The sequence below is a fragment of the Dendrobates tinctorius genome, unplaced genomic scaffold (assembly GCF_039654945.1).
Source record: "Dendrobates tinctorius isolate UK_male_01 unplaced genomic scaffold, ASM3965494v1 ptg000093l, whole genome shotgun sequence".
In the NCBI taxonomy this organism is placed as follows: Eukaryota; Metazoa; Chordata; class Amphibia; order Anura; family Dendrobatidae; genus Dendrobates; species Dendrobates tinctorius.
Window position 1 is genome coordinate 26,528,124 of NW_027361761.1, and position 72,089 is coordinate 26,600,212.

Below are 72,089 nucleotides of genomic sequence, written 5' to 3' on the forward strand. Positions count from 1 at the left end.
ATGGCTATCCATCCATCCTGGGACACCCACCCAACACCCACTAGCAGACACAGTGGTCACTACACCACAATATGTACAGCACTATCAGATTAATGCTTGAAGTGACATATGGGAGCAACACTGTCCCCATCAGGGCTCACAATCTAAGGTCCCTATCAGTAGGTATTTATAGTATATAAACACAGAATATATAAACTGCATATACTCTATACACTAGTGCTTTCACCTCTCCATATTATATGCACTATATATACACATGGATGCAATTGCCTTTCTGTACTATATACACTCACTTCTCTATTGTATACACACTACATGCACATATACAAATTACATACACACTGATGCTCTCACCTCTGCATTATACACTTTACATGCATTTATAATAATCATTAACAAGGGCAGCACAGACAATAATAAATCTCAGGTCACATGCACAACCAGGCTAGAGTTGGGAAAAGGAAAAATGTCAGCAACTATAAAAAAAAAAAGCCATCACTTATAAGAAATGAACAAAGTCCTCCTAACATGCCAACTTAAGCATGGGTCAACAGGCCTTTCTGAAGGTAGTCCTATTTCATTGGAGTCAAGCACTAGCAGATTTCTCAACGCTTCCCAGGATTGAGGTGGCCATGCCACACCGTACTCTGCTGCCGGACGGTCTTGGAAATGGATGAGGGATCACAGGGTCTACTCTTCCAAAGACATTCTCCACCGCCACCTACCTCCCAACACTCCCCATCCTGGTCACTGCTGGAGAAGGGGATGCAAAAATAGGGGACGGTCATCAGTGCTGCCATTAGGAATTTTGGGGTCCAATAGTGGCAAAGTTTTAGGGGCTCCCTTGAGACTCTGCTCAGGCTCCACCCCGGCCCTGCCTCCACCCCTCGAACTGTCAACAGTCCGACCACTCTTGGAAAAACTCCACTTCTCACCAATCACACATTAACAGTTCCCATCACCAGATCACACATATAGCCGGCAGCTTTTGTTTTGGCCGAAAGCTTTTTTAAGCCGCCAACATGGCAAAGTAGACTTTTGGCCGACCCTACTCTACCTTATAAACATTTGTTAAAATAGCCAATACAATTTAGGTTTAGTCTTTTTATTTTTAAAATAACCAATATCATTACATACAAGGAACAGATACCGCCGTGACATTGTACACAGGACCACTGTATATAGTATACAGTCTATAGTTTCAGTGTACAGGTAACACACTGACTCACCCAGTGACATCTCTAGGTGAAGACCTTAATCTTCGCTTTCATCTTCATTCAGTACAGACCACTGTCACTTCTTCCAGCCATGGTTTGTCTCTGCAGGAAATAACAGTTATCTAGAGCACATTACTTACTTTTATCACAAAATTCTAAACTACACCAGAGGATGCAAAAATAGGAAACAGTGTTGCTCTGCACAGTAACAGGACCACCACTCCAATTTAAAAACAGTAACCTCAGAAAAAAAAAAAAAAAATCACTAGTGATAATATCCCTTAACCCCCAAGGGTGGTTTGCACATTCATGACCGGGCCAATTTTTACAATTCTGACCACTGTCCCTTTATGAGGTAATAACTCTGGAATGCTTCCATGGATCCCGACATTGTTTTCTCGTGACATATTGTACTTCATGTTAGTGGTAAAATTTCATTCATATAACTTGCGATTATTTGTGAAAAAAACGGAAATTTGGCAAAAATGTTGAAAAATTCGCAATTTTCCAACTTTGAATTTTTATGCCCTTAAATCACAGAGATATGGCACACAAAAAACTTAAAGGGAAGGTGCCGCAATTTTATATAATTTGCAAAAAAAGTGTAAGTAACAAAACGTTGTTAAAGCAAATGTTGTACTAACTAGGATTTATGGTTTGTCTGTAATAATGTTTTAATGTAGCCACTGGGCGCTGACATCTTGATTTGCAGATCTGTGGAGGTCTCATACAGTCTGCAAATATGGCCGTCCCTGGACATAGGAGACTGCGGACGGTTCCCGACCCCACTATGCAGCCTCATTAGCAGAGAACTGGGCACGCCCCTGTGGGCTGCACCATTCACTGCTGTAGGTGTGGCTGGGCGCCATTTTACTGTAGCCCAGTGCTATCTGCTGAGCTCCACTTTCTGCACTGTCCTCCTGCTCTGTGTCCGCCTCCTCACTCACAGCCCCAGTGAGCTCTGGTAATCTGACACCTTTCCTTTTATAGTGACAGTGACATATACAGCCCATAGTCTAGTGCATGGGGGGGCAGTTACACCAGTGTGAGCATATCTGTAATACTGTCTCCTGTGATACTGACTGCTGAACCGTGTATCTAATCCTATCCTGTGTGATACTGTCTTCTGAGCCGTGTATCTAATCCTCTCCTGTGTGATACTGTCTTCTGAGCCGTGTATCTAATCCTCTCCTGTGTGATACTGTCTGCTGAGCCGTGTATCTAATCCTATCCTGTGTGATACTGTCTGCTGAGCCATGTATCTAATCCTATCCTGTGTGATACTGACTGCTGAGCCGTGTATCTAATCCTATCCTGTATGATACGGTCTGCTGAGACATGTATCTAATCCTCCCCTGTGTGATACTGACTGCTGAGCCGTGTATCTAATCCTATCCTGTGTGATACGGTCTACCGAGACATGTATCTAATCCTAACCTGTGTGATACTGACTGCTGAGCCATGTATCTAATCCTATCCTGTGTGATACGGTCTGCTGAGACATGTATCTAATCCTCCCCTGTGTGATACTGACTGCTGAGCCGTGTATCTAATCCTATACTGTGTGATACTGACTGCTGAACCGTGTATCTAATCGTCTCTTGTGTGATACTGTCTGCTGAAGCGTGTATCTCATCCTCTCCTGTGTGATACTGTCTGCTGAGCCGTGTATCTAATCCTCTCCTGTGTGATACTGTTTGCTGAGCCGTGTATCTAATTCTCTGCCGTGTGATTCTGCTCTCCTGAAATACTCTGTGCTGCTGTCACCCTGCTGGTTTTGTGTGTGATCTACATGGTGGTATTGTGTATGATCTATATGGCGGCATTGTGTGTGAAGTATATGGCAGTATTATTTGTGATCTGCTAAAAGGGGACCCATTCTAGGGTGGTTCTGGCTGAGCACCTGCACACGGGTCAGGGGTAATAGTTAGGTGTACTCAGGGGAGGGCTGGTGAGGCAGCTGAAGAGAGGGGTCTCATTTTTATCGTTACTGTATGGCTCCATTCCCCCCCAGCCTGCTTCCCAGCATCACCCCGGACTGCGCCTGTCGCCTCGCTTTCACACATCGCCAGGACAGAATCTGAGGAGGGGAATGGGGTCTTTGCATGCAAAGTCTGGATCAGAACAGGCCATCAATCAGCAGAAATGTTTCCTGGATTTCTGTGCTGCTGTCTCCCTGCTCCTCCCCCATATATCTCCCTCTGTGCCCCCCATAGACCAGCACACTGCTCTCCTGAAATACTGTGTGCTGCTGTCACCCTGCTCCTCCCCATATATCTCCCTCTGTGCCCCCCATAGACCAGCGCACTGCTCTCCTGAAAGACTCTGTGCTGCTGTCACCCTGCTCCCAGAATCCTTGGTGCCTGCCATCCTTGGTGACCGAAGACCCCATTCCTCTCCTCAGATCCTGTCCTGGCGATGTGTGAAAGCGAGGCGACAGGGGCCTGATGTATGGTGGAAGGAGCAGGGTGACAGCAGCACAGAGTATTTCAGGAGAGCAGTGTGCTTGTCTATGGGGGGCACCCTGTTCGGTGCCAGGGATTGTACATAGAGTGCTGTGTTTTATACACATGGATGGACCGTCGTCTTGTCTGCTCCATAGAAATCCAGGAAACATTTCTGCTGATTGATGACCTGTTCTGATCCAGACTTTACATGCAAAGACAGTCAGTAACTTTGCAGGCCCCATCAAAATGGCTGCTCACTGTGTTCCTAAATGTCATCCTCTCTTTTCCCTTAGCAAGCACCCAGTAGGGGAGGAGAGGAGTGACACCACACCCATGTCAGCAAATTCCACCCATACAGTGTCCATTTTAGGGCATGATGATATATCAAAAATCATGGACACTGTACGCCCATAATTACTGCAGGACAGTAATGTGAGCTAGTTGTACACTAGGTTTTTGTGCCAAACTTCAGTAGCTGTTCCCCCTAGTGTTAACAAGTGGAAATGCCAAACTTTTTAAAATTATTTTTCATATTTTACAAAATTAAAAACAAATGATAATTTTTTAAGAAAATGTAAACATTAATTCTTTACATTTTTTCAATTGCTGAAAATTTTTTTTGGGGATGGCACCTTCCCTTTAAGTAACATCTCCCACATGTTTACTTTACATCAGCACAATTTTGGAACCCAAATTTTTTTTTCTTAGAAACTTATAAGGGTTAAAATTTGACCAGCGATTTCTCATTTTTGCAACACCATTTTATTTTTACGGACCACATCACATTTGAAGGTACTTTGAGGGGTCTATATGATAGAAAATACCCAGAAAATACCCAAAAGTGACACCATTCAAAAAACTGCACCCCTTAAAGGTGCTCAAAACCACATTCAAGAAGTTTATTTACCCTTCAGGTGCCTCACAGGAATTTTTTGAATATTTAAAAAAAAAAAAATGAACATTTAAATTTTTTTTACAAAAAAAATAATTCAGGTTCAATTTTTTTTATTTTACCAAGGGTAACAGGAGAAGTTGGACTGCAAAAGTTATTGTGCAGTTTGTCCTGAGTATGCTGATACCTGATATGTGGGGGGAACCACTGTTTCGGTGCATGGCAGAGCTCAGAAGGGAAGGAGCGCCGTTTGACTTTTTCAATGCAAAATTGGCTAGAATTCAGATCGGACGCCATGTCACGTTTGGAGAGCCCCTGATGTACCTAAACAGTGGAAACCCCCCACAAGTGACCCCATTTTGGAAACTAGACCCCCCAAGGAACTTATATAGATATGTGGTGAGAACTTTGAACCCGCAAGGGCTTCACAGAAATTTATAACGCCCAGGCGTGAAAATAAAAAAATCATTTTTTTTCCACAAAAATGATATTTTTGCCCCCAATATTTTATTTTCCTAAGGGTAACAGGAGAAATTGGACCCCAAAAGTTGTTTTCCAATTTGTCCTGAGTACACTGATGCCCTATATGTGGGGATAAAACACTGTTTGGGAGCATGGCAGAGCTTGGAAGGAAAGGAGCACCATTTGACTTTTTCAACGCAGAATTGGCTGGATTTGAGATCAGACGCCATGTTGCATTTGGAGAGCACCTGATGTGCCCAAACAGTGGAAACCCCCCCAATTCTAACTCCAACCCTAACCTCAACACACCCCTAACCCGAATCTCAGCCCTAACCCTAATGGGAAAATGGAAATAAATACTTTTTTTTATTTTATTATTTTTCCCTAACTAAGGGGGTGATAACGGGGGGTTTGATTTACTATTTATGGCGGTTTTTATTTTTGGCAGCCCTCACGCGCTAAAAGACGCTTTTTATTGTAAAAATAGTTTTTGCATCACCACATATTGAGAGCTATAAATTTTCCAAATTTTGACCCACTGAGTCATGTGAGGTCTTATTTTTTGCGCGACAAGTTGACGCTTTTGTTGGTATCATGTTTGGGCACGTGACATCTTTGGATCGCTTTTTATTCTCATTTTTGGGACGCAGAATGAACAAAAGCCAGCGTTTCATGAATTTCTTTTGGGGGGTGCGTTTACACCGTTCCTCGTGCAGTAAAATTGTAAAGCAGTTTTATTCTTTGGGTCAGTACGGTTACAGCGATACCTCATTTAGGTCTTTTTTTATGTTTTGGCGCTTTTATGCAATGAAAACAATTTTATATAAAAAAAAATTATTTTTGCATCGCTTTATTCTGTGAGCTATAGCTTTTTTATTTTTTCACTGATGATGCTGTATGGTGGCTCGTTTTTTGCGGGACAAGATGACGTTTACAGTGATACCATGCATACTTATATGCGTCTTTTTGATCGCGCGTTATTGCACTTTTTGTTCGGCGGTATGTTAATAAATCATTTTTTGCTTCATTTTTTATTTTTATTTTTTAAGGGGTTCGCGAAAGGGGTTAACTAATGGGACAGTTTTATGGGGCGGGTTGTTACGGACGCAGCGATAAAAAAAAAAAAAAAACAATAGTACACGTATTTGGTATTTCCAAAAAATGAATTAGGGATTTTTTTTTTTTAATTTAGCGATTTTTAAAAAATTATTTTTAAACTTTATTACATTGTCCCAGGTGGGACATTACTGTCCTGTGACAGATCACTGATCTGTCACATCACAGATCAGCAATCTGTCACAGGCACGGCACAAGGCTTCCTCCTTGCCTGCGCTTTGCAGGCATGAGGAAGCCAGCTCCCTGCTTGCCCCCGAAGGTCCCCGTCATCATCTTAGATTAGGGGACCTGCAGGCATGGGGCCCCCCGCAGCAGCGCTGCACATTGCGCTGCTGTGGGGGGCTCAGGGAAGCACGGAGGGAGCCCCCTCGCTGCCGATGATTCCCTTTAACCCCCGGTACACCGCGATTGTGTTTGATCGTGGTGTGCAAGGGCTTAACATGTCGGTGGCGGTCCGTGACCACCCCTGACACATTGTGCCGGCCCCCGAAGGTCCCCGTCGCAATCTTGGATTCGGGGGCCTGCAGGGAAGGAGCCCCCCGCAGCAGCGCTGCACATTGCGCTGCCGTGGGGGGCTCAGGGAAGCACGGAGGGAGCCCCCTCCCTGCCGATGCTTCCCTTTAACCCCCGGTACAACGCGATCATGTTTGATCACTGTGTGCAAGGGGTTAACGTGTAGGGGCGGTCAGTGACCACCCCTGACACATTGTGCCGGGTGTCAGCTGTGATAATCAGCTGACACCCGGCCGCGATCAGCGGTGCTCACCACGTGGGCGCCGCTGATCGCTGTGACGTACTATCCCATCCCTGGGAATTAAGTCCCAGGGCACATGAACGGGATAGTACGTCACATGACAGAAAGGGATTAATTAGCACATAAGGTAATAATATACCCCATCCTGGCCCCCATGTGTCAATTGAACACTCAAAGAATCTCTTTGCAAGCTTCTCAATGACCAAGGAAATAACTGGGACCAGTTGATCCCTTTTGTTTTGTTTGCCTTTCACATGAGTGCATGTCTCAATGAAGTGTACTCCATTTGAGGTCATGTTTGGAATGAAAAAACATAGAAAACACAAGCCGCAGAGACACCATCACATGTTTCTTGACGCAAGCAATGACTAGCCAGGAATCACTGCGTTGAGAAACATGTGATGGTTTCTCCGCAGTGTTGGATGTTGATCTCCATGAGTTCATTCATCCTCATTTTTCACAGTCTTTTACTAGGCATTGCTCCTACTAGCCAGTTTCCTACTCCACACTGATGAGGGGCAATACCCCGAAACAGCTGTCTGTGGATGGATACCATGTTTTGGCATAGGTGGTTTCCTTCATTGGAGACGATCAATCCCGTTGTTGATCCTTCCCGGGGAAAGACCAGGCTAGTCATTGCTTGCATTGAGAAACATGTGATGGTGTCTCCGCGGCTTGTGTTTTGTATGTTTTTGCATATTTCCCATAAAGGATAGGGGCATTGCTCTAGAATCACTGCATTGAGAAACATGTGATGGTGTCTCCACAGTGTTGGATGTTGATCTCCATGAGTTCATTCATCCTCATTTTTCACATGTTTGGAATGAAGGCCAAGCTTCCCATCGACCTCAATCCCTCAGAAATTGACACCGTGGACCTCATGTTCCTTCCAGATGATGCTAATCCTGAAGTGCTAAATACATTGGATAATCATTTGTAAAAAGCTCCACTCAACCATCAGTACCAACATCCAGTCTGCTCAGGAACACCAGAAATGTGCATTTGATAGTCAACACAACAGCAGCAATGCAATAACTGAGGGCACCAACATTTATATGAAGAATCAATGCCGTATTCATTGCATGGTTTCAAAGATGGAACCACACTGGGTTGGACCCTGCCCAGTTGTGGAATTGTTGACCAAGGGACAAGTAAAACTTAAGAACAATAAGATTGGCAAGATACTGAGCAACACCTATCATGCCAGCAGCCTTAAGATTTACCTAGATGAAGTTACTGTACCACCCCAGTCCCCTAATGATTGTCCCAGTGACCGCCACACAGAACATTGTCGGTGACTCCATGGATTGCTTGACATAGCTATTGCTGTGCGGGCCCACACAGCAATAGAATAATAAACAGGTTCAGCTACTGCAGTGGGAGAAACCTGCTAATGGGGCCCAATGAGAAGACATGGGGCCGGATGCAGGCCCCATCTGCTGTTCGGTTCCCATACGCCAGTCAGGACAGTAATGCCTTGATGGTAGCCCAGATGGTCATGACCTATATACACTCACTGGCCACTTTATTAGGTACACCTGTCCAACTGTGTGTTAAGACTTAATTTCTAATCAGCCAATCACATGGCGGCAACTCAGTGCATTTAGGCATGTAGACATGGTCAAGACAATCTCCTGCAGTTCAAACCGAGCATCAGTATGGGGAAGAAAGGTGATTTGAGTGCCTTTGAACGTGGCATGATTGTTGGTGCCAGAAGGGCTGGTCTGAGTATTTCAGAAACTGCTGATCTACTGGGATTTTCACGCACAACCATCTCTAGGGTTTACAGAGAATGGTCCGAAAAAGAAAAAAAATCCAGTGAGCGGCAGTTCTGTGGCCGGAAATGCCTTGTTGATGCCAGAGGAGAATGGGCATACTGGTTCGAGCTGATAGAAAGGCAACAGTGACTCAAATTGCCACCCGTTACAACCAAGGTAGGCAGAAGAGCATCTCTGAACGCACAGTGCGTCGAACTTTGAGGCAGATGGGCTACAGCAGCAGAAGACCACACTGGGTACCACTCCTCTCAGCTAAGAACAGGAAACTGAGGCTACAATTTGCACAAGCTCATCGAAATTGGACAGTAGAAGATTGGAAAAACGTTGCCTGGTCTGATGAGTCTCGATTTCTGCTGCGACATTCGGATGGTAGGGTCAGAATTTGGCGTAAACATGAAAGCATGGATCCATCCTGCCTTGTATCAACTGTTCAGGCTGGTGGTGGTGGTGTCATGGTGTGGGGAATTTTTTCTTGGCACTCTTTGGGCCCCTTGGTACCAATTGAGCATCGTTGCAACGCCACAGCCTACCTGAGTATTGTTGCTGACCATGTCCATCCCTTTATGACCACAATGTACCCAACATCTGATGGCTACTTTCAGCAGGATAATGCGCCATGTCATAAAGCTCGAATCATCTCAGATTGGTTTCTTGAACATGACAATGAGTTCACTGTACTCAAATGGCCTCCTCAGTCACCAGATCTCAATCCAATAGAGCATCTTTGGGATGTGGTGGAACGGGAGATTCGCATCAGGGATGTGCAGCCGACAAATCTGCGCCAACTGTGTGATGCCATCATGTCAATATGGTCCAAAATCTCTGAGGAATGCTTCCAGCACCTTGTTGAATCTCTGCCACGAAGAATTGAGGCAGTTCTGAAGGCAAAAGGGGGTCCAACCCCTTACTAGCATGGTGTACCTAATAAAGTGGCCAGTGAGTGTATATGCTATTTTTATAAGAAAAGTTTTAACAATTGAAGACGATGACCATTTGCCTGTGGGCTTTCATGGAAAAAATGATTTAACATTAAAAATGGATGCTGTGGTGAATGGGAGCGTATCCACACGTACGTTTTGACCGCGCAAAAAAAAAAAAAAAAAAAAAAAAAAAAAAAAAAAACCACAATCTTGCTGCAAAGAACGTTTTTTACACCGCAAATTACCTAATAAGCGTAAAAACGGGCACTGCGGCAAACTGTAGTGTATACGCACATATGGTTATTTCAACCGCACAACAATATCGCTCAAAGTGATTCTCTACAACTGGCTAATAAGGCATCTTTTTGAAGAGTGCTAGCCAGGTGTAGACTCCAATGCACAGTTACATTCAAAGAGCTCCACCTTGTGGTGGATGTTTATCAACTTCTGAGTTTGCTTATGAAGCATTACTTTTAGATAGGCATCAGCCAGTTGTGGACTCCACTACACAACTACATGGAAAGAGCTCCACCTGGTGATGAATTTTCAGTGGTGCATACAACTCTTTATTTGGCTACAGATAGTCACATCTAAATGTCCATTAGCCATCTGAAGGAACCAAACATTTGCGCTGCCACACAGCCATTGAGAAAACATCACAAAATTGCTCACACGGACGTGCATCTGTAGGTTTTTATCCAGGATATCGCAAGCGTCCACCACGACCCCCTTTTAGGTATAGGAGTATAGAGTCATCCTACAGAATTACGTCTCTGAAAAAAAATCATAGAAAGGCCTTAACAATGTTAGCCTATGGGAATCTAGACCATGAATGTGAGAATGTCGCACCAAGTTCTCACTCCCATACATGGTCTCTATGGGAAAAATTAATTGAAATGTCTCAGAATAATCCTCTAGTAGCTTTTTTAAAAAATGTTTGGCTGAACCCGCCAGACATCCATGGGTTCGCCCATCATTATTACTGATATAACAAAGGGTAAAAGCCCTTCACATTACCTGGTTCATGCAAAGACTGCTCCCTGCAGTTCAGTTTCTGTGCAGGGCTAGCAGATACCAAAACCTGTCCACATCTCTCAATAGGATTTAAAACCAAACAGGCAAAGTGTATAATTATAGCCTTGTGAAACCAGCATGATGACAATTGCACTTAGGACCAGCTGTAATCTTTTAATACAGAAGTCAATACAAAATAATAAGTGACATGCAAGATTTGGAGCTCACCACATCTTTACCTCATAAGATGTAAATTATTTCAACTTCAAATCCCAAATCATGGTTGGCGTTGTCTGCCAAAAATCAGCAGTAGGTCACTGGAGCTAGAAATGGCTTCATCAGAGTCCATCATTGGCGATGTCTCAATGTCCCTTCAGCTTTCAACAATATATTCCGCTTCTCCTTTGATGATTATGAATTCGCTCTCCTAATGTTTCATGTCAATGTTATATGCAACAATATCTTGGGAGTGTTCAGGTACCTTGTGTTCCCCACATGAAAAAAAATCAAGATAGGAGTCCAGCGAATATAGTCATGAACTGACGGACTCTTCAGATAGCAGGCCATTAGATAATTCTTGAGCATAATTGGAAAATTTGGTACAGAGTCCTTGAGGTGCAGCGTGCTATTCAAAATGTTGCCAGTAGATACATTTTTTGGGCCACACATTAATGCTTTGTCTTAAGATTAGAACTTCATGGTGTGAGAATAGATAGAACTCTTGGGACATGAAGAGAATGATGGGTGACATTGATGGTACCAATAGTATGTGTCAACCTGAAATCACTCAGTTTAATGTTGAAGCAGTATTTGTCCATGAGCAGCACGTTGTCTGGTCAACTGTAATGCACGCTTCACCACCTCTTCTGGAATTCCAACCTGGAAAAGTAGAGAAAGCCATCAGATACAAGCTCACTTTACTAGAAAACATGTGTATTAGTTAAGGAAAAAGAAACAAGATTGGTATTATAGCTCCATCACTAAATTGATGTCGGTAATAAAGTATATGTTCCCTGTGTGTAGTAAAAATAGAATTAGTCTTACCGGTAATTCGGTTTTAGGGATGGGTGAATCCTGAAATATTCGGAATCGCTAGGCTGTAACGAGTCTGACTTGGAAACTCGCTATTCGTTGCAAGTCTAGCGAGTCCAATGTTAATGAATGGGGATGCGAGTTTTGCAGCGATTCCTGTGCTGGGGAGGTTTTTGCAGAGTTTCTTAGCGATTTGGTGTCAGCAGCTGGACACAAAATCGCTAAGAAACTAGGATTGCTTGTATGAAACTGTTAAAAAACTAGCTAGGAGTTCTCTCAGCGATTCCTGTGCTGGGGAGGAGGAGAAAGAGAGAGAAAGAGAGAGAAAGAGAGAGAAAGAGAGAGAAAGAGAGAGAAAGAGAGAGAAAGAGAGAGAAAGAGAGAGAAAGAGAGAGAAAGAGAGAGAAAGAGAGAGAAAGAGAGAGAAAGAGAGAGAAAGAGAGAGAAAGAGAGAGAAAGAGAGAGAAAGAGAGAGAAAGAGAGAGAAAGAGAGAGAAAGAGAGAGAGAAAGAGAGAAAGAGAAAGAAAGAGAAAAAGAGAGAGAGAAAGAGAAAAAGAGAGAGAGAAAGAGAAAAAGAGAGAGAGAAAGAGAAAAAGAGAGAGAGAAAGAGAGAAAGAGAGAAAGAGAGAAAGAGAGAAAGAGAGAAAGAGAGAAAGAGAGAAAGAGAGAAAGAGAGAAAGAGAGAAAGAGAGAAAGAGAGAAAGAGAGAGAGAAAGAGAGAAAGAGAGATCCTAGCTAGTTTTTTCACAGTTTAATACAAGCAATCCTAGTTTCTTAGCGATTTTGTGTCCAGCTGCTGACACAAAATCGCTAAGAAACTCTGCAACAACTAGGATTGCCATTCATTTGCATTGGACTCGTTACTGTGCGAGTAATCGCTTGGAAACTCGCAGAGTACCGACTCCTGCGAGTCCCCTACTACTCGCAGAGTAACGAGTCCTAACGAGTAGATTCGCCCATCCCTATTCGGTTTCTAGGAACCTTCCACGACAGCCATATCGGAGGATGTCTACCTGCCCTAATGGGGGACAGGAAATGCACAAGAGGTTAAATAACCCTCCCCTTTCTGCTACCTCCAGTGTTTTTTCTGTACACTAGCAAGTATAGTTATCACCAAAGAGCAGGAATCGTCCAGTAAGCATCAGATAGGGAGGGAAATTAATGCTGTCGTGGAAGGTTCCTAGAAACCGAATTACCGGTAAGACTAATTCTATTTTCTCTAGTCACCTTCCACGACTGTCATATCGGAGGAAAACCAACAACTAATTTCTTAGGGAGGGACAACAGCCTGCAGAACACATCTGCCAAACGATAAATCCCTGTTGAAATTTAGTCTATAATGTCTGGTGAATGTATGGACAGACGACCATGTGGCGGCTCTGCATATCTGCTCAGAAGATGCGTTCCCTCTTTCTGCCCACGATGTTGATACTGAACGAGTAGAGTGGGCTTTTAGAGACGTAGGAGGAGGAACATTCTGTGCCGCGTAGGTGAGGCTGACAGCTTGTTTGATCCAATTCGCGATTGTATTTTTTGCCGCCTTTTTGCCTTTATTCCGACCGGAAATTTGAATGAATGAATTCTGGTCAATCCATCAACTCTGTCTGCTGGAGGTAGAAGAGAACTACTCTACGGACATCGAGGGTGTGAAAGGCTTCTTTCATGTTGGATGGGTTTGCACAGAAGGAAGGCAATACAATATCTTGGAACCTATGGAAGTTCGAGACTACCTTAGGCCTAAAGGAGGGATCTAACCTCAGGTTGATGCTATCCTCCGTGATGGTTAAATATGGCTATTGTATTGAAAGGACCTGTAATTCCCCTATGCGCCTTACGGTAGTAATTGCCACCAGGAACACAGTTTTTAGCATTAAGTTTTTCAGAGTCGTGGAAGACAGTGGATCAAATGGCTCCCTGGTCAAGCCCCTGAGAACTAGGTTCAAGTCCCAGGGGGGGGACCTGACTACGGAGTCTGGGATGGATCCTAGATGCTGAGGTTATGAATCGCTTGATCCATCGATGGTTTGCTAGATCTTGGTCATAGAATGAACTAAGGGCTAACACCTGAACCTTTAAAAGGTACTAGGTGTGAGCCCCAGATCTAGGCTGTATTGAAGAAACTAAGATCTGTGCGATATTAGGATGGAAGGGATCTGGAGCATTTGTGAAACACCAAAATGAGAATTTCTTCCAAACCTTCCCGTAAATGGCATTAGTCACTGGTTTCCTACTCTTCTGTATAGTTTGGATTACTTTTTCAGATAGGCCTTTAGCCCTTAAAATCCCAGCTTCAGTAGCCAGGCCGCAAGGTTCATTTTGTGCGGGTCTGGGTGCAGTAGAGGGCCCTAGTGAAGGAGATTGGCCCTCTGGGGCAGAAGTATTGGACCTTCCTGAGCCATGTTTCATAGGGCTCCATATCAACTTCTCCCTGGCCACAAGGGAGCTACTAGGATTGTAGTGAATTGCTCTGCCTATATCTTCTGCAGTGTTCTCGCTATCATGGGAATTGGAGGGAAGGCGTAAGCCAGATCGAACTGCCACGGATGGGAGAAGGCATCTACTTCCAACACTCCATCTGTGGGACTGAGGGAAAAAACACGTTTCCACCTTTGTGCTTTCACCGCTGGCAAAAAGGTCCACATTGGGATTTCCCCACCTTGACACCAGAGACAAAAAAAAAATAAAATAAAAAAACCCACTGTCTGGTCTAGGCTCCATTCCCCAGGATGAACATCCTTCCTGCTGAGGAAGTCTGCCTCCACGTTGTCCAATGCCCTTAGATGTACTGCTGATATGGACAGCAGATGTTTCTCTGTCCAAGAAAAAAAATTCTTGCAGCCACCAATTTTAGGTTGAAGAATTTCGTGCCTCCTTGGTGACGGATGTAGGACACTGTAGTCATATTGTCTGAGTAGATATGTACATGATGGTTCTGGATAAGGGTTGACGGTGCCTTCAACGCTGCTTCTATAGCTTTCAGGTCTCTCACATTTGAGGAGCTGACTCTGATGTCTGGGGGCCATATCCCCTGGAAGTGTTATTTCTCCACTATAGCACCCCAGCCTCTCTGGTGACGATTTTCAGGGGGACACCCCGCTGGAGATTCTGGTAGTTCAGCCACCATAGGAGGGACGCCTTCAAATGACCTGGAAGAGGGGTTCTCTTGGTCAGTGTATTCCGACATTTCTTTGAGCATCGGAGTACATAGGACTGAAGGATCCGAGTATGGGCTTGAGCCCAGGAGACGGCTTGGATGCATGCTGTAAGTGAACCTAGGATGGACATTGAGTCTCTCAGGGTTGGTGCCCTCTGGTCTCTGAACGAGGTCAAGCTGTCGTTCCCTGGGGAGAAAAGATGTTCACTTTTCTGAGTCCAGGAGTATCCCCAAGAACTTTTTCCTTGCAGAGGGATGAAGGTCTGATTTTTCCAGGTTGGGAATCCAGCCCAAGAACTGTAAAAGTTCCAGAGATTTCTCTACATCCTGGTTCAGGCGAGATATGGATGGAGTTACTATTAGAAGGTCATCTAGGTATTGGACAATGCAGATCCCCTGCTGGCGAATGAAAATCATTGCTTCTGCCATCACCTTGGTAAACACTCGAGGGGCTGATGACACCCCGAACGGCAGGACATTGAACTGGTAGTGGTTGACCAGGGACACCGCAAACCTGAGGAATCTCCTGTGGTCTGGATGAATAGGGACATGATCGTAAGCGTCTTTCAGGTCTATAGTGGCCATTACCCAATTTTGCCCTATGAGGGGGATTGCGGATTTGACCAACTCCATCTTGAATCATCTGTACTTCACCACTTAGTTCAAGGGCTTTAGGTTTATTATATCCCTGTGCTTCCATGGGGGTTTTACAATAACGAAGAGGCGAGAGTAGTGCCCTCTGCCTATCTCCTGTTGTGGAACTGGGGAGATCGCTCTTGCTTGCAGAAGTGTTTTTATGTCTGACAGCAAGGATCTTTGGAGGTACGCCTGTAGGGAGGTTATTCTCAGGCATTGAGGGGGAGGACTCTCGAATTCCAATCTCAGTCCATCGCGAATGGTGCGAAGAACCCATTGGTTTGAGGTTATGGACTGCCATTGATAAATGAAATTCAAGAGTACCAGAATACTTTCATTGTTTGTCAGTAGGGTTTTGTTTTGTTGGGGGGGGGGGGGCCCCTTACCTCCTTTCGGATAACTCCACCTGCCCGTTTTGCCCTTCCCTTTGAATCTCTCTGGGAGGGCTGATCACGGGGGGGGGGGAGAAGCAAAAAAAATCGTTTCCTAGCCTTCTTTTGTTCTGGAAGAGATTACTTCTTATCCATGGCTTTCTCCAGGATGTCATCCAGAGCTGGACCAAATACATAATTCCCCTGGAAGGGAATCGCACAGAGCTTTGTTTTTGACGTAAAGTCTCCTCCCCAAGATTTCAGCCACAGTGTTCTTCTGGCTGAGTTGGAGAGAACCACAGACTTTACTGCTACTCGTATGGATTCAGCAGAAGCATCAGCTAGGAACCCTGTTGCTTTTTGTAATGGGGAAGAGAGTCAAGGATTTCTTCCCTGGAGGTCCCTTGAGTGAGGTGGTCTTCCAACGTATGCAGCCAGCGAAATAGGGACCTGGCTACACACGTAGAGGCTATATTGGCCTTAAGCAGGGTTGTGGAGGCATCCTAGGATTTCCTGAGCAGGCTCTCTGTTTTCCGATCCATGGGATCCTGGAGCCGAGATGAATCTTCGAATGGAAGAGCCATTCTTAGTCACCCTGAACACCTGCACATCCACTTTAGGGACCTCCCACAGGGAGCAATCTCCCTCTAAGGGAAACCGATTCCTCAGATCTGAGGGGACACCAAGCCCTTTCTCGGGAAGGGCCCATTCCTGCATAACCAGGTTTCGGATGTTTTGGTGAATGGGAAACCCCCTTTAGGTCTTTGGGCTTCAGTCCCCAAAACATTTCATCCTGAATAGAGCATTCCACTTCTGCCTCCTCCAATCCCATAGTGCCCCTTACCATACTAACTAAATCCCCCATGTCCTCAGATGATTGGTAGTATTTTTTGTTATAGGGTTTGGGGGCGGAAGTGGAACTCTCATTTTCCCATGCATCTTCTGAGTTAGAGGTATCAATTTCGCCCGAGTCCGATTCCACAGGGGCCGCTTTCCTTTTCCTACTCCACACTGATGAGGGGCAATACCCCGAAACAGCTGTATGTGGATGGATACCATGTTTTGGCATAGGTGGTTTCCTTTATTGGAGGCTGCCCTTCCCGTGGTTGTTCCTTCCCGGGCAAAGACCTGGCTGGTCATTGCTTGCGTTGAGAAATGCGTGATGGTGTCTCCGCGGCTTCTGTTTTGCATGTTTTACATATTTCCCATAAGGGATGGGGGCAGTGCTCTAGAATCACTGCGTTGAGAAACACGTGATGGTGTCTCCGCAGTGTCGAATGTTGATCTCCATGAGTTCATTCATCCTCCTCTTCATAGTCTTTTTACTAGGCATTGCTCCTACCAGCCAGTTTCCTACTCCACACTGATGAGGGGCAATACCCCGAAACAGCTGTATGTGGATGGATACCATGTTTTGGCATAGGTGGTTTCCTTTATTGGAGGCTGCCCTTCCCGTGGTTGTTCCTTCCCAGGCAAAGACCTGGCTGGTCATTGCTTGCGTTGAGAAACACGTGATGGTGTCTCCGCGGCTTCTGTTTTGCATGTTTTCCATTTCCTAGCAGGCAGGGGCTGCAGCGTCAGGGTCTGGGCAACAGTAATCATAGAAGTTTGGACTTCTTGGTTGATAAGGGTTTTTATACAGTCCAGTAGGGAGGGCTGCTCTGCACGTATTACGCCATCCGTGTAGGGCTGACATAGCTTCTTCCTATATGCCGAGGGAATTTTGGTACCACACACACACACACACACACACACACACACACACACACACACACACACACACACCTGCGGCTTGGTTTCTTTATAGGGTCAAGGGCCTTGTCTCCCTAAAACAGAGAGACAAGGCATACTAAGTCACCTCAGGGACCACTTGGACAGAATAAAGGGGGACCCAACCCGCTACTTACAGTAGGAGAGTGAACGCTGGGCGCTGCAGAAGCAGATCGTGAGGGCTTATCGCCGTCCATTGGCAGTCTGTCACAGTCACCAGTACAGAAATGGCCTTACCTGAATGCACCTAGACCAGGGTTTTAATAGCCGAGGTCCACCAGCATGTTCCGTGCTCCTCCTCCCCTGGTCCACAGGTGGGGGTCTGTTATGAACGAGTCACCGTAGGAGGCAAAAACCGAAATGCTAGCCAAGTCCAGAAAATCAGAGAAGTTGGCAGCTATCGGATTGCAGACCCCTGAACCTATCAACAACTAGCAGTAGCCATGGGGGGGTTCCTACGGTGCCCTAGACCCCTCGATCACAGCCGGAGAACTACACAGCCTAAAGACAGAAAGGGAAATCTAAACTGCCCCAGAGCAGACCCCAAAGCAATAGGCAGCCCCCAACATATAATGACGGTGAAGCAAGAAGAAAAAACACTAACACAGATAGAAAGATAGACTGAGCAAATGATGGGGCCCAAGCTAACTCGATAGGACAGGATTGAAAAGCTGCTGTCTGCAATCCGCCAAAAAGCCTATCAACACAAGAGCCAACAGACTGACAGGGAAAAAGGCCCTGAAAACGCTAGGCTTCAAAAAGACTGTCAGTACTCAGGTATTTTCTTTAGACAGAGCAAAAAGACACAAAGGAATTCAGCTCACGCCAGCAGGGAATGGCAGAATCCAGAAAAGCAAGGCAAAATAAAGCCAAAACACAAATGCAAAAAGCAAGGCAGAAAACTTAGCTTTTGAGGAGCAGGAATCAGACTGGTCTCCTAGAATCCCTCAGAGAAATCACCAGCGAGGCAGAAGGGCGTCGGCTGCCTTATATCCAGTCAGCAACTCCCGTCACCCAGTCATCCTCCACCAGCTCAGGTGTTTGGCAATCAGCCTCACTACCTTCCTTCACCAGAAGAGGGAGTTCATCAGACCTCAATGGTGAAGGGGAAAATTAACTCACAACAGGAGTCATTGTAATCACCCCTCCTTGTAGCTGATTCTGCAGCGGCCATACCGTTCCCCCACCCCGTCTGGGGTTGCTGGCTCCACCCCCATGACTTGGTCCAGCCTCTTGTTGAGCGGCCAGTTGGTGAGACGCTGGGGGTCAGTAGAGCCACTGACGGGGGCCCGAGATGCTAATAGCGGCCCAGTCATACCGGTCGCATCAGTGTTCCATCCGGGAACGCAGGAGGGAGGCCAAACCGGAAGTTCAGCGCCGGTCCTTCCGTCACTTCCGGTGCACGCGTGCGCCTGCCGCATGGGGAGGAGGATGCTGGGGAGCTCACAGAGGACCCCGGCCGCACATCACCGCCTCGCTTAACCCCACAAAGGGGCGCAGGAGTGGCGGACAGGGGTCCCGAGTCTCGCCGAAGCAGAGACGGGAGCAGCAATCACATGGAGGAGAGCAGAGCCCCCGACCGTCAGCCTCCCAGCTTCAGGTAACCAACATAGTGCATCCGGTCGCCTGCCACAGCAGCACTATCAAACCTCTTCATGCCCCATAGGGGACAGGAAAAACACTTAAGGTAGCAGGAAAGGGAGGGGTTTTTTTTTTACCTCTTGTGCATTTCCTGTCCCCCATTAGGGTGGGGAGACATCCTGATATGGCTGTCGTGGACAGTGACTAGAGAAATAAGTATTGTAGGCAGTGTAATTCCCGTCAATACTCTGACCCTTCACCTCCTCCATCTTGTGACTACAGCTCTGACTGATGGAAATCACTGCTAATTATTACGATATCTCTTGAGCCAAGTCTGAGAGCCTCGTTCTGAGTGTCCTAAACTTACACAGAGAAGTGGCTTCTGGCCTGCCCAGAAAACAGTAGCGATCAAGAAAGACACAACCTTGGTCATGTGGTGCAGAAGAGGACTGTGGCGCCCTGTGTCTTTACCACCACAAAAAGGGTTAAATATGTACTGTTTTTCATGTGTTTTGTGAGCAATGAGAGTGATGCTTTCACCGCTAGAGACCACAACACACAATGTACCTCAATCTCTTACTTGTCTGAAGCTTAGAGCTTTGCATACATACCCTAATTGGGAGGGGGAGGAGTCGAGTTTTTGTTTTCATTGGAGAAGGTGGAGAAGATGAAGAATGCTCCTGGAAGCCATGACATGCGCTTCCTCCAGGAGCAAAGCTAAGAAGAATCAGGGAGTCAGCCCCTAGGCATTCCATGCTTTCAGAGCAGGGTGGTAAGCTGAGAGACTGTGTGGGTTTATACAACCAAAAGCAGAGTGTTGTCCGCAGGAAGGCTGCAGCAAACAAGGATCAGTGAAGGATTGTGCAAGAAGGAACTTGAGCTTCACACAGGATCCAAGCTGTGTTGCCAGGGGAGGAATACACAGTGAGTAGTGGCTATACTGGAAGATCTAGACTCTGGGAAGCCTTGGTCCCAGAAGGGATTAGAATAGCAGGAAGCTTACACCGAGTCACAGAAGAGTGAAGGATAACTCCCATTCTGCAGAGCAGACTGTAACCTGGTGAGAGTTGTAATATCTCCTCTGAACTGCACCTGAACTACAGTAAGGCTATGTGCACACCTAACGGAACTCTCACGGAAATTACCGCGAGAATTCCGGAATTCCATTCCGGAAAAAAAAAAAAAAAAAAAAAAGGGTGTTATTCTTACCTTCCGACGTCCCGCGCAGCCGTTCCCAGTAATCCTTTGTGAAAATGCCCGCGATGGCGTCTGTTCTTGCGGGATCACGACGTCTCGCGGTAATTCGTAATGACGTCGCACGAATGACCGCAAGACTTCACGATCCCGCGAGAACAGACACCATGGCGGGCATTTTCGCAAAGGATTACTGGGAACGAGAGTGTGGAGAGAGGCAGGAAGGCTGCGCGGGACGTCGGAGGGTGAGAATAACAATATTTTTTATTTTAAATTCTATTTTTTACAGGGATATGGTACCCAGAGCCCGGAGGACAGTCTCCTCTCCTCCAGACCGTGGGTACCATCCGCAATTGTTCTGCTTACTTTCCACATGGTGTACACAGCCACATGCGGGAAGTAAGCGGAACAATACATTCCTATGGGTGCGGGATCGCCGCGATTCCGCAAAATTAATGAGCATGCTGCGTTTTTTACCGCGAAGCGATTCCGCCGCGGTAAGAACCGCAGCATTAGCACAGCATTGCGGAATCCCATAGGAATGCATGGGATGCTTATTTTTCGCGTTTTCGCGGCAAAATCGGGAGGTTAAAACCGTCGCGGAAACGCAAAAAAAAGCCACGTGTGAACTCAGCCTAAATGATAAAGTGACTTTCCTTGTCTCCTGCCTTATTACTCCGTGCCTTCACTTCCATCACAATCTCTGGGGGTCAGCCCTGGTTGGAGGGGGTATAACATCTGCACTGCCATCACCATCTACTCCCCCCAGGGATCAACTGCAGTGACAGCTATACTACAGTCGAACACTCCAACTGGCGTCACAAATCACTACATAAACTTTATCCCTAGTCAATACTCCCCTTTTACATGACTGCCTGGGGCCACGGACCGGGTCACTGCCATTGTGACACATCCCTTTAAGACGACTGGCCTGGTACAGAGTATCCCACGGCCTATGGGGTGCGTCAGGACCACAAAAGGCACTGGGAATAGCAGAAGATGGTGACTGGTAAATATTTTACTATGCAGAGAAATAAATAAAAATATATATATATATATATATACACACACACACACACACACACACACACACACATACATACATACACACCATTCCTGACTGCAGGTCTTCAGAGCCTCTGCCAAAAAAAAAAAAAAATATTACACCCAAAGTTTTATATAGTTAAACATATGGACCAATTCCTTGGTGAAGATGTCGTAACATTGCTTTTAAGGTTGTAGGAAGACTTTAACCACTTCACCAACAAGGGTGGTTTGCAAGTTCATGACCGGGCCAATTTTTACAATTCTGACCACTGTCCCTTTATGAGGCAATAACTCTGAAACGCTTCCATGGATCCCGGTGATTCTGACACGGTTTTCTCGTGACATATTGTACTTCATGTTAGTGGTAAAATTTCATTCAAATAACTTGCGTTTATTTGTGAAATAAATGGAAATTTGGCGAAAATTTTGAAAATTTCGCAATTTTCCAACTTTGAATTTTTATGCCCTTAAATCACAGAGATACGGCACACAAAAAACGTGATAAGTAACATTACATGTTTACTTTACATCAGCACAATTTTGTAACCAAAATTTTTTTTTGTTAGGAAGTTATAAGGGTTAAAAGTTGACCAGCGATTTCTCATTTTTGCAACACCATTTTATTTTTACAGACCACATCACATTTGAAGCCACTTTGAGGGATCTATATGATAGAAAATACCCAAAAGTGACACCATTCTAAAAACTGCACCCCTTAAGGTGCTCAAAACCACATTCAAGAAGTTTATTAAGTGCGTCACAGGAATTTTTTGAATATTTAAAAAAAAAAAAAAAAAAATTGAACATTTAACTTTTTTCCACAAAAATGATCTTTTCACCCCCAATTTTTATTTTCCCAAGGGTAACTGGAGAAATTGAACCAAAAGTTGTTGTCCAATTTGTCCTGAGTACACGGACACCCCATATGTGGGAGAAAACTACTGTATGGGCACACGTCGGGGCTCGGAAGGGAAGTAGTAACGTTTTGGAATGCAGACTTTGATGGAATGGTCTGCGGGTGTCATGTTGCCTTTGGAGAGCCCCTAATGTACCTAAACAGTAGAAACCCCCCACAAATGACCCCATTTTGAAAACTAGACCCCCCTATGGAACTTATCCAGATGTGTGTTGAGCACTTTGAACCCCCAAGGGCTTCACAGAAGTTTATAATGCCCGGGCATGAAAATAAAAAAATTGTATTTTTTCCACAAACATGATCAATTAGTCCACAATTTTTTTTATTTTCCCAAGGGTAACAGGAGAAAATGAAACCAAAAGTTGTTGGCCAATTTGTCCCGAGTACGCTGACACCCCATATGTGGGAGAAAACTACTGTATGGGCACACGTCGGGGCTCGGAAGGGAAGTAGTGATGTTTTGGAATGCAGACTTTGATGGAATGGTCTGCGGGTGTCATATGCGTTTGAGAGCCCCTGATGTACCTAAACTATTAAAACACCCCACAAGTGACCCCATTTTGGACACTAGACCCCCCACGGAACTTATCTAGATGTGTGATGAGCACTTTGAACCCCCAAGTGCTTCACAGAAGTTTATAACGCCCGGGCTGGAAAATAAAAAAATCATTTTTTTTCCACAAAAATGATATTTTTGCCTCCAATTTTTTATTTTCCTAAGGGTAACAGGAGAAATTGGACCCCAAAAGTTGTTTTTCAATTTGTCCTGAGTAGACTGATACCCTACATGTGGGGGTAAAACACTGTTTGGGCGCATGGCAGAGCTTGGAAGGGAAGGAGCACCATTTGACTTTTTCAACTCAGAATTGGCTGGAATTGAGATCAGACGCCATGTTGCATTTGGAGAGCACCTGATGTGCCCAAACAGTGGAAACCCCCAATTCTAACTCCAACCCTAACCCCAATCTCAGCCCTAATCCTAGCCGTAACCCTAAATGGGAAAATGGAAATAAATACATTTTCTCTTAATTTTATTATTTTTCCCTAACTAAGGGGTGATAACGGGGGGTTTGATTTACGATTTATGGCGGTTTTTATATTTGGCAGCTGTCGCACGCTAAAAGACGCTTTTTATTGTAAAAATAATTTTTGCATCACCACATATTGAGAGCTATAATTTTTCCGTATTTTGACCCACCGAGTCATGTGGGGTCTTATTTTTTGCGGGACGAGTTGATGTTTTTATAGGTACCATTTTCGGTCAACAAAATTTTTCGATCGCTTTTTATTCCGATTTTTGGGACGCAGAATGAACAAAAACCAGCGTTTCATGAATTTCTTTTGGGGGGGTGCGTTTACACCATTCTGCGTGCGGTAAAATTGATAAAGCGGTTTTATTCTTCGGGTCAGTACGGTTACAGCGATACCTCATTTAGGTTTTTTTTATGTTTTGTCGGTTTTATGCAATGAAAACTATTTTATATAAAAAATAATTATTTTTGCATCGCTTTATTTTGCGAGCTATAACTTTTTTATATTTTCTCTGATGACGCTGCGTGGTGGCTCGTTTTTTGCGGGACAAGATAACGTTTTCAGCGGTACCATGGATATTTAAATGCATCTTTTTGATCGCGCGTTATTGCACTTTTTGTTTGGCAGTATGATAATATATCAATTTTTGCTTTGTTTTTTTTATTTTTTAAGGGGTTCGCTAAAGGGGTCAACTAATGGGACAGTTTTATAGGGAAGGTCGTTACGGACGCGGCGATACCTAATATGTGTACTTTTATGTTTTTTTTTTTTTTTATTTCCAAAAAATAGATTTATTGGGGGTGAATATTTTTTTTTTTTTTTTCTAATTTATTTGGCGATTTTTTAAAATTATTTTAACACTTTCTTCTTTTTTTTTTACTTTATTACACAGTCCCAGTTTTCGTCTGCATTGTGGTTTTTGATTCCCATAGGGAATCATGGTACTGTACACCGCAGCGAAAACTGCTGCGGGTCCGCAGCACCCAAAACCGCTGCGGAACCGCAGCAAAATCCGCAGCGTGTGCACACAGCCTAAAGGTTATGCCTTCATGATCTGATAAATAGATGGACACATCTCAAGAAGGAAATTCTCAAGTTTTGTCCATATCTTTTTAATCAGTTTAAGGGCAACATGGTTTCCTATTTGAGATTTAAAAAAAAATGACGACAATACCAAAAAATACAGGAAAATGTGAAAAAAAAAAAAAAGCACTACAAGGTCAGTGGTTAACTGAGGCTGCGGACAGACAGCGCACTTCTCCTGGATGAAAGGACCTATGTCTGATAATGACACTCCTATTTACCGCTGATCAGAATTTGAGCTGAGTATCATATTCAGTGTGTGTGCTGATAGAGGACCATAAAGCTCCTTTAGGCCGGTTTCACACATCCTGTTATCTTCGGTACTGGAAAAAACAGTACTGAAGATATCCATGTCCATGTATGTAATACTTGCAGCACTCATTGCCACATCAGTACCACACACTGGCACCTGGGAAGCAGTGGTACAGTAAATGCTGTTCCCCGGCGCTGCGTGCTGAAAACCACTCATCATTCTCCCCTACTCTGCCAATGATCAACATGACCTGGGGAGAATGTTGAGTAATATTCAGCTGATAATAGTGAGAGAAGGAGGCGTCTGATGGGATTACAACATCCATCAGCCTACACCTGCTGCCACTAATAACAGTGAGACAAAAAAGAAACAAAAGGCAAACAATGATTAACCCCTTAATCCCATATGACATACTATCCCGTCCATGTGCCTTGGGACTTAATTCCCAGGGATGGGATAGTACGTCATAGCGATCAGCGGTGCCCACGTGATCACGGCCGGGTGTCAGCTGATTATCACAGCTGACACCCGGCACAATGTGTCAGGGGCGGTCACTGACCGTCCCCGACATGTTAACCCCTTTCACACCGCAATCAAACACGATCGCGGTGTACCCGGGGTTAAAGGGAAGCATCGGCAGGGAGGGGGCTCCCTCTGTGCTTCCCTGAGCCCCCCATGTCAGCGCAATGTGCAGCGCTGCTGCGGGGGGCTCCTTCCCTGCAGGCCCCCGAATCCAAGATGGCGGTGGGGACCTGCAGGAAGCCGGCTTCCTCAGTGCCTGCAAAGCACCTGGGACCATGTAATAAAGTAAAACAAAAAAAAAAAAAAAAAAAAAACACACGCCAAAAAAATTAGAAAATATTCCCCCAATAAATTCATTCTTTAGAAATAAAAACAAACAAAAAAAAAAAAACAATAAAAGTACACATTTTTGGTATCGCCGCATCTGTAACGACCTGCCCTATAAAACTGTACCATTAGTTAACCCCTTTAGCGTACCCCATAAAAAATAAAAAACGAAGCAATTAAATAATGATTTATTATCATACTGCCGAACAAAAAGTGCTATAACGCGCGATCAAAAAGACGCATTTTAATAACCATGGTACCGCTGAAAACGTCATCTTGTCCTGCAAAAAACGAGCCATGATACAGGATAATCAGAGAAAAAATAAAAAAGTTATAGCTCGCAGAATAAAGCAATGCAAAAATAATTATTTTTTATATAAAATAGTTTTCATTGCATAAAAGCGCCAAAACATAAAAAAAAAAAAAACCTAAATGAGGTATCGCTGTAACCGTACCAACCCGAAGAATAAAACCGCTTTATCAATTTTATCGCACGCGGAACGGTGTAAACGCCCCCCCAAAAGAAATTCATGAAACACTGGTTTTTGTTCATTCTGTGTCCCAAAAATCGGAATAAAAAGCGATAAAAGAATGTCACGTGCCTGAAAATGGTAACAATAAAAATGTCAACTCGTCCCGCAAAAAATAAGACCTCACATGACTCAGTGGGTCAAAATACGGAAAAATTATAGCTCTCAATATGTGGTGATGTAAAAACTATTTTTACAATAAAAAGCGTCTTTTAGCGTGTGACAGCTGCCAAAAATAAAAACCCGCCTTAAATAGTAAATCAAACCCCCCGCTATCACCCCTTAGTTAGGGAAAAATAATAAAATTAAAAGAAAATGTATTTATTTCCATTTTCCCATTAGGGTTAGGGCTAGGGTTAGGGCTAGGGTTAGGGTTATGGCTAGGGTTAGGGGTGTGTTGGGGTTAGGGTTGGAGTTAGAATTGGGGGTTTCCACTGTTTGGGCACATCAGGTGCTCTCCAAATGCAACATGGCATCTGATCTCAATTCCAGCCAATTCGGAGTTAAAAAAGTCAAATGGTGGTCTTTCCCTTCCAAGCTCTGCCATGCGCCCAAACAGTGTTTTACCCCCACCTATGGGGTATTAGCCTGCTCAGGACAAATTGCAAAACAACTTTTGGGGTCCAATTTCTCCTGCTACCCTTAGGAAAATAAAAAATTGGGGGCAAAAATATCATTTTTGTGGAAATTTTTTTTTATATTTTCACGCCCGGGCGTTATAAACTTCTGTGAAGCACTTGGGGGTTCAAAGTGCTCACCACACACCTAGATAAGTTCCTTAGGGGGTCTAGTTTTCAAAATGGGGTCACTTGTGGGGGGTTTCCACTGTTTAGGTACATCAGGGGCTCTCCAAAGGCAACATGACACCCGCAGACCATTCCATCAAAGTCTGCATTCCAAAACGTCACTACTTCCCTTCCGAGCCCCGACGTGTGCCCATACAGTAGTTTTCTCCCACATATGAGGTATCAGCGTACTCAGGACAAATTGGACAACAACTTTTTGGGTCCAATTTCTCCTGGTACCCTTGGGAAAATGTAAAAAAAAAAACAGTGACTAAAAGATCATGTTTGTGGAAAAAATACGATTTTTTTTATTTTCACGCCCGGGGGTTATAAACTTCTGTGAAGCACTGGAGGGGACAAAGTGCTCACCACACATCTAGACAAGTTCCTTTGGGGGGGGGGGGGGGGGGTCTAGTTTCCAAAATGGTGTCGTTTTGGTACATCAGGGGCTTTCCAAACGCGACATGGTGTCCGATCTCAATTCCAGCCAAAAACGTCAAATGGCGCTGCTTCCCCTCCGAGCTCTGCTATGCGCACAAATAGTGGTCTACCCCCACATTTGGGGTATCAGAGTACTCAAGACAAATTGCACAAAAACTATTAGGGTCCTGTTACCCTTGGAAAAATAAGAATTCAGGGTGAAAAGATCATTTTTGTGGAAAAATTATGATTTTGTAATTGTACGGCTGTATGTTATAAACTTCTGTGATGCCCTTGGGGGTTCAAAGTTCTCACCACACATCTAGATAAGTTCCTTGGGGGGGGGGGGTCTAGTTTCCAAAATGGTGTTATTTGTGGGGGGTTTCCACTGTTTTGGTACATCAGGGGTTTTCCAATCACGACATGGTGTTCGATATCAATTCCAGTCAATTTTGCATTGAAAAAGTCAAACGGCGCTCCTTCCCTTCTGAGCTCAGCCATGCACCGAAACAGTGGTTTCCCCCACATATCAGGCATCAGCGTACTCAGGACAAATTGCACAATAAATTTTGCTGTCAAATTTCTCCTGCTACCCTTGGTAAAATAAAAAAAAAAAATTGAACCTGAAGTATTTTTTTTTGTGAAAAAAAAGTTAAATGTTCATTTTTTTTTTAAATATTCAAAAAAATTCCTGTGACGCACATAAAGGGTTAATAAACTTCTTGAATGTGGTTTTGAGCACCTTAAGGGGTGCAGTTTTTAGAATGGTGTCACTTTTGGGTATTTTCTATCATATAGACCCCTCAAAGTGGCTTCAAATGTGATGTGGTCCGTAAAAATAAAATGGTGTTGCAAAAATGAGAAATCGCTGGTCAATTTTTAACCCTTATAACTTCCTAACAAAAAAAATTTGGGTTCCAAAATTGTGCTGATGTAAAGTAAACATGTGGGAAATGTTAGTTATCAAGTTTTTTGCGTGCCGTATCTCTGTGATTTAAGGGCATAAAAATTCAAAGTTGGAAAATTGCGAAATTGCCAAAATTTTCGTTTTTTTCTAAAATAAGCGTAAGTTATTTGAATGAAATTTTACCACTAACATGAAGTACAATATGTCCCTAGAAAACAATGTCAGAAGCACCGGGATCCATGGAAGCGTTTCACAGTTATTACCTCATTAAGGGACAGTGGTCAGAATTGTAAAAATTGGCCCGGTCATGAACGTGCAAACCACCCTTGGGGCTTAAGGGGTTAAATACCCTGCAGTAAATAAACAGCATAGTGCATGAAAATAGTATACGGTACTTAGTTCATATTTTTTTAATAAAAAAAAAATGTGAAAGCCATCCTGCCACTCCACAGTGACCGTAATTGGGACAGTCCTAACTCTAATATTAAAAACCTTACCGTTTGTCAAGTGTCATGTATGTGGATAAGGGCTGAGAATGACTGGGCCCAACAGTTGGCACACTCCCAAGGGAGACCACATTAATGTAATGCCCAGCTCAAAGGAAAGACAGGCCACACCTTTATATGCAGATGATGCACACAGACTGAAAAAAAAAAGCAAAAGATATGAAACGGGTTATAAACTGGTGTGCATGCAGGAGTTCAGCTCAGTGAGTTCACCGCAGATTTCTCTTGGGTGATCTGCAGTGTGCTCAGTGAATTCTTTACGGTATTGAGGTCACCACAGTTCAGCTCGGCTGGCAACACAGCCTCATTGACCTATGGTAACTACCATGAGGTCACCACTGCTCACTGATGCTGCGCACGTGTAGGGGAAGTGGATTGACATACGGACCTGTCTGCAGTTGCAAGGTAAAGGTATAGTGTGCTTTAGGTGGACTGTTGCATTTATAGATGGGAGACAGCTGGAGAAAGGAAAGATGGGTGTAATACTGAAGTTTGGCAACAAGATGGGAGTAGAGAGCTGTGAGAAAAGGAATTAAGATCAGCTAAGGTTACTTTCACACCAATTTTTTGCCGTCAGGCAGGATCCGGCTATTTTTAGAAAAAAACGGATCCAACAAATTTTGGAGAACTGTAGAAGTGGATCCGTTTTTCTGCCGGAGCCATCTAGCAGGTTATATCTGTTTCCTGGGGGCTGGCCAATTGGATCTGAGCATGCGCAGACTTGAAAAAACAGATCCGGTGGCTGGATCCGTCTTTTTCTGGATCCGGCGCATTCCGGGGCCCATAGACTTTCATTGTGGCAAAAAGCCGGAAGCGTCGGATCCGGCGCTTCCGGCTTTTTCGCCGGAGACAAAAAACGTTACAGTAGCCGTTTTTTCCAGACGCCAGAATGAGACAAGTAGCCGGATCCGGCAAAAATGGATGAAACGCAATGCCATCCGGTGCGATCCGGCGCTAATGCAAGTCAATGGGGAAAAACTGGATCCGGCATTGCATTTCGCCGGATCCGGTTTTACAAAAAAAAGCCGGATCGCGCCTGACGGCGAAAAACTGATGTGTGAAAGAGGCCTTAAGGCTACGAAACCGCACAGTCATGGGGGGGCGGGGTTACAAGAACTCTAGGGGGAATTCCCAGGGAGGGGATATATATATATATATATAAGGCAGAGAGTTCCAGAACAGACAGTCCAGAGAGGGGAGCTCAGAAGAGAAGACTGAAGGAAGAGACAGGAAAAGTTCCAGGAAGGACTGGTGAAGAAGACGGTCGGGGGGGGTGACCCTAACAGGAGAAGCCATAGACAGAGAGAGAGCCTGGGGGTACCACAAGACGGACGGACTCGGGCAGGCGAAGTGCTGTGGTGGTAGGCCTAGGGCAGCCACAGTGAAAGAGCCGCAAGGGACGTTATAGAGGAGAGGAGGCAAATGAAGGTACCCGGGCCTTTGTGCGGAGTTGAGCAGCTGCTGTGTGGTGCTGCGGATTGTGAGAGTACGATCAATAAAGAGGACCTGTTGAACGCACCTTGGACTCTGTCTCAAGTCTGTTCATGACGAAGAAAGGGGGTCACCCCTTAGTTGGCACACCTACCTACTTTTGGCGTAGTCGGCAGGACATTGCCACCAATACAGCTGGCATGATCCAAGGTGGATCTGACAAGTAAATGGACAAGGCGAACTTTTTTTCCTTTGGCTTGGTGCCAAAGTGGTGTGATTGCCCCCCGGTGGCCATTAGAATTATTACACGTGGTGTCATTCATTCTAAGTTGCCGCATTGGTGGTGAGCGGTAGTGCACTTTAGTTTCTTTGGTTTAATGTGCACGTAATTATAAATCAGGTGTGAGGCTCTATAAAAGAGAGTCAGGTGTGTTCAATCACAGTTGGTGATATTGTGAGTTAGTTATTCTCAAGGAAGCCTCGGTGAAATAAGGAGCTGAATGAGAGTCCTGGGCAGCCCAGCCAGAGGGGTTGAGTCAGCTATGGAGTCTCCATGGAGGGCTGGCATGGCGTGGTGGAGTCACAGTTTATGGTGTCAGCAGGAGGTGCTTGCATGGCTTGGTGGAGTGGCGACGATGGTGAGAGTTGCACTCAGCATGCTGGACTAGGTTGCTGAAAACTGGACTCAAGCATGCTGGACTTTTTGGCAGAAGCTGGACTCATCTTTGGGACTTTGTGTACTGGGCAGCTGCAACTGGTGGTGGACTCTGCTCCAAGGCTGTACTATGGTGATGGACCCGGTTATGTTGATGGATCCGGGTGGAGAAGATGCACGCATGTGGTGGCTCTGTTGCTAGGAGCGTACGCAACAGAGCAAAGCTAAGTGGTGTTCCGCTGTGTTGTCATTTTCCCTTGTGTGTGTTTGGTGCAGTGGTGGGATTAGTTTCTGCACCAACCAGTTCCCTAGTGAGGGTTTAGGTGCAGGGTGAGTCAGGGGTTAAGGTGCGCGTGCGTCGCCCGGTGCGGAGCCGGCGTGGGGAGCGCGGAGCGCTGGGAGTGCGGGAGGTCTCCGTGTCCCTATTCCCTATCGCGGGGCCCATCATTGTTATTGTTACTCAGGTTTCCCCTTTATTATTTAAATTCGCCTTACTGGAGGCGAGGTTTCCAGATTATTGTATAAATACGTGTAATACCTAAATTCGCCAGTTGGAGGCGGTGTATCCAGCTGCACGTCTTATTATTTAAATTCGCCCCACTGGAGGCGGTGTATCCAGGGTCACGTGTGTCATATGGGCTCGCCTTGCGGTACTCACTGCGTCCAGACACAAGTGATCGTGACAACACCATCTTCTGTGGTCAGCCTGCACCGAAGAACCAAAGGACCCAAGCTGAAAAGGTTGAAGATTTCCCCTATGGATTATAAAAATTGGACTGTCAAGGGCAGCTAAGCCGAGCTCACCGCTAGAACACCGCTGGGAAAGCTGGGTGCCACTGCTGGAAAGCTGGGTACCCTCCCACGTTAAAGGACTATAGTGAGAGCTGAGAGAAGTTGCCAGCGCAGCGAGCACTCACCAGTCCTGGAGATCTGCAGCAGATGGAGGCCCTGACAGCTGGACCCATGGAGATGGTGCCGTAGTGGAGTACAAATTGGGACTGTGGCTGGAATCATTCAAAGGAAACCTGAAAGAGACTTTGTGCCTCCCCAGCGCTGGTGACCTCCGGTCAGGAGGAGGTTGGCGCTAAAGTGGACTACCAGGAGCAGCCACTGCTGGAACAGTTGCCGACCGTCCCTGCAGAACCATCAGGCCTGGAGGCTGGTCCTGCTGGACGGCAGCATGAAGAACAGCAGTGGACCTCAGATGATGGGACCGGGAGCTGCGGAGAAGCAGCGGAGACCAGCGACTCCCCGCACAGACCCCTGGAAGAGCGGTGGAACAGCCTGAAGGGAGCTGCAGCGCCGGGGAAGGTGAGCGTTCCCCCGGCTCAGCCAGCGGTCCCACAGGCAGTTCCTGCTCCCACACCCTGTACTCCCGATGAGTCCGAGGCCCCCGCAGGGCCAGCCGTCATCCCCACCAACGAGCCCAAGCCCCCCGCCCGGCGGCACCGGTGCAGAACCGACCCGTAGCCACCCCTGCCGCACTCCGTTAGTGGCGGCCTATGCATCGAGGCCTGCCGCCACTTCGGCCCCGCTGCAAATCGCCGCGGCGGTCGAGCCGCCAGCCTCCGCGGCCTACTCCCCAGCAACCGTGGCCGCCGCTGCTCCATCCTTGGCTGCGGCTTACTTGCCGGTGACTGCGGCTGCCTCTGCCCCATCCATGACTCCAGTTGCGGCTTGCTCCCCCTATGCCGGCGGCCGCCTCTACTCTGCTCCAGGCTCCGGTTGCAGCCTACTCACCAGGCCCTGCGGAGACTGTGCCCATTCCTGCACAGGGGTGGCTGAGGCCTCCTCCTCCCCTGAGACTCTCCCGTCATTCAAAGATGCTGCAGTGGTGGAGCTCTTTTTAGCCCGTGCCAGGGCCTGGTTTTCAAGTAAAGAGATGGCGCTAGATGAGTGCTGTGGAACCATCTTCGGCCCCTTCTTTCCCTTTTGATGCATCTCTCAGGAGGGAGATGAACTCCTAGGTCCTGGGCAATAAGAACACTAGGGGCCCAGGACAGTTCAAGACATCCCTGGTGCTTTACGGCTGTGGGGTTCCTTGCTGCTGGCAGAACATGGGCCATCAGGAGATGGCTTGGAGTATCCTTAAAAATGGACTACCGGGACTGTTGTGCGCTGTTGCGCAGTATGGGGACTGTTCCGCGTAGAGTAGTCCGGGTGGTCCTAACCCAACCTCAAGGAATTATCCTGGCAGCGTACGCGCTGGCGAGCAAGCCATAAGCTACTCAGAGCGTGGTGCTCCCAGTTTGGTTCAGCCCCCCGCGAACAGCAGGCCTGGCTCAACAACCAGTCCGACAAGAGAAGGTGAGAAAGCTTCAGAACGACAAAGAAAGGGAATGAGATTGTCGGGGATGACAATGGACAAAGGAAGGGGGAGTGTAGGGGAAGTGGACTGACATACGGACCTGTCTGCAGTGGGAAGGTAGAGGTATAGTGTGCTTTAGGTGGACTGTTGCATTTATAGATGGGAGGCAGCTGGAGAAAGGAAAGATGGATGTAATACTGAAGTTTGGCCACAAAATGGGAGTAGAGAGCTGTGAGAAAAGGACTTAAGATCAGCTTAGGGCTACAAAGCCTGCACAGTCATGGGGGGCGGGGTTACAAGAACTTTAGGGGGAATTCCCAGGGAGGAAATATAGATAGATAGATAGATAGATAGATAGATAGATAGAAGGCAGAGAGAGTTCCAGAACAGACAGTCCAGAGAGGGGAGCTAAGAAGAGAAGACTGAAGGAAGAGTCAGGAGAAGCTCCGGGAAGGACTGGTGAGGAAGATGGTCAGGGGGGGTGACCCTGACAGGAGAACCCGCAGACAGAGAGAGAGCCTGGAGGTACCACAAAACGGACGGACTCAGGCAGGCGAATCGCTGTGGTGGTAGGCCTAGGGCAGCCACAGTGAAAGAGCCACAAGGGACGTCATAGAGGAGAGGAGGCAAATGAAGGTACCCGGGCCTGTGTGCGGAGTTGAGCAGCTGCTATGTGGTGCTGCGAAGTTTGTCGTGCAGCTGCTGTGTGCTGCTGCGGGTCGTGAGAGTACGACCAATAAAGAGGACCTGTTGGACTCACCTTGAACTCTGTCTCAAGTCTGTTTGCGGCGAAGAAAGGGGTCACCACCCAGTCGGCACACCTACACACGCACCAGCTCATTCATCATTAATGCTCAGCCTGTACGGTCGCATCTTGGCACCATCCAGGTTGAAAACCATTTATTCCCAGACATGGATTATGGAGTGGAACAGAACATCAGATAGGTTAAGGATATTGATTTATTACAGGAGATGAAGGCTTCAAATGGAATTGGAGTTAGGCGAGTATAACTGCGTTTGTGATTTTTACATAAAAATGGAAGAGTGTTTGGTTTAATTTCTAATAAAGAACTTTATTCTTGCATTGTCTTTATTTACCATACAACTATAGCATTAGTAATGGATAGGTGTCTTATAGATGCCACTCCATTAGTAATCCGTGGGCTTGATGTCACTAGACAATACAAAGGTGTCATCAACCCCACTTGCCACCGCTACAGGTTAGGTAGGAACAGCTGGGCAATGCAACAGAATTGGCACATCTAATAGGTATGACTTTTCTGGGCAGCTGCCATTTTTTTAGGCTAGGGGAGGGTAAATATCCATGGCCCCTTACCAGCGTGAGAATACCAGCCCCTAGCTGTCTGCTTTAGAAAGGCTGGTTTTCAAAATGGGGGACCCACATGCAGTTTTTTTTTTTTTTTAATTTTAAATTTAAAAGGGAAAAAAATAAAAGCAAAACAGCATGGGGACCCCCCCCTCTATTCTTGATAACCAGCCCAGTGAACACTGCAGTTAAGGGTTGCAGCCCACAACTGTTAGTTTTGCCTGGTTATCAAAAATACCGGGGAATCAACGCCGTGTTTTCTATTCATTTATTAATTAGTGGCAGCTGATGTATGCTAATGGGATTAGTAGTCCCATAAGGTGGCGCCTGCTCTCGCTTTTATCAGTTGAATACAGTTGTGGCCAAAAGTATTGACACCCCTGCAATTCTGTCAGATAATACTCAGTTTCTTCCTGAAAATGATTGCAAACACAAATTCTTTGGTATTAATAATCTTCATTTAATTTGTCTTAAATGAAAAAACACAAAAAGAATTGTCCTAAAGCCAAATTGGATATAATTCCACACCAAACATAAAAAAAGAGGGTGAACAAAAGTATTGGCACTGTTCAAAAAATCATGTGATGCTTCTCTAATTTGTGTAATTAACAGCACCTGTAACTTACCTGTGGCACCTAACAGGTGTTGGCAATAACTAAATCACACTTGCAGCCAGTTGACATGGATTAAAGTTGACTCAACCTCTGTCCTTTGTCCTTGTGTGTACCACATTGAGCATGGAGAAAAGAAAGAAGACCAAAGAACTGTCTGAGGACTTGAGAAGCCAAATTGTGAGGAAGCATGAGCAATCTCAAGGCTACAAGTCCATCTCCAAAGGCCTGAATGTTCCTGTGTCTACCGTGCGCAGTGTCATCAAGAAGTTTAAAGCCCATGGCACTGTGGCTAACCTCCCTAGATGTGGACGCTAAAGAAAAATTGACAAGAGATTTCAACACAAGATTGTGCAGATGTTGGATAAAGAGCATCGACTAACATCCAAACAAGTTCAAGCTGCCCTGCAGTCTGAAGGTACAACAGTGTCAACCCTTACTATCAGTTGGCATCTGAATGAAAAGGGACTGTATGGTAGGAGACCCAGGAAGACCCCACTTCTTACCCAGAGACATAAAAAAGCCAGGCTGGAGTTTGCCAAAACTTACCTGAAAAAGCCTAAAACGTTTGGAAGAATGTTCTCTGGTCAGATGAGACAAAAGTAGAGCTTTTTGGGCAAAGGCAACAACATAGAGTTTACAGGAGAAAAAAAAAAAAAAAGAGGCATTCAAAGAAAAAAAAACACGGTCCCTACAGTCAAACATGGCGGAGGTTCCCTGATGTTTTGGGGTTGCTTTGCTGCCTCTGGCACTGGACTGCTTGACCGTGTGCATGGCATTATGAAGTCTGAAGACTACCAATAAATTTTGCAGCATAATGTAGGGCCAAGTGTGAGAAAGCTGGGTCTCCCTCAGAGGTCATGGGTCTTCCAGCAAGACAATGACCCAAAACACACTTCGAAAAGCACTAGAAAATGGTTTGAGAGAAAGCACTGGAGACTTCTAAGGTGGCCAGCAATGAGTCCAGACCTGAATCCCATAGAACACCTGTGGAGAGATCTAAAAATGGCAGTTTGGAGAAGGCACCCTTCAAATATCAGGGACCTGGAGCAGTTTGCCAAAGAAGAATGGTCTAAAATTCCAGCAGAGCATTGTAAGAAACTCATTGATGGTTACCGGAAACGGTTGGTCGCAGTTATTTTGGCTAAAGGTTGTGCAACCAAGTATTAGGCTGAGGGTGCCAATGCTTTTGTCTTGCCCATTTTTGGAGTTTTGTGTGAAATGATCAATGTTTTGCTTCATTCTCTTTTGTGTTTTTTCATTTAAGACAAATTAAATGAAGATTATAATACCAAAGAATTTGTGTTTGCAGTCATTTTAAGGAAGAAACTGAGTATTATCTGACAGAATTGCAGAGGGTGTGAATACTTCTGGCCACAACTGTTTCTCTCAACATTCTTCCCTGCTTGCGCTGATTGCTGGCAGAGCAGCGGAGAATGAGGAGAGCTGTCTTCAGCACCTGGCGCCGTAGAACAGCGCTAACTGTACCACTGCTTCCCAGGCACCTGTACCTGTATTACAACACGTACTGGGCACACTGAAATCTGAAAGGCCTTATTCTATGAGTCTGCGACAATCGGTCTGCAGTCCGATGGTTTCAACTTGAATGGGTGCGTGCCACCTGACTTCTGTCAGTGGACAAAATAGAAGCAGCGTTCGTCAGCACTGCCACATTGAATAGCATTGGTCCGAGTGATATCATAAGAATTCGGATAGCACTTGTCCAATGTATACAGTAGTGTAAGCAAGCTCTGTCAGTGTGATACACACCACTGCTAAGTGAATGATCTGTATAACATGCAACGTACTGATAACATCCACCTTGGAGGACTAATATAATCAAAATGTAAGTGTTACAGGGTTTAAAAAAAAAAAAAAAAACCCTCCCCCAGAGGTGTAGCTAGGGTTTTGGTTCGGGGGGGGGGGCGAAACTTCTGAGTGGGCCCCCAACAAGGTAACCTTGATTACAACTGGATGATGCACAATAGTGGAGGAGAACCTCAGCAGGGGACCACGCTGTTGCTGAATATAATTTCTAAATAAAGACCAATATTGATATTACCGCCATATAGTGAGTGGTAGATACCCATCCTACAGAATATACCATATAAGAGATCACAGCACAGTTACAGATGGTAACTTACAGCTGACATTCTTTCTGAAGGAATCGTTCACTTTTCCTGTCTTTTCCATCTGGCCCAGACCAACATGACAATTCTCCAGCCAGGACTCGGCTACAGAGATTACAACAAAGACATTTCAGCACTGTCACCAATGGGACTATTCCCAACCTGCACAAACTCCTTATCCTGCTGATACCCCAATACTGAGCCACTGCTGACATATGTGCCCCCATTACTGCACCTACTATGTGATTCTCGGCAAATGCTAGAGCAACCCTCCAGAATATTGTAATGTCGGGTGCAAGTGACCTAGAAAACAGTACCCATATTTTGTCCCCTAGAAAGTAATAATGTCCTGTGGGCTCCTTTGACAGTCACAGTAACCAGAGTTCCCCTATAACAATAAGTGCCCACTTTACATTTAATAGTCTCCCCCCTGTACAGCTCCCCTATACACTGTATGATGCTCTCTTATACATAGTCTAATCCCCCCTCACTGTATACATACTGACCGCTTAGTATTCCCCAAATTGTTTGATAGCTCCAACACTGTATAATGGCCCCCCTAGATAGCCTCCATATAGTATAATACACCAGACAAGTCTCACTATAGTCCTCAATATAGTATAATGCACTCCCCATAGGCAGACCCTATAGAATAATGCAGCCCTTTATATAATGCACCCCACAGGCAGCCTCTATAGTGTAATGCAGCCCCATAGGCAGCCTCCATAGTATAATGCAGCCTCATGAAAAATAAGTCCAATACTCATCTTTCCTCCTGGCTTCTTCACTGCTGTGAGCTCCCGCACATCTCCGGACTGGAGGCTCCGAGTAGTGATGTCATCATGACCCCCTGTCAGTGTCGGGGTCAGGGACATCGGAAGCTGATGAGGGGGGGGGATGATGGGAGAGGGAGCATAATGCTCCTTCTCTCATCAATGCGGTCAGCTGAATCGGCATCCAGCCGATACAGTTGATCTTGCAATGATGGGTCGGGGGGCCCACTACTGGCGCAGGGCCCCAGCGCCTGCTCAGGGGCTCCATAGCGGCCTGGTGGCAGAGCAGGGAGATACATTCTGCAGCAGATCAGGCAGAATGTAACACACTCGGCGTGCTGTGGGTGGGTCCCCTCAGAGCTCTGGTCCCGGGGTGACCTCCCTCCCCCTGTAGCTTACCACATTGTAGGATTCACTCCAACAATAAGTCACCTGCATTACTGATACTAATATATTATATCACACTAGTAAAATGTCTATGCCACTAACAATCGCTGTATAGAAAAACACTATTCCACAGCCATTTGTCATCAAGCCCTAACTGCTGCTGTGCCAGACTTAAGTTCCCAGTAGGAGCACTCTGGGAGCAGCAAACATCAGTTAGGGTATGTGCACACGTTGCGGATTCTGCTGCGTTGTACAGTACTATTAAAGTCTATGAGAAATGAAAAATGCTGTGCACATGCTGTGGATTTTTCCACGTGGATTTTCTGTGGATTTAAATCTGCAGCATGTCAATTCTTTGTGCGGAATCTGCAGCGTTTTGACACCTGCTCCATTATAGGAATATGCAGGTGTAAAAACGCAGGTGAAATCCACACAAAATCTGCACTAAATCTGCAGGTAAAACACGTCATTTGACCTGGGGATTTGGCCAAATCCACACGGAAATATCCGCAAAGGTAATCCACAACTTGGGCACATACTCTAATCCTCCAGGACTCGCTGTCAGCCTGGTAAAGGCTAGGATAATAATTACACACCGGCACAAATGTGTCACCCCTGAGGTAGTCGCCACAGAGGTACTGCACCTTCTCCTAATGTGTAGTGCCCCACCAACTAGGTAAGTTGGGTACTCCTTTCCACACTCCAACACCTGCACCCACACACAGGATAGTTCAGCAATGGACCAGATTGCGGCTCCATGCTTAGAGGACAGCAGAGCACCTTTCGTGGTTCCTTGCTTCATAACATGAGATGTGCTGGGAGGTGGGTGGAGTTGAGATATATAAAAGGTTGGGAAGGTTTAGAATGACAGGTCAGTCTGACAGGAGGACAGGCGGGAGAAGGACAGTCAGTCAGGAGAGACTGAGGACGGGTCCGAGAGAGAGGAAGGAGTGCTGCAGCTGATCTGAGCCAGCTGGTACGGGAAAGGAACAGAAGGAGAAAGACGTAGAACTGCAACCTAAGCTTCCATAAGAGAGAGAAGGAACAGCGCGGAATGAAGGAGTAGGTGTCATGGTATGCCTAGGTTACTTTAGGCAAAAACCCTGGGACCCCTGCGATGTCCCTCAGACTAGGGGGACCCTGTCTGTCCCTCTACCCAGGGTTTACACTGAAGGTGTGCCTGCCTGAGCCTCCACCCTGTCCCTGTCTCCTGTCCAGCCCCAAGCTGAACCCACCTCCCTCCACCCAGTGACGGGACCAGACACCAGACCCCACAAATACGTATGGACAGGGGTAAAAGAAACACCACACAGTTAATACACAAGGGAATACAATAATGTGCAAGGGCAACCAAATATATATATATATATATAACAGATTGGAGAAAGAACCACTGAGGGATATACTGCACCAGATATCAGACGCTCCAACACCACCACTGCTGACCGGTATTGCTAGCACTAGGCTAAAGCTATAGTCGGCGACGCCCATAGTCAGGACGAACTATTTAAAGACCAAGGGCGTGGCCCAGCCCTCAGCCAGCATGACAACCTGGTTAACCCTATCCCGACTGGAACAGAATACCCAACAGGGTATTACCGCTGTCTGCCGGACACCCTGGTGTGAACAGTGTCCGACATGACAGTACCCCGCCTTCTACGAGGGACCTCCGGAACCTCACCATGTCGAGTACCTGGCTTGTCCGGATGGCGACGATGGAACATAGTAACCAGTCGATCAGCATGAATGTCAGAGGCCGGCACCCATGTCCTCTCCTCAGGACCATAGCCACGCCAGTGGACCAGGTACTGTAGAGTGCGACACACAACCCTAGAGTCCACCACTTTGGACACCTCAAATTCCAACACGCCATCCACCAAGACGGGAGGTGGTGGCCCGGGGGAACCATCCACCAAACCCACGACCTTCTTTAGCAATGCTTTGTGAAATACATTATGAATCTTATACACAGCCGGCAACTCCAAACGAAATGCCACTGGGTTGATCACTGCGGAGATTCTAAATGGGCCAATGAACCTGGGACCCAACTTAAGTGATGGTATCTTTAGCTTAATGTTCCTAGTAGATAACCACACCCAATCACCCACACACAGGTCCGGACCTGGCACACGTCTGCAGTCAGCCACCCGTTTGTACCTGGAACCCACCTTCAACAAGCGCTGCTTGACTCTCCTCCAAACAGACGACAATTGAGCTCCCAACTGGTCCTCTTCAGGGACGCCAACTGAGCACCCCTGACGCAAGGTGCAAAATTGAGGATGTTGACCATACACACAAAAAAAAAAAGGAGATTCCCCAGACGATTCCTGGCAATGGTTGTTTATTGCGAATTCTGCCAGAGGAAGAAACGCTGACCACTCTTCCTGATTGTCGGAAATAAAGCAGCGCAAGTATTGCTCCAGGTTTTGGTTCATCCGCTCAGTCTGTCCATTCGACTGAGGGTGGAAAGCCGATGAATGAGATAATTTGATTCCAAGGCGAGAACAAAAAGCTCTCCAAAACTTTGCCACAAACTGCGTACCTCGATCAGACACAATGTCAGATGGGACACCATGAAATCTGACCACCTCGCGAATAAATATCTGAGCAAGAGTCTTAGCATTGGGCAAAGACGGTAAAGCAACGAAATGTGACATTTTGGAGAACCTATCAACAATTACCAAAATGACCGAGTTCCCTGCCGAGGCAGGCAAGTCAGTAATAAAATCCATGGAAATCTCAGTCCATGGCTTACTGGGCACCCCGAGAGGCTGCAAGCTACCAGCGGGACGGGAACGAGGAGTCTTGGCCCGTGCGCACGTGGTACAGGCAGCCACATATGAGGCCACATCCTGCCGGATTTTAGGCCACCAAAAACGACGCGATACCAGTTCCAGAGTGCTCTTAACCCCTGGATGACCTGCCAGTACCGTGTCGTGATGTTCGCCCAACACTCTAGAGCGTAGATGTAGCGGCACAAAAGATTTATTAGCAGGCAACCCCGGCGGTACCACCTCCTGAGCCTCCGCAATCTCTGCCTCAATCTCTGTCGTGATGGCAGATACCACCACACCCTTTTGGAGAATAGGCACCGGCTCTTCACATAACTCTCCACCAGGAAAACACCTGGATAAAGCATCTGCCTTAACATTCTTCGACCCAGGTCGATAGGTAACAATGAAGTTGAACCGGGTGAAGAATAATGCCCAGCGAGCCTGTCTGGAGGACAGGCGCTTAGCAGATTCTAAATAAAGCAAATTCTTATGGTCGGTTATCACAGTAATCTGATGAACAGCCCCCTCCAAGAAGTGTCGCCACTCCTCAAATGCCAATTTGATGGCCAATAGTTCCCTGTTGCCAATATCATAATTACGCTCCGCAGGCGACAGCTTCTTGGAGAAGAAGGCACACGGATGCAACTTGGCCCAAGAAGGGCCCTGAGACAGTACAGCCCCCACTCCAACCTCCGACGCATCCACCTCCACGACAAACGGTAAGGAGACATCAGGCTGCACCAGAATGGGCGCTGAGGCAAAACTATTCTTGAGGAATTCAAACGCCTGTACCGCAGGCTCAGACCAGTCAGAAAAGTCGGTACCCTTCTTAGTCATGTCAGTCAGTGGTTTGGCAATCATAGAGAAGTTCTTAATAAATTTCCTATAGTAATTGGAGAAGCCAAGAAATCGCTGAAGCGCCTTAAGATTATCAGGCCGATCCCAATGTAGTACCGCCTGCACCTTTGCGGTGTCCATCTTAAAACCTGAGGCGGAGATTATATAACCCAAGAACGGTAGCTCCTGTACGAAATACACACATTTTTCAAGCTTGACAGAGCCTGTTCTCTGAGCAACTGCAGAACCTGTCTAACATGCTCTATATGTGTATCATGGTCGCGAGAGAAAATGAGGATGTCGTCAAGATAAATTATAACGAGCCTCCCCAACAACTGAGAGAAGACATCATTAATGAAGTGTTGAAAGACCGCCGGTGCCATAGTCAACCCAAACGGCATTACCAAACTCTCAAAGTGACCCTCAGGGGTATTGAATGCTGTCTTCCAATCATCCCCCTGACGGCTTCTTATAAGATTGTACGCCCCCCTGAGGTCCAGTTTGGAGAACCACCTGGCACCAACCACTTGGTTGAATAAATCGGGTATAAGTGGCATAGGGTAAGGATCACAGACCGTAATCTGGTTGAGTTCTCTGAAATCCAGACACGGGCGTAAACCGCCATCCTTCTTTTTAACAAAGAAGAAGCCAGCAGCCAGAGGAGAAGAGGAAGGTCTAATATGACCCTTGCTCAGGCTATCCGCAATGTATTCCTTGAGAGCTAGCCTCTTGGGACCCGAGATATTAAACATTCTAGCTTTAGGTAACTTGGCCCCTGGTTTCAACCTAATAGCACAGTCATAGGGGCGATGCGGTGGTAGTTCCGAACAACCCTTCTCAGAAAATACATCCGCATAATCCAGCAACGGCTCCGGGATACTGGGGGTCAAAGCGGAAATACATGTAGCCAGGCACCTCTCCTGACACTCCCTGCTCCACTGAATTATGTCCTGGGTCTTCCAATCAATAACAGGATTATGCATTGACAACCATGGAAATCCCAGAACCATCTGAGCCGGTAAGTTACTAAGCACCTTACAAGTTACCCGCTCTGAGTGTAATACTCCGATGTGGAGTTGTATATCCAACACACACTCTGTGATCTCCCCTTGAGACAATGGGGAAGCATTGATGGTAACCACCCGGATGGGGTTCGGCAATTTCTCCACCGGAAATCCCGCTGTATGCGCGAACCTCTCATCAATGAGATTGATAGCTGAGCCACTATCAATAAATACTGTAATAGAGAGCATTTGCCCCCCCAAGTACCACCCTAGCAGGGAGCATACACTGGGAAACCATGACGGAGGATACACAAAGGCTCAGACTAGACTCCTCCAAACCCTCTGAGCCTATCAGTTTTCCGCCGGCGCGCCCTTCTTAGGTACCAGGGGGCAAGCGTTAATAAAATGTCCTCCTTTGCCACAAAAAAAAACAGAGCCCCTGCCTTCTGTGCCAAGGACGTTTAGGCTTGTTACTCGGTGACTGTGCTATACCAGCGATCTGCATGGGTTCCACGGATTCACCCGCGGCAACCTCACCGACCACTCCCCCACCTCCCGGAGGCAACGAAACCAGCGCCCCTGACGGAGACGTCGGTCTATGCGTACTACAAGTGCCATCGCAGCCTCCAGAGAGGCGGGAGTCTCGTACATTAGGAGAGTCTGTTTAACCCCTCCAGAAACCCCATGCAAAAATTGACTTCTAAGCGCAGGGTCATTCCACTGCGTGTCCACCGCCCAGCGCCGGAATTCCGTGCAGTAATCCTCAGCTGGTCGATCACCCTGTAGCAGTGAGCGTATCTTAGACTCTGCTAAGTTTAATCTATCCGGATCGTCATAGATCAAACCCAGAGCAGAGAAAAAAAAATCTACAGATTCAAATGCCGGTGAGTCTGAAGGGAGTGAAAAGGCCCAGGCCTGTGGGTCACCACTCAGCAAAGAAATCACCAAGCCCACGCGTTGAGCCTCATTACCTGAGGAATGTGGACGCATATGGAAATACAATTTGCATGATTCACGAAACACCATGAACTTACCATGATCACCAGCAAATCGTTCAGGAAGGGGAAACTTGGGTTCAGCTGCCCTGGCTGCAGCCTCAGCAGGTACTGCAGGAGCTGACAGGCCTTGTTGCTGGACCGCCCCCCGGAGTTCAGTGACCTGTATGGATAGAGCCTCCAGCTGCTTGGTTAGGGAAAGTATAGGATCCATAGTAAGTAACCCCTATATTCCCCATCTATACCCTTTTTTTTTTTTCTCTCACTTTATTATTTGGGCCGACTATAATGTCATGGTATGCCTAGGTTACTTTAGGCAAAAACCCCGGGACCCCTGCGATGTCCCTCAGACTAGGGGGACCCCGTCTGTCCCTCTACCCAGGGTTTACACTGAAGGTGTGCCTGCCTGAGCCTCCACCCTGTCCCTGTCTCCTGTCCAGCCCTAAGCTGAACCCACCTCCCTCCACCCAGTGAGGGGACCAGACACCAGACCCCACAAATACGTATGGACAGGGGTAAAAGAAACACCACACAGTTAATACACAAGGGAATACAATAATGTGCAAGGGCAACCAAATATATATATATAACAGATTGGAGAAAGAACCACTGAGGGATATACTGCACCAGATATCAGACGCTCCAACACCACCACTGCTGACCGGTATTGCTAGCACTAGGCTAAAGCTATAGTCGGCGACGCCCATAGTCAGGACGAACTATTTAAAGACCAAGGGCGTGGCCCAGCCCTCAGCCAGCATGACAACCTGGTTAACCCTATCCCGACTGGAACAGAATACCCAATAGGGTATTACCGCTGTCTGCCGGACACCCTGGTGTGAACAGTGTCCGACATGACAGTAGGAGAACAGAGGAGTTGTGGGTTGGAAGAGGAACCCTGCCTATAGGTTCTCAGTGCAAGGTCGGGGCCCGGTCCCCGAGGTTGTATGGACACTTATGGTTCTGGAGCAGACACCGGTGGAGTAGTTGGCTGTAAAAGCACTACTCCCATCCTAGACTTGGGGAACAACAGCAACAGAATAGAGAGCCAGGACTCTGGAGAAAGGAGTCCCCGATAGAGGCTACAGCTGTCTGTCATACAAGTAGAGTTGTTAGGAACATCTGACAGGAGGAACTTCAGAGTACCACGGTACCGGAGCTCTTCACACTAAAAGGCGCAATAGAAGAGTCATTCAGGAAAGGTTCATGTTGGCGGAGTGTTGGAGAGAAGCCCGACTTCCCGGGAGGTTGATGGAGTCTCTGCCCCGGAGGACATGGCACGGAGGCAGGCACCAGTGTGTACCACGAACTGTGAGTAAAGCTTTGGAACTACAAGCCTTGGTGTCTTCCATTCACTCGTGCGCCAACGCCGTCAGCACTGCTACATCTGGGTGCCAACATTCCTCACACCACCTGCACCTATACACTGCCCTGGGGTTACAGCTTCACCTGTGGGGAGCTACACCATCTATGCTGCAACACACCATCAGTCCCAGAGGATCTGCACGCAGCGTTGGCTTAACATCTTGCTTGCCAAACACCACAGGTGGCGTCACAAACTATTCCATTCCATTAACTACAGACCACCATTGATTTGGGCACCCAGGGCCATGGACCGGGTCACCGCTGCTGTGACACATCCCACTGACACTGGCCCGGTACTGAGTACCCCATAACCCTGGTACGGGGGCGACCCACAAACAGCCAAGATAAGGTGATCAATATGCTGGTTTAACCCTCCCTCTGCCTGCCAGGGAGGATGCGCTGCTTTTTCTGAACAGCTCAATGACTGCAGCCATCAGTGTGATCTCTAGTTTGCACTTTTCCTGGTTTTCTCTCAGTCCCAAAGTGCAGTAATTTCCCAGGCCAAGACAAAGCATCGCTATATAGCACATCAGTGACCACTGCATAGTGCCTGGAAACTATGTTAGACGTAAGGAGAGCATCATGTGGGTCGCCCTCCCAGGATTGTGGGGTACTCGGTACCGGGCCGGTCCTTCAGAGGGGAATGTCACAGCAGCGGTGACCAGGTCCGTGGCCCTGGGCACCCATGTAAAAGGGGTTGATATGGGAATAAAGTTTATAAGTGATTCGTGACGCCACCTGTGGTGTTGGGCAAGGGAGATAAGCTGACGCTGCATGCAGATCCTCTGGGACTGATGGTGTAGTGCAGCCATGATGTTGTAGCCCTCCACAGGCAGGGCTGTAGTCCCAGGGTAGTGTAGATAAAGGGTTAGGAAGAAGGTGCAGTGTTTGGCACAGAGATGTAGCAGTGCTGAGGATGATGCAGGAAGGAGGCATGGACACAATAGGGTGCAGTTTCTTTACCTTTACTTGGCAAATGCAGTCCAGGGTCCTGATTACAGATGGCACAGGAGCAGGCTAGCCAGGAAGCAACTCGGGGATCTCTCTATCAGATGGGTTGTGTAGTCTACTTCCTAGCGCTGGCTTGAGGTACATGCAGTACAGGGTTACACTGAAGTTCCTCCTTCTTATCTTCTCTTAGAACTACCTCGTATGGCAGACAGCTGTAGCCCTCTATCTCTCTTGGCTCACCAGTCGCTGTTGTGCCTCCAAGTCTTAGGTGGGAATAGAGCATTTACAGCTTCCTATTCCTCTGGTTTCTGTTGCAGGACCTTCAGTATCCATACAACCGTGGAAACCAGGCTCCAGATCATGCGCTATCACAAGGAGGGAGCTCTCTATCCTCAGCTCAACCTCCAGATTCTCTCCACACATCTACACACTAACTATTTCCCCTCCTGGCCCTCAGAGCGCGCTCCTCCCCCAATCCTGGTTCAGAGCTCCTTCTGCTGGCCTGGAGTGTGAATGTGTTGCATGTAAATGATTAACTGTCAGAGACCCTTCATTGCATCCAAGCATGACATCACCCTCCCTGCAGGAAGGCAATGCCATTGTGGCGACCATACTCCTGGGGGCAGAACACATGCAATGAACATTACACTTCAATAGCAGTAAGTTGTATGTATATATCCAAAGCAACAGATTAGACACTTCAAATAGTAAATAACAGATACTCATCAATCCCCATGATGTGTGCAGTGTGTCCACTGGTCCTGGGTGCTCTTCCTCAGCTGTCAGGCTCCTCTCAGTCAGAAGCATTAAGTGCAGAGCAGACCGTGAACTCAGCTCACAGTCAGAGGCAAAGCCCGCTGTGTCCCGTCTACTGCTGGACTGATGACTTTTCTGCAGCAGGGAGCTTTCAAGCAGAGTGCGCTCAGCCAGGATTGAATGAGGGACCTCCCTTCCCCCTCTCCTCCACAGATTGCAGAAGAGCGGTCACAGGATTCACTCCCTGCTGCAGAATGTAATTGTATGGGCGCGATCTGCATGCCGATACAGTTACATAGCGTAGCTCGGGTGGGCCTCCTCAGAGCACGGGGCCTGGGGCCACCGCCCCCCTGAGGCTACGCCACTGCCCTCCCCAAACAGGTTTTAATCTTAAGATAAAGATTAACAGTTAGAAAATCAATTTGATCTATTTGATATTGCCAGGTCCATGTACAATAACACTATAGCCATATTTATCCCACAAAAAAAATTGCTAATTTTTTCTCCTTGCCTCACAAAAAAAAAAAGTAACTACAAGTTTTTCCTTTTAAAAAAATGGCAGTGTAGGGGTCCAACTATAGTAGATGCTATTGAACAGGGCTCCAATCCTTGTGTTCAAAATACCGAGCAGTTTATTGCAAGTCCATAAACAGTCACAGATCACAAAGCAAGAACAGCTTATCTCAGCACAAAAGGTATACCATAAAAACAGTCCGTTTAGCAGCAGCAGCTCACCTGTGGGAATACACTCCTCACTCTTTCAGATTGTCAGGCTCTGATTAACACCAAGAGTTGATTTCCCCTCCATACACAAACCACTTCTGAGGCAGCTGTATGGCCTTATATAGGCCATTCCAAGATCTGGAGGTAATGGAGAGGCCAATCCCACCAAGTTCTTTCAGCTTCTCCTAAAACCCAGATCAAAACAAAAAAATAAAAAAATATCTATCATCACTACTTGTGCTGGACCCTGCTTCCCCGGTATCACATCACCGAGGCTAGGCACCTCCGTGACACATACACTCCATCTAGGACAAGTCTGAGTGTGACCTTACAGTACCATTACTATAGGTTGTTATTCAAAGACAAGCTCTCGTACAGCTCTATAGAGAGTCATGGCTCTCAGAACCTGATGTGAACAAAGAAATATTCTCCTTTTAATGGGGTTTTCCTATGAACAAAGTACAGTTTATAGCAATAGATTTTGGAATTAATGACGCTTGTGTTAGACAAATATTGCAAAAACAATATTAGATTCCGATCGTATTCGGAACCGAATCCGAACAAATTCGCTCATCTCTATTCATGAGCTGCACAAGTAAGACTGAGTTCACACGTGGCTTTTTTTCGCGTTTCCGCGGCAGTTTTAACCGCGCGATTTTGCCGCGAAAACGCGAAAAATAAGCATCCCATGCATTCCTATAGGATTCCGCAATGCTGTGCTAATGCTGCGGTTTTTACCGCGGTGGAATTGCATCGCACACCATGCGAAAAGTAAGCACAACATTTGCGGATGGTACCCATGGTCCGGAGGAGAGGAGACTGTCCTCCGGGGTTTGGGTACCATATCCCTGTAAAAAATAGAATTTAAAATAAAAAAATATTGTTATTCTCACCTTCCGACATCCCGCGCAGCCTTCCCGCCTCTCTCCACGCTCCCGGTCCCAGTAAGCCTTATTATTTACATTCTGTCTTTTACTATTGAAGCTGCATAGGCGGCCTCAATAGTAGAAAGTTGGTCACACTAGTCAAACACTATGTTTGACGAGTGTGACCAACCTGTCAATCAGTTCTCCAAGTGATGCTATAGATCGCTTGGAAAATGCTAGCAATTCAGCAAGCTAATTACGCTTGCAAAAAGCTAGTTTTTCCCGTGGGAAAATCGCCAGAATTTAAAATGCGATTTTCCCGTGGAATGGAATTCCGGAACTCTCGCGGGCAGCCAGACCACAATTGGTTACTGGCTGTCCTTATCAGTGGAATGCACCTGTGCTGCCCCAACCTTTATCAATGGGGCTCTGCTGCATCCTGCCAGTGCATCAGTCAGGGCTTGGTGAGTTACCTTTCAAATGATTTTTTTGGATTTTTTTCTTATTAGTGTTTGTTTATATTTAGTGTTAGGGACTCACAATATCTGGGGACCCTTGACGTTGGGTTGTGAGCTTATCTGCTTTGGCCAAAATAGTAACCAATACCCCATATCTATTTATCTTTTTGTACTTTTTAGCAGGATGCAGCTAGAACCCTTTATGTTGGCTTGGTCCTTTGTGGGATGCATGTATATATAGTGCAGAGCAGCCCGCTTGCTAATATTATGGGCGTGATCAATAGGCTGCTCAGACACTTGTGCATCACATCTATCAGTGTGACTTATGCCTTATGCAAGCCTCATCTGTGTGCAGTTTTTCCACTGGGCAGCCAGACCACAATTGGTTACTGGCTGTCCTTATCAGTGGGATGCACCTGTGCTGCCCCAACCTTTATCAATGGGGCTCTGCTGCATCCTGCCAGTGCATCAGTCAGGGCTTGGTGAGTTACCTTTCAAATGATTTTTTTGGATTTTTTTCTTATTAGTGTTTCTTCACACTAGTCAAACACTATGTTTGACGAGTGTGACCAACCTGTCAATCAGTTCTCCAAGCGATGCTACAGATCGCTTGGAAAACGCTAGCAATTCTGCAAGCTAATTACACTTGCAAAATGCTAGTTTTTCCCGTGGGAAAATCGCGGGAATTTAAAATGCGATTTTCCCGTGGAATGGAATTCCGGAACTCTCGCGGTAATTTCCACGAGAGTTCCGCTACGTGTGAACCCAGCCTAAAAAGTGACAGAACTGCTGTTTTTTTTTTTTTTCATGTTTACGAAAAAAAAAAAAGGAGTTGAGTAGTTATACCCGAAATTACTGCTGCAGGCAAATACAACTCATCCAGAAATAACAGTGCCCTCATACATGTACATGCCAAAAAATGCTATGGCTCCTGGAATGACCACGGCACAGAAAAAAAAAAAAAAGGAACGGTCTTTCTCCTGAAGCCCCAGAAAGGCTTTCAAGTGTTTTTGGTTTTTTTTTTGTTTTTTTTTTATACATAGACACTTTATATTTTTCATTTTGTTATCTAATTAGATGAGCCTCTTTAAATATGGGTAAACCTAAATAAAATGTTCTGGTGATGTGAGGTCTGGAACACACTTAAGATCTCTAATCACAACTGATTCTCAGACTACGCGGCTCTGGGAAGATTTATGGTTTTATAATGGAATTTTAACTTTGTAAAAAATTTTAACACTTATGAAAAATATAACAAACATTCCTGAAGGCAATAAACTCATTAAGTGTAGTACTAGTTTATGGAATAATTCATATAAAATGACTAACTCACACTTTTGACGGTGGGGTTACCTGTCCTCTTCTCAGTAGCTGTGACCACCTTGCTGTAGGTTCCTCTGCCCAGAGTCTTCAAAAACTGGTAATCCTTCTCACTGGTTTGAGTGACCACAAATGTTTGCGTTACTTCCATTGTATCTTATGACAAAAAAATAATTCAGTTGGGTCTCCTCAAGTAGATTCTGATCAGATGGATCAATGAGGACTGCTATCACACATGTTGCAAAGTTGCTCCTCTAGAAGTTGAGTGCAAAGACCTTGTAGTAAAGATTCTCATCACAAATAACTGCAATGATCCAATAGTCTTATAAGGACACTATGGCAAAGAGATTGTTCCTCCTACTTCCATAGACAGAGTAATGGACGCTTTAATTATATGGAAATTGTCACATCTCCATCAAAATCTGCTACTGCCGTATTCATGCTACAGGTGGCACTAGTGATAAAGGACATGTCATAACCAGAAGCTCTGGATGCACAGGCTCTTTCTGCTCACTAAGACTACAGTGGCTGGGACCTCAAGTTCCATCTAGTCTGGCAGTAAGGGTGTGCATGCTGTCCAGGTGAAGTTATCAGCTCTACTCCAGCCAATTGGAGAACACCACACCTTACTTAGGCTTCAAGCTTGCTGCTGGAAGCTGCCAGATAGTTTGTTATTCCTTGAATGTGAGATGTGGTTGCTCCTGTTTGGGTTAGTAGAATCCTGGCTTGACCTAGGCTTGTTTGCTGACTATTCTTACAGTTTGTGATTTTTATCCATTACATGACCTCTTGGCTCTGACTTAGCTTGGCAACCATTCCTATATCTGGATGGCAGCCCTTTCATAGCAGCATTTCACTGGGTCCTATTGTAAAACTTCATCCCTGAACAGGGGTTAAAGGGTATTGGGATTTCTCTGGCATTTGCCACACGAAGGGCCTTGGGTCAAGTCTGTCTGAAGCAACCTTGGAGACTGTGGCTTCAGACAGACTAAATGCTCTAGCTGGCCCAAACAAACCATGCCCCTCCTCTATACAGTGGTAGATTAAGTGCAAAACCTGGCTCACTTTGTCCAAAGTGTGGCAGAGTGCATTTAGTATCAGGAATCTGTCCAAGCCATTGTAGCACTTACCTTGACTTACCCATGCTAAACCTTCTGACTGATTTTCAGACTGCCATAAGAGTTTTTTTTTTTTTTTTTTTTTCTTTTTTTAAGGAAAGTTGTTACCGGCGTTCCTTTGTGTGACTGCAGACTGGGAAGCAGTGCTGACTCTGGACCTTCTAAGACTTGTGCACCTATTACCTTTACTGAGGAACCCATGCAGCTTGGGGTAACTCACTCCTACCAACTTCAAGGGATGAAGCAACCAAGGTGGTTTATGGTAATCAATGTGGAGTGTCTGAGGTCGTCCTGCTCTAGACAACTGCTAACAGTAAAACGTCAGCATCTGGGTGGGCCCAAGGATGCCCACTTAGGTGCACAGGTATTTCCTTTGATTCTGCAAAATTGTTACCTATTTCTACCTCACCTGGAAAAATCTGTTGCTTAAGACCTTTAGCAATTGCAATTCTGCAGGAAATTTTGTTGATGCCAAGGTAGCAGAGGCTCTTGGTTTACAATTGTAAAAAATTGTGTTCTTATAAAAATCACTGCTATTGATGATACACCTCTCACCTATGGTGTGGTGAAGTAAATCATTAAGGTGTTCCTACTTGTTGGTATATGATTTAGGCCTGTTTTTTTTTTTTTTTTCTTTCTTTTTTCCCTTGAACTTGTTCATGTCTGGTCTTGGACATGCCCAAGGTACTTAAACATAACCCAGTCATTGACTGGCACCAGGACTATCTGCTGTGTTAAAGCCCTAAATGCCAGCAGAAATGTCCTTTTTCTGTGAATCTGTCTAAGACCATACCCAGTGGTATTCTCCATGTATTCAGAAAACTTTGCTGGTGTATTTTCTGTGCACTAATCTGAATAACTACCCCCACAAAGAGATTGATTGTCCCATAGACCTGTTACCTTACTCCCATCTCTCCCAAAGGTAAAATTCAGTCAAGGCCAAGAGATAATATCGCACAAAAGGGTTCATCAGACTGTCCACGTCACCAGTAGGCACAGGTTGTTTTTTTTTTGTTAAAGATGGTGGTTTCAGACCTTGTAAAACCTATTGGGACCTTAACTCAAATACTGTAAAGAATCAGTGTCCTCTGCCACTCATCCCTGATCCCTACCTCCAGCTGCTGCGACTCCATTGGTTCACCAAACTTCAACTCAACGGTGAGTATATACTGAAATGACAAGGAGATGAGTAGAAGACAGCATTTAACACATCAGCTTGCTATGAGTATCTTGTGATGCCTTTTAGGCTAAGTAAAGTCAGCTGTCTTTCAAAATCTTGGTAACATTCATAGATATCAGTTTTGAAGGTGCTTGTCTGTTTGGGTGATATCTTGGTTTAGTCACATATCTGACATGTATGTATTGTACTCCCAAGACTTTTTTTATTTACTAAACTTGAAAAATGTGGGGGGAGTTTGCGTTGAAGTAAATTTCCCAGCAGATATTTTCTGTTAAAGGCTTCCACATGGATTCTTTTAAGGTCCAATCCATTAAGGAGTGGGTTCAATCCAAGTCTTTGATAACTTTGCAGTATTTTATTTAATTTGAAAACTATTATTGCAAACTTAAATTTTCCATGATTGTCAAACCAGTCGCTGATTTCGTTGAGAAGGGTGCAGATATGGTTAATTAGAAGCTTGAGGTAATTCGTGCCTTCTGACTTAAAAGAAACCTTTTTTTTCTTTTTGTCTGATCCAATATTCGTTAAGGCTGCTCTTGAGCGTTTTTTATTGTGGAGGTTGATGCCTCTCAAGTTCAAGTTGGAGTAGTGTTATCGCAAGGTACCCCATATATCACTCAAATTTGTCTTTGTGCCTTCTCTTCAAAAATTTTCATCTGCAGAAAGGAATTATGACATCAGTAATCGTGACTTGTTGGCAATTAAGTGGGCCTTCGAGGAATCTTGCCAGTTGCTTAAAGGTGATCAGCATAAAATTGCTTAGCATGGACCACAAAAATAACTGACTTGGAATCTGCAGAGATTCAACCCAAGGCAAGCTAGATAGGACTTGATCTTTTCTAGATTTGTTTTTTGTCATGATGTTTAGAACTGGTACTAAGAACATACAACCTGATGCACTCTTCCAGAGTTTGTCCTTCCCAGACTGAGAACTCTGAACCAGTTCCTACTCTAGCTGAGGGTATAGTTGTGCCATCTGCTTCTTTAGAACTTTAGCCCCTAACACTACTCCTTACAAAGCAAGAAAACATGTGTTCCTCCACCATTTTCACCTATGTATTCATCAGGAGTCTCATGATTCTGTGCTTGCTGGTCACCCTGGTATAAACAATAACATCCAACAAGTAATAAGGAATTTTTGATGGCCAACAATAGCTAAAGACTGTAAGGAATATGTGCTTGCTTGTGAAAATTGTCCCTGAGTAGAACCCTCCCTGAAAAGAAAAGAGAGGGGAAAATAAAAAAACCAACAAAACAAACATAGCTGGTTTCCTCCAGCCCCTATCCATCCCTAGGAGTCCTTGAACCCATCTATCTGTGGGCTTCCTTACTGACTTCCCACCCTCAGTGTAAGATTATTACCTGGGAGATGCCAAACCGGTTCAATAAATTTTGTCCCTCTTTGTAGGTTGCTCTGAAACCCTAAGAAATTTTGCTTGCTTGGTTTTCTGGAAAATATACAGTAGTTTCTGTCCTAGGACTCACTTTATTTCCAAATCTTGAAGGGAATTCTGTAAAACATCAATACTAGTTGCCTGTTTCTTCTGCCTACCACCCAGAGACCAATGGTCAAGCAGAATGTACTAATCAAACGCTGGAGAAATATCTTCATTGTTATGTGCCTGATCATTAATCTGGGTAGAACATCTGCCATTGGCTAATTTTGCTATTGGTAATCAATAACATTAATCCAATAAAACAACTCCACTTTTCTGTAACATTGGATTGCATCCTTGTTTAATTTCTGTTTTCAACTACTGTGGATACTCCAGAAGTTGAAAAATCTGAGGATAAATTAAAGGTGATCTGTTCTGAAGTTTGAGAACTTGAGGGTGCAGGGTGGTCAGACCTCAGCTGCTAATAAGAAACGTTCTTGAGGCCCATGCTTTGGAGAAGGAGAAAAGGTATGGTTGTCCATGAAAAATGGCTTAAAATTACTTCTGCCAAGCTGGGTCCCATATTTATTGGTCCTTATGAGATAATCGAGGTCCTTAAAGGTGTTGTCCACTACTTTAAATTAACTCCCCAATGTTTCCCCCCAGGGCCCCTAATAAATTTTGTAAATGCCTTATGTTGCCTATCCTGCATGTGAGTGGCGCTATCTGTGGCTGCTCACAGGCAGGACGTGACCCAGTTCTGACATCACGTCAAGTGAGGCGTGACTCAGTACTAGGTCTCCGCAGTCGCTGCTGGGTTGTGGGCGGGGTTACCCCCACGTCACACCCAGCATCCACCACACTTTCTCAATGAATGGGCGTGCAGTGGATGCCGGGTGTGATGTGGGGAGATAACCCTGCCCACAGCCTGGCAGTGAGAGCAGAAGGAGGAAGAGGGACCCCTGGCTGCTGCTAGCACTTGACAGGATGTCAGTGGAAGCAAGAGTCGGCAGCAGGCAGGGTTCACATGCTGCCTGTGAGCAGTCAGCGATAGCGCCGCTCACAGGCAGTATAGGCAACATGAGGTATTTTAAAAAAATTCATTAGGATCCCTGGGGGGATACATTGGGGGCTTACTTTGAAGTAGTGGACTACCCCTTTTAACACTGCAGCTTTCTACCTGAAACCTCCATCTCTTAAGATGGACTATGCACAGAATGTCTGCAGTCCCTCTTCAAGCCATATGAAAAGATAATTTAGAGAGGTGCAGAGAAACTTGGATTCTCATACGGTAAGAGTGTCTGTACAATATCACGAGCATTGAAGGCCTTACGGCCCAGAAGAGATCCGGAGTACTGGCAAAGTATCCACTCCAGAAATCTCATCTAGAAGTTTTATCTTCAGTTTCCTAATAAGCCTGGTACGAGGGGTCCAGAGGCCCCTCATAATCACATGTCACATCTCCACCAGAATCTGCTCCTGAACATTACAGGCTGTCCAGCCGCAAAGGTTAAAGTGGTTGGGACCTGTAGTGCCATCTAATCTGTGCGTTGTCCAGCTGAAGTTACCAGCTCCCTACTACTGGCAGTTGGAGAGCATCACTCTGTACTTGGGCTTCAAACTTGCTGCTGGAAGCTGCCAGATAGTTCAGTGTTTTCTTGACTGTGTCTTCTGCTCAGTTTTGGGTTAGTATAGTTCTGCTTTGACCCCTGGCTTGTTTCTGGCTTTTCCTATGGATCTTGATTTTGTCCTTGATGTGACCTCTCTGCTCTGACCCTACTAGGCAGCCATTCCTAACACTGGACGGCAGCCCTTCAATGGTAGCACTCCACTGGGTCCTATTGTAAAACCAGATCCCTGTACAGGGGTTAAAGGGTATTGGGATTTCTCTGGAGTCTGCCAGACGGAGTGGCTTGTCAAGTCTGTCCAAGGCAGCTTTGAGCCTGTGGCCTCAAGCAGACGTTACAGAAATGAAGATCTCACCTAAAACACAAGTCTATTGTGAGTGGAAAGTACATGAACAGCTCAATGTCTTAGTGGAGGCCATACTTGGTTTATACCAGTATCTAATATTTAACTTAATTTGGTTTCATAGAGTTGGAAGGGACCGCCAGAATTATTGTATCCAACCCACTGCTTAATGCAGGACTCAATTCACTAAACTATCTCTGCAGCCTCTGTTCGAAGGCTTGAAGGAGGATAGAAAGAGTGAGCAGATGGTTAAGTGATTTGTGAGAGCGTCTCTGGTGTTGAATGGTGGGACTGGCTGGATCTGTGCAATTTAACAATGTGAAAAGAGCATGAGTGCTATACATAGGAGAGGAAAGGAGCGAGGGGCCAATATGGATGGAGTTTGGAGAGTTAATGCCAGGGCGGTGGATGTGTGTGAATGCAGCGGCCAGGATAAAAATTACACAAATGCATATGGTATATATTTGTTGTACTCCAGGAGACATTGCTCCCAACCCTGGTCCCCCATGTTATAGAAAGTCAAACCCCCCCACTGCTACACTCAGAAACCCCTCTAATCTTATTAATATTCCCTGCATGCCATCTGTCTCTCTTAATTGTGCACTTTGGAATTCTCGCTCAGTGTGTAACAAACTCTCCTTCATTCATGACTTCTTCCTTTCTAATTCTCTTAACCTTTTGGCTCTTACTGAAACCTGGATCCAGCAGTCAGATACTACCGCTGCTGCTGCTCTTTCATACGGGGGGCTACACTTCTCTCATACCCCAAGATCAGACAATAGAGCTGGTGGAGGCGTTGGTCTGCTCCTATCACCAAAATGTACCTTTCAGGTTATCCCTCAAGTACCCTCACTTGTCTTCCCTTCTTTTGAGGTCCATGCCGTCAGACTCTACACCCCCTTCTCCATGCGAGTGGCGGTGGTATATCGTCCTCCCGGCCCCTCCTATCAGTTCCTGGATCATTTTGCCACTTGGCTTCCACATTTTCTCTCCTGTGACATCCCTACCCTCCTCATGGGAGATTTCAACATCCCCATTGCTCTTCCCCTCTCCCCATCTGCTACTCACCTTTTATCTCTAACCTCCTCATTTGGCCTTTCGCAGCTTACTAATTCTCCAACGCATGAAGACGGAAACTCCCTCGACTTGGTCTTCTCTCGGCTTTGTGCAGTGGATGATTTTGCAAACTCCCCTCTCCCGCTCTCTGACCACAATCTTCTTTCATTCTCTATCAAGAACTGCCAGGCTGCTCAGGTCACCCCCACTGTCCAGACTTATAGAAACACACAGGCCATTAACACCCAGAAACTTCTGAAGAACTTGCAGTCTTCATTGGCCCCTATCTCCTCCCTCTCATGTCCTGATTCTGCATTGAAGCATTACAATGAAACACTTCAAAGTGCCCTGGATGAATTTGCACCCCCTATAAATAGAACACCACAACGCAGACGGCGACAACCCTGGCACACGGTGCAAACACGTTTCCTGCAGCGGTGCTCCAGATGCGCCGAACGTCTGTGGAGAAAATCCAATCTACACGAAGATTTCATCCATTTTAAGTTTATGCTTAGAACATACAACACTGCCCTTCACCTCTCCAAACAAACCTATTTCAACACCCTCATCATCTCACTGTCCAATAACCCGAAACGTCTCTTTGACACTTTTCATTCTCTACTCAATCCAAGAGTACAGGCCCCAACCACTGAGCTCCGAGCTGACGATCTGGCCAATTACTTCAAAGAAAAAATTGACCAGATCCGACAGGAAATTATCTCCAAATCCCCTCATACCATGCACTGTCCTCCCTCCCCCACTGCATCTAACTCACTCTCTGATTTTGAACCAGTCACAGAAGAAGAAGTAAGCAGGCTCCTTGCATCTTCTCGCCCAACTACCTGCACCAGTGACCCATTTCCGTCACATCTCCTCCAGTCCCTTTCCCCTGCTGTCACCCCTCACCTAACTAAAATATTTAACCTCTCTCTCTCTTCTGGTATTTTTCCCTCCTCATTTAAGCATGCCATCATACATCCACTACTTAAAAAACCATCCCTCGACCAAAACTGTGCCGCTAACTATAGACCTGTCTCTAATCTTCCCTTCATCTCTAAACTCCTGGAACGCCTGGTCCACTCCCGTCTTATCCGCTATCTCTCAGAAAACTCTGTTCTCGACCCTCTCCAATCCGGTTTCCGCTCTTTACACTCCACTGAAACTGCCCTCACTAAAGTCTCTAATGATCTGCTAACAGCTAAATCAAATGGTCATTACTCCATGCTAATTCTCTTGGATCTCTCTGCAGCATTCGACACTGTGGATCATCAGCTCCTCCTCACTATGCTCCATTCCATTGGCCTCAAGGACACCGTTCTCTCCTGGTTCTCCTCCTATCTCTCCGACCGCTCCTTTACTGTTTCTTTTGCCGGTTCCTCCTCCTCTCACCTTCCCCTTACTGTTGGGGTTCCTCAAGGATCGGTTCTAGGCCCCCTCCTCTTCTCCTTGTACACTGCCCCTATTGGTCAAACAATCAGTAGATTTGGTTTCCAGTACCATCTCTATGCTGATGACACCCAATTATACGCTTCTTCTCCTGACATCACGCCAGCCTTTCTAGAAAACACTGGCGATTGTCTAAATGCTGTGTCTAATATCATGTCCTCACTATATCTGAAACTGAACCTGTCAAAGACTGAACTCCTTGTGTTTCCTCCCGCTACTAATGTACCTACACCCGACATTGCCATTTCCGTCTGTGGTTCCACTATTACTCCCCAGCAACATGCCCGCTGTCTTGGGGTCATACTTGATTCCGAGCTTTCCTTTGCCCCCCACATTCGATCACTGGCTCGCTCTTGTCATCTGCACCTCAAAAACATTTCTAGAATTCGACCTTTTCTTACTTTTGACTCTGCAAAAACTCTTACTGTTTCTCTTATTCATTCTCGTCTCGACTATTGTAACTCTCTTCTAATCGGTCTCCCTCTTACAAAACTCTCCCCTCTCCAATCTGTCTTGAATGCTGCAGCCAGGATCATATTCCTCACCAATCGTTACACCGATGCCTCTACCTTGTGCCAGTCATTACACTGGCTACCCATCCACTCCAGAATTCAGTATAAACTTATTACCCTCACCCACAAAGCCCTCCATGGCTCAGCACCACCCTACATCTCCTCCCTTGTTTCAGTATACCACCCTACCCGCGCCCTCCGTTCTGCTGATGACCTGAGGTTAGTATCCTCAATAGTCAGAACCTCCCACTCCCGTCTCCAAGACTTTACACGTGCCGCGCCAATTCTTTGGAATGCACTTCCCAGGTCAATACGATTAGTCCCCAATCCCCACAATTTTAAGCGTGTCCTGAAAACGCATTTATTCAGACTGGCCTATCGCCTCAACACATTAACCTAACCTATCCCTGTGTGGCAGAGCCAAAAATTTTACCATAACCAGGTTCCCAGCATCATGTTCCCACATGCTTTATGCATCCATTAGCCCTCTGTGTCTGTACTGTTACACACTTAACATTATGGCTGGTCCATACAATCAGGGCAACTGTTACCACCCACCTTTCGTGTCTACCTCTTTCCTCATAGACTGTAAGCTTGCGAGCAGGGCCCTCACTCATCTTGGTATTTGTTATAATCTACTGTATGTGATTATTGTTATGCTGTAATGTCTATTGTCTGTACAAATCCCCTCTGAAATGTAAAGTGCTGCGGAATATGTCGGCGCTATAAAAATAAAATTTATTATTATTATTATTATTATTATTCATTGAAGGAGAATGCACCAACTCTCAAGGCAGCTACTCATTAATCATGGTCACATATATATATATATATATATTTTTTTTTTTTTTAAATATCTAATCTGTATCTTCTACTTTTCTGTTTCATTCCTTTGCTTCTTGTGTTTGTGTACAAATGAGAATAAGCATGAACCATTTACCCTAACATCCCCTCAAATATTTGTAGACAGTAGCGATGAGCGAATATGCTTGGATAAGGTGCTAGCTGAGTTTCTTCAATGTGCTTGAATAACATATTGGAGTCCCAATGCCTGCATGTCTTGCTGTTAATCCACACGTGTGCAACTGTCGAACAGCCGTGAGACATGCCGTCTCAGGGATTCGAAGATATTATTTGAGCATTTTAGCAAATTAGGATAACCTTTACATTCCTCAACCAAGGATCTGCAAAAACTCTAGTCCATGCCCACATATCCCACCTTGACTACTGCAAACTTCTGGCTCTGTGGCTTCCTCTAACACTCTCTCGCACCCCTCCAATCTATTCTAAACTGTTGCCTGACTAATACACCTGTCCCCCCCCCCCCCCCCCCCTGCTATTCCCCAGCCTCTCCCCTCTATCAATCCCTGCACTGGCTCCCCATTACAGAAAGGTTCCAGTTTAAAACCCTAACAATGGCATACAAAGCCATCCACAAACTGTCCTCCATACAACTGTGACCTCAGCTCCTGGTACTTGCCTACACACAACCTCTGATCCTCACAAGATCTCCTTCTCTACTCCCCTCTTGTCTCCTCTCCCACAATTGCATATAAGACTTCTCCTGCGCATCACCCCAATTCTGGCATGCTCTACCACAACATTTCAGACTCTTGCCCACCATTGAAACCTTCAAAAAAGAACCTACCTCTTCCAACAAGCCTACAACCTGCAGTAACCACCGATAGATCAAGCCACTGCACGACCAGCCCTTCACCTACTCTATACTCACCCATCCCTTGTAGATTTTTTTTTTTTTTAACACTTGTGGGAATGATCCTTTGTATTCCTGCATAACAGTTGTGACTTGTAGTATTTAAGATTACTTTACTCGTTTTTATGTATACCCCTTTTCACATGTAAAGCTCCATGGAATAAATGGCAAGAAAATAATAAATCTGAGCACATTCGTGCATCACTAGTAGACAGCTATTATGTCTTCTCTTAACCTTTTTTTTTTTTTTCAAGCTAAACTTTCCCAGATCCTTTAAACGGTCTTCATATGACATACTTTGCAGTCCTCTCACCATCCTTGTTCCTTTTCTCTGAACTTGCTTTAGTTCATCGATAGAATTTTTTTCTTTAATATGTGGTGCCCGAAACTGGACATATTACATGAAATCTGCCCAATGAGTAGTAGAGGGGAAGAATTACTTCACGTGATCTAGACTCTATGCTTCTCTTAATACATCCTAGAACTGTTTACCTTTTTTGCTGCTGCATCACACTGACTCATGTGCAGTCTGTGATCTATTAGTATAACTAAGTCTTCTTTACACATGCTGTTACTTAGTTCTATTCCTCCCATTCTGTGGATTACACTTTTGTTTTTCTTGCTGAGATGAAGCTTGCATTTCTCCCTGTTAAATACCATTCTATTAGTCACTGCCCATTGTTCAAGCTAATCTAGATCCTTCTGAATCCTTGTTCTTCTCTAGTGTTAGCTATCCCTCTTAGTGTTGCATCATCTGCAAATTACTTTCAGTTCCCTTATCTAGATTGTTCATTTAGGTGTCACTTGTCAAGTCAAGACCATGTGCTAAGAGCCTAAATCCCCAAATGCTCTAAAGATAAAAGAATAGATAATTACTTGGCACCCTTTGTATTTAGCAAGTGGCACACAAGTTGTTAAAGTAATAATGAGGAGCAATTGGAAGTTTCAGGCACACCAGAGTATTTTTTGCCTCTGGTCAATTGACTCCTAATGCCCTTCTTCAACCCCCCCCCCAAAACCTACCCCCAGGATGGGGTTGTAGGATGTTTATTAATGACATAATGGTCAAGTTACATACTACTCTTATTACTATGTGACTCTCAAATGAGTGTTTGCCCCCCACCCCGATTTTTGACTTTAATATGACATAACTGATATGCATACATAGGGGAAAGCCTCTTGTGCATAAACATCACACCAGATATATCACTATGCGTTCCAATGTGCTGGATGCAATAAGCTGTCTGAATGGAGACGCCATACTGGAAGTGACATTCCCTACTGGTACAGGTATTACATGATGTGACACACAGGAAAGCATGGGGGTAGTGACATGGTATGCCAACATCAGAGCACGGGCGCTTGCTGCGTGTGTGCTCCAATGCTTGGCATGCACGTACATTCCAGAAGTGACACGTGCATGTTGGCTATGCACTCCACGCTGGAGCCCACTGAAAGTGACAACCTGACTATCAAAGCGGCAGTCTATTTAACCGCCCTCGGCACCAATGGCTACAGACCAGAACATATGTTGCACACACCAATCGTCATGTATCATATCTTAATTCCCCCCCCCCCCCTTCCTTTTGGATCTCGTCTCCCCTGATGATTTGAAAGATGAAACATGTTGGGAGATTCCTGGGGCATTTTTGATATGGGTTCTTTGGAATCCAGAAAAACAAAACGAGTAAAAATACTCTGTTTATAGAAGAAAAAAAAAAAAAATCATGTGCAAGTAAAAAAATAAACTGTATTTGGTAAGTTTTTTGCAAAAAATTTATACTAAGACGCTCTACCAAATGTCAAGGTATACCCATCAGAGCAGTCCCTATCCGATGTAGTTAAAACCTGATCATGTGTATAGTACCTATATGAACAGGATTCAGACAGGTGATGTCCGATGTGGACACTGCAGTGAACAGCTTATATGTGCATGGCCCACAAGTAAGGGGTGGAAACCTCCCTAATCTTATAAAAACAAGAAACCAATTAAATGCCAACACATGGGCCATGTACGCAGTGAACAAGTCTGTAGGACAGTGTACACACCACCAAAAGACTGAAAAACAGAAAAACACAATAAAACATGCAAAAATACTCTGTATACACATGATCAGGTTTTTGTTTTTCATCTTTTTACTAGCACTTGCTTTTTATGACTTTTTTTTTTTTACAAGAGTATTTTTACACACATTTTACTGTTTATCTGTTTCAGTCTTTTGGTGGTGTGAACACTGTCCTACAGACTTGTTCACTGTGTGCATGGCCCATGTGTTGGCAGTCCTTTGGAATTGACAGTGGTAGGGTAATGTGTAGCGGCAAACTGGTTCCTTCTCTGACACCCTGCTGTCAGGTGTCCTGTTTGCTTCTGACCCAAGTATGTGACTCTCTAGGCAATTGCTGGCTATGGAATAAGGTCTCTGGCCTGGATTGGCTGTGGCAGTCACATATTCTGGTCAGAAACAACCAGGATGCGCAGATTAGTTGAGAATAAATTTTAAGTGCTAGTACAAACAGTAAAATAACAACTTTATTCTAGAAAACAATATAACTGTTCCTTTGCCCACACGTAAAACTAATAGAAACTTCAGAATTGCTTCTCTTTTGGCCTCTGCAACATTGAAATAAAATGCAATAATGGGCGATCAAAACATCGTATGGATAAAAACATCAGCTAAAGTCACAAAAAATAAGCCCTCACCCAGCCCTAGATCCCAAAAATTGAAGAAGTTTATGGATCTTGCAAAAAAATGGAGACTTTTTGCACTAAAAAAACCAAAAACAAACTTTCATTTATGCTAGGTGAACATCGGGGTGTTCGCTAATCCAAACCTTGAAAGATTCAGTCATCTCTATTCTGGAATTCCCATCTGTAAAAGTAGAATAAAACCTTAGACACCTTTTTCTAGTTAAGATGGATAGTCGCTGTAAACTTAGCAATTGTGGCGCTGATCTAGGACACTGATCTGCCAATTACAGCTCTATTGTCCTCACCAAACAGCCCATCCCAGAACACCAAAAGGGGAATGTAAGGAGATAGACTGGACACCACTATACTAGGAAAATCAAATCTTTGCATAAATAACCCCATTCCTGACCAGACTTCAGGATATCTGTAACCAAAAATGGCAAATTCTATAGCTAAGTTTTCAAAATACTTAATACTTGTAAAATGCTGAAACCAGGCTCTATGAGAAAATGAAAAGATGCTGCGAGAGCCGCATCCAGGGTCAGAAGGGAATGGTCATCAGAATCTATAAGGCCAGTTTCACACGTCAGTAGTAGTGACAGTTTTCCCACGTACCGGAGACACTGACACTCTAATGAATGTGTCTGTGCAGATGTCAGCATGTTTTCACGGACCGTGTGTCCGTGTGCAAAATACTCTGACATGTCTGTTTTTGTGCAACAGCACGGATCACATGGACCCATACAAGTCAATGGGTCCGTGTAAACACACACCGCACACGGATGGCGTCTGTGTGCATTTTAAGAAGTCATAGGGTTAACATTGAAACCAATTTTTTCAGCACACGGATGGTACACACGGCTGGTACACACGGATGGCCTACATATCCACACGGATAGCTCCGGTACCAGAATTATCTGGACATGTGAAAGCGCCCTAAGGGTCAGTGGTGTAAAGGTGATGGCTCTGTAGCTTCACAGGTAGACACACACTGGATTGACACTTCTAGATCATGGAGGACATTTTTACAGATTTGTTGTTCTTCAATTTGAGAGCCTTTATAAAAGAAAAAAAAAAAGCTAGGCTGAAAATGAGCCTTATCCTGAGTGGTCTGTAAAGAGGTGATTCTCTGGTGTGCTAAAATAAATGCACCATATTAAGTTTTTATCAAGTAGATGAGATGTTAAAGATCATTTCTATGCAACTGTCTCTACTGTGGTCAAAGGGTTCTCGGATTGTCAATGTATCCGTAAGGGGAAATCTCATGTTACAGTTGTGTGATATATAGAATATATGGCTCTATAGAAAGCACACAACTCACTGTGTATACATGATAACTACAAAAAATTTCACTTGTCACCAAATAAGGGCTTGTAACTAGATGCGTTAGATTTGTATACGTTTTACACTTAAAATAATGGCAAAATGAAAGGTGAGATGAAAATATTAATTTAAAATGTTCTAAACTTAATGTTCATTGCGTGATCAACTGATAAGAAAAATATTGCTTCACATGATTCCCCTAAAACTGAGGACTACTGATGAGCGACCATGCTCACATAACGTCTTATCAGAGCACGTTTGGGTGTTATCGGAGTATCTTGGGTGTGCTCATATATTATGTTCTCGTCCCTGCGGCTGCATTATTTTTGGCTGTTTGATGGCTACAGCACATGTGGGACTTCCCTAACAAACAGGAAAGCCACAAATCATGTAGCCGCAGGGTCTCAAACATAATATACAAGCATGCCCAAGATACTCAGATAACACCAGAGCATGCGCGGATAAGACGTTAAAGTGAGACTATAAACCAATGGGTGTGGCCTTGCTCAATACAAGTGTACGCTGGCTCTGCTCAGGGGTATGCATAACTCATATGAAGCCGCCGGTCCCAGCTTAAATAGATGAATCCTCACAACACACAGTGCATGCATGTGGTGGGGTTGGTTCATAGTCTGCAGTCACACAGACTGCAGACTTCTCAATTTAGAACAGACTAATTATTGTATTGTTAACGTTGTTACTTATGACTGTTGTGTTTGAAACTGTTCAACTGTAAAGCGCTGCGGAATATGTTGGCGCTATATAAATAAAGATTGTTATTGTTATTGTTATTGTTATTGTTCCTCTTTAAATAGAGCATAAATTTATACACATGCCTGATTATTTTAAGCTTTCTCTTGATTTGATTTGTCGAAATAGGTCAAGCAATGTGCATGATCTCCTTGGCATGGAAAACCACCTCCATTTTCATCTGGAAACTGGTGATTCTGGTGTTTAGACCAGAGAGACTCAATATTAATTCATTGGAAACATAGACTTCTAATTGGTTATATAAAAATGAGGGTAAATAGATCTCAGATAATTTAAAAAAAATCAATTCAGAAGCCTGTGAAAATACTGTAAATGTCATGCAATGTTTAGAGATCACCACATCTTTACTTAGTAAGACCTAAACTCTTCCACTTCAGATCCCAAATCAAGGTTAGCGTTGTCAGACATAAGACATAGATAAGTAGTGCATCATTGGCCCTAGAAAAGGCTTCCTCTGAATCATTGCCTATGATTTGCTGTCTCCTCGGCTCTCCACCACAAGATGCTCACCTAATTCTTCAATGAGTATGAATGAGCTCTCAAATTGTTCCATGTCATTTATCTACAACAATCTCATGGGAATGTCCAGGAACATGGTCTTCTCCATGGAAATTCAAGAGAGTTGATGACTGTTCTCTAGTCCTGCTGGTGGCGTTTTCATAGTGTAAGCCATGAAATAATTCATGAGCTCTCATGGAAAATTTAGTCCAGTGTCCTGGAGGTGGTGTGGTTTTAAAAAAAATTTTGGTATTAGACAAATTCTTGGAACAGAAAATCATCTACTACTTTCCTGTGGAAATTATCCAGTAAATGGAACAAAAAGTACACCTATATGTTAATGCTTGGCCTCAAAACTAGAGCTTCATGGAATCGCAATTGACAGAGCTATGGGTGACACCGATGGCACCAGAGTACTGAGAGTTTGCATCAGGTTGAAATTGCTCAGCTTAACATGAAAGCAGTCTTTGTCCATGAGTAACACCTTGTTTGGTTTTGTCTCTATGCAAAAGTGCTTATTCATGCATGTATACTAGTGCTCAGGCCAACTGTAAAGGCCCCGTCTCAAATGGCAAGATCACTGTAGCATCACTGATATTGTGACGCAACAGTGATTTAGCCAGTTATCTTGCTACATGTGGCACATAGCTGCGACCGCCCAACCCCCCACCCCCACCCCCCGCTGGATATCGTGCTCGAATGTCCTGGGCCATTTTTTCATCGTCGGCGTCCCGCTAGCCAACATGCATCACTGTGTTTTCCGCCGACGAGCGACCTTGTTGGTGACACAGAACTCGGACGCGGGATGGAATTGTTCAGAATAGCTGCTGTGACAACGTACCAGCGATCCTTACCAGGGCGTATCATTGTCAGGATAGCTGGTGCTTCGCTATGTGAAACGGGACCTTAACTCACAACTAGTGATGGGCGAGCACTAAAATGTTCGGGTCAAGCAAATTGGAATACTTGGGTACTCGGACAGAACACCGAGCCCAATATAAGTCTATGGGAGACATGAGCATTTTTACCTTCCTCCCCCATAGCCTATGCAGTGAGTGGATGGGCTGCCAAGAATTACAATGTACCCAAATACCCCTTTCACGAGATGTCCAGGACAGCTTCCCTAAAAAATGTTGCATTGACTGCAAGGCTGCCCTGCTACCAAGTCATATGCACCCCAATAAGCCTTTGAACCCACATACTGGATGGGCACAGGCAAATCCACTTCACATAATTCATTTTGTACTCCCATTCTGTTTTCTTATGGGTTGACTGCAAGGCCTACCCTGCTACTGAGTCATACGCACCCCAATCCCCCCCTCCTTTGGAAGAAGCATGGAGGAGGGTCTCTTAACTATGTCCCATTAAAAAAGAGCAGGTCTCCTAGACTTGTAATGCCCATACACGCAGTGCATGGGCTGACAAACATTTCCCCATGGTGGGTAAACGTTGACAAAATATACTATGGGCATCATAGACACCCTTGCCAAAAATTGATTGACTTTTGCATCACAGAATACGTTCACCCTGGTGTTATCCTCCTCCTCCATAACCAGTATATCACCAGACTGACCAAATCAGGAAGCAGATACCCATGTGTGATTGTGAAGAGATGCATGAGAATACAACTCCACAAAAAAGACAATGTATTTGAGGTTTTGTTTCACTGTTTTCATTTGTGGTGTACAGTATTCTTGCTCAATTCAGCCCTTGTACATTTTTATAAGAGTCAGCCTGTCAGCATTGTCAGTTGACAGGCAGATGCGCTTATCTGTTATAATTCCACCAGCGGCACTAAAAACCTGCTCTGACAGAACTCTAGCAGCAGGGCAGGCCAGGATCTCCAAGGCATAGAGAGCCAGTTCATGCCACGTGTCCAGCTTGGATGCTCAATAGTTAAAAGGCACAGAGGAATCCCGGAGGACACTTGTACAATCTGCAAGGCACTCCCTCACCATCTTCCCAAACACTGAACTTCTTGAGACAGCACCCCTTGCCTCTGTGGTGTCACGATGGGAGGGTCTGAGAACTGTCCCAGAACTTTGCCATTGTTCCCCTGCCTGAGCTGGATTGTACTTTTGTCTCTCTCGCTTGGACTCCTTGATTGTACAACAAACTGTCTGCTGCCAGCATTCTCGCATGGGAATTTTTTCAGTAATACTGCTACAAGGGCCCTCTGGTACTGCAACATTTTTGTAGACCTGTCTGCCTCTGGAAGAAGAGATCGAAAGTTCTCCTTGTAGCGTGTGTCAAGAAGTGTCACCAACCAGTAATGAGTGTCACTGAAAATTTTTACAATGCGAGGGTTACAGGTAACGCAGCGCAACATAAAGTCAGCCATGCGTTTCAGACTGCTAACAGGCAAGACTTCCGTGTCCTCACCTAAAGGACAACTGACCATGGTGTCCACAGGCCATCCCTGCTGAACAGATGGTCTGACAGCTGTGCTTGTAGTACAGTCTATAGCACATGAAGTTAGCTCTTGTTGTTCCTCCTCCACCTCATTGTCTACCAATCCACGTTGCGACGACATGAGCATGGGCTGAGTGCAATCACCCTGTAGGGTTCCTTTCTCCATGTCCTCGTGCTCTGCCTGAAAAGCATCCTTTTTAATTTTGAGCAGAGAGGTTTTCAGAATGCTGAGAAGCTGGATAGTGACTCCAATTATGGTGCCAGCATCGCTCACCATCTTGGTGCAGTCCTCAAAGTTCTGGAGGATGGTACATATGTTTGACATCTGTCCACTCCTGAGGGTCTTATGTGTGGCGTATGAACTGAACACTGACAGCCTTGTTGATGCTGGTAGTCAACAACTACCCTCTTCTACTCACAAATCCTTCCCAACATATGCAGTGTAGAGTTCCAACATGTGGGGACATCACACACCAGTCGGTGAGCTGGAAGCTGCAAACGCTGCTGAAGCACGGCAAGGGCGGCTAAAACTGTAGCTGACGTTCTAAAATGGACAGACTGCATACTTTCATTAGCAGATCTGGCATCTCTGGGTAGCTTTTGATAAAACAGTAAACCAAGAGGTTAAGCACATGAGCCAGGCAAGGTACTTGTGTGAGCTCACCTTGCCTCAGAGCCGCCACCAGGTTCCGGCCATTGTCACACATGACCATGCCTGGCTGTAGGTTCAGCAGTGTCATCCAAATATCTGCTTTCAGCGCTGTCCACAACTCTTCTGCATTTTGCAGTTTGTCACCTATGCGGATGAGCTTCACCACAGCCTGTTGCTGCTTGGCTGAGGCAGTGCTTCTGACTGATGTGTTCATTTCAGAGATGGAGGCTGAAGAGAAGGAGGTGCTGGAGCTGTAGACTGTGTGGGGGCAACCTTGATTGATGTAGGGCCCGCAATCCTCAGCATGGGGAGTATGTATTCCATCCCAAGATCCGACTGGGTCCCGGCTTCCACTGTTAACCCACTGTGCTGTCAGTGAGTTGTACCGTCCCTGCCCACATGCAGTTGTCCACATGTCTGTGGTAAGGTGGACTTTCTCAGTGACAGCATTGTTGAGGGCACAGGTAATGTTGTGAGACACATGCTGGTGTAATGCCTGTATAGCACAACGGGGGAAATGGTGACTGGGGGACCATGTACCTTGGGATGGCTGCTGCCATCAGGTTGCGGAAAGCTTCCATCTCAACGACTCTAAAAGGCAACATTTTGAGCGCAAGACGAGAAATGTGAGAATTAAGTAATGTGGCCTGTGAGGCATTGGCTGCATATTTCTGCTTGTGTTCTAATGACGGGGGTAGAGACCACTGACAGCTGGGCTGAGACAAGGATGTGGACGGGCTTGATGATGGTGCTGGTTCCCTGTGGGCAACTGGTGCATGGCCCGAGGCATCTTCACAGGCATGGTGAACTGGGGATTGGCTTGGACGCAAAACAGTGGAAGAAGCAGTGTCGTCACCTGCAGACAGTGTTCCTGGGGCCTGGGGTTCGGCCCACAAAGTCAGTTGCTTTGCTTCCATGTGCCTAATCATGCTGGTAGTTTTGCTACCCCTACTGATGTGGCATGTGCTGCAAATGACCTGTTTGGGGTCGAGTCTTTAAAAAATAACCAGACTCAGGAAGATTTAAAAGTTGGAATGGCAACTTCCATCCTGTTGGTGGTACGGGGAACAGATGCACACATTCTGTCTGCGGCCTCCACGCTGCTGCTGCTTCCTGCCTGTTGGGGTGATATGCCTCCTTCCCCATGTGTGCTGCTGTCCTCGCTCTGCATGTCCTTCTACCAGGTTGGGTCAGTCACTGTCATCCACCACCTCATCTTCCCCATCCACACCCTGCTCCTCCTCCTGACTTTCCAGCAACTGAGTCGCCCAACCATCCACCTCTTGCGACCGTGGCTGCTCAAAGACTTGTGCATCACTACATGGAATATCATCTTGCCCTGCTTAAAGTGAAGCTGGCAAGAGGCACGAATCTCCAAATTCAAAACTGAACAGCTCTTTGGAGTGTCTGGGTGGGGGATCAGTTGTCTCAGGGCACTCTGCATGGTGGGAGGAAGGCGGATCATGGTGAGTAATATCCGGTCTACACTCACAGCTACTCAAACTTGACCATGTGGAAGATGTGGTGGCTACGTGACTGGAAGCATTATCTGCTATCCAAACAGTTTCACACTGCTCTGACTTCAATAATGGAGTGGTGCAGTCCCCTAGAAACTGGCACAGGAAGGTAGAGTGCAAAGATGTGGGTCTTTGCTATGGCCAACTTTCAGCTTTGCCACAGCCTCGTTCTCCGCATGCACCATCTGCATCACATCAAAAGATAGGGTAGGGGAAAAGGAAAGTCAGCTCACCACAGCATGCTGGTCTGTAATAGTGGAAGTCCTCTGCACGGAGCCACCCCAGTCCAGGGTGTCAAATCAGCAGAAAAAAGATGTGCTCCAACGATGAAACAATCCACTGATGTATTAAAAACAGTTTGTTCATGTTTTTAAGAAGCAAATAAAAATGTTGGTAACAAAAGAGGCAGAAATATGACCAATGCGTTTCAGCAATTAAGCCTTAATCATGGTATACACATAGTCATCTAAATTATATACTCTACCATAGAGTGCATCAGGTGGAAGGTCCATTTCAAATCACACCAAGAAATTAACCCTTCCTAAAGAAGGAAAATAGACAGGAAAAAAATATACGTATAACAACCAGGAAAAATAATTAAAAACGACACTGAAAAAACATAATATTGCAATATCAGATCTTGTCTAGAATTCACACCCAATGGGACCCTAGTATTTAGTTTAAAGATCCAATAAGATTCCCTATTGAGGATTTTTCTTTTATGATCTCCTCCTCTCATGGGTCTGAACACCCTCTATACCTTGAATTTAAGACCCCAAGTATCTCCATTATGTATATACTTAAAATGTTTGGAAACCGCAGAAATATTTCAGTCTGACTATTAGTATCTGATATGTCTTCTAATACGCTCTTTTTTTTTTTTTAATGGACCAAGTGGTGCAACCCACATATTGTAAGTTGCACTGAACACACTCGCCCAAATAAATTACACCAGTAGTATTGCAATTAATATAACTGCCAATCAAAACTTTTGCTAGGAACTGAATTTTTTTTTTTTTTTTTTTTTCTTGTCTGCATGTTCACAGGCTTTGCAGGTTAAATGTCCACATCTATAGAAACCTTTATGCAAAAGCCATGTGGGTTGTGTGGATGCACTTGGTTTAGGAAAAAAACTGGGCAAAACAATGTTCCCAGAGTTTGCGACTTATCTTTTCCTTCCCACAAAGCGAATGAGATCGCTTTAGAACCTGAGTTTTGTATAATTTGATAATATTCCAATATTGAGGACTATATTCAGTGGTAAAAGTAATGAGTCATTGTCTGCGGTTCCAGATCGATCCAATAATCACTTCTATTGATGTCCACAATCGGTGTCGCTCTATTTAAATGTCGCTTTGTATATCCCCTTTGTTGTAATCTACTAATAGATGTAATTTTTTCAGAAAAATAAATTTCATCAGAAGAACCATGTCTTTTTATCCAAATTGATTCTCCTACAGGAATATTACGTAAGATGTGTGGGGATGGCATGACTTGGCATGCAAAATAGAGATGCT

The 72,089-nt window shown here is 45.4% G+C and overlaps 1 long non-coding RNA gene across 1 annotated transcript; it reads right to left on the reverse strand.

The window, feature by feature from the left end:
• Nucleotides 1-10,776: 10,776 nt before the first annotated feature.
• On the reverse strand, nt 10,777-50,372 carry LOC141098662 (uncharacterized). The gene is made up of 3 exons (XR_012234308.1): nt 50,351-50,372; nt 47,706-47,878; nt 10,777-11,479 (listed from the first exon to the last, which is right to left on the reverse strand). It is a non-coding gene; the product is annotated as an uncharacterized lncRNA (long non-coding RNA).
• Between the last annotated feature and the right edge of the window lie 21,717 nt (nt 50,373-72,089).